Below are 71815 nucleotides of genomic sequence, written 5' to 3' on the forward strand. Positions count from 1 at the left end.
CGATTACTTATTGGCAGAGGAAGGGAGAGTCTGTGGGAAATTCAATGAATCGGAATGTTGTATTGAAATTGATGACTATGGAGAAACGATAAGGGAATTGGCAGCCGAGATTAAAAAGGTAGCCCATGTGCCTGTCCAGAAATGGAATTCTATACTTCAGGCCTCATGGTGGGACCAGCTGTTTGGGCAAGGTGCCTGGTGGAAAAAGGTAGTATTTTTCATCTTATGTTCTATAGCTGGAATCATATTTCTACCTTGTCTAATCCCCTGTCTCATTCAGCTGATTCACTCGGTGGTACAAGGCATGCAAATTGCAGCTTTGCCCACTGATCCTGAACTAGCTGGAGAAAAGATTGGACAGTTTTCCAAAGTATCTAGGTTAATGAAGTTGGAAGAAAGGAACAGAGCAGCTGAAGCCTTGGAAAAATCTGAGAAGAAAGACAAGGAAGAAAATATATCCTTCGGAAAATATATCCTTCCAAAAATATAGTGAAATAATGCAGGAAGAATGGGATGAGTACGATAGATCCAAGGATGATTGGTAAATAGAAAATAAGGCTCATAGGCTACCACTGAAGAATGACGAAATTCTGGTGGATGGTATTCCTAATGTAATTTTTGAAAGATTGTAAATAAAACATGAATTTAATGGGTAAATAAAAAGGTGGGAGACTGTGATAGATGTAGTGTATAAATTTGCGTATGAAATATTGTATTAAAAGCTTGGACTATTAAAAGCTACTCGGAAGGCGTCTCCAAGATTCCAAGGACCATTGTGCAGCTGTGAAACCACAAAATTTGCAACAGAAACGACAGGACTGGACTGGAGATGGCCCATTCATCAAGGATGGACTTCTACTTCACGGCTACTCAAGACCTGATATCAATCTTGGTGGAGGATCCAGAGGATGATCAAATCAGCACTCCAAAGGAAGAGTCCAGGAAGATTCTTGGGATTCTTGGGATGTCTTTCATACTTACGGGAAACCCTTTCAAAACCTAACTCGGGAATAAAGAAATGCATGAATATTCGGACTTTCAATAGACTTAGCTTCCAGACAGAAAAACTGTATAAAAGCTGTACACCGAGACCCAGCATTTGTGGGCAAGGTTGGATGGCACCTTTGCTGCTGTTACCCTGTCCACCCAGCATTCGATTGATGTTGTCCGATTTAATTGTGGCTTTTAAAATTGATCTTGGAAAATTGCTAAATAAATTCTTTTATTTTGGATTGGCTTCTAATAATTTATAACAGAACTCAATATACAGCACACACGAAACAGATGATTGGGGATACAAGCATCATAAATTCACCCTAGTACGGCTTGTTAATCAAATCCATCTAATCAATCTGGCCTGGAAGGGTACCGGTTATTTATTCCTCAGAGGCTGCACAGTGCAGGCCAGGCGATCTGAAAGGCAGTAAATAAACATGAAAATGAAAAGCTGAGGCAGCAGAGTTTGCCTGGGCCTGGGAGACTTCAGAGCTGGGTCAGATAATATGGGATCACATGTTTAATTTAACAAAATCCAATAAAAAGTGCACCTGGATTGAACAAAATCCCTGGGATGGAGGAGCCGCCAGGGCTGACATGGGATGATGCCCCGAGGGTCAGGGTGTGCTCAGGCCCTGCCCTCTCTGGATAGCCCATCCATGTCCACACACCCAGGGGGACCTCGGGACGAGGACAGCTCCAGGCTCAGGCCAGGCATTCCCGAAGCAGCCTCCCATGGATTGTCCTGCTCAGCCACCTCTGCTGCCGAGGAGCTCACAGCACAGTGGGGCTCCCGTGTTCTTGGAAAGTTAATTACAGAGAGAGCCTTCCAGGAACTAGGGAAGAGGAAAATTTGAGCTGATGGATGAGAAGACAAAGGAGGGCAATGTGTCACTTTTCAACTCATGGTTTGCAGAATTGTTCCCTGCTCTAGTGTGAAATGCTGAGAGAGCCAAGCTGCCGGGAGAGGATGAGCTCCCTCCCATCCTGCCCAAGCCTGGTTTTGCCATTGTTGGAAACCAGAGCCATTGCAACGTTGTTGTGAATGCAAAGACCTGCAAATCAGTGCTGAATAAAATATCACTGATCCGAGCAGGGCATGTCTGAACCCTCAGTCCGTTGGGTTTGCTGTCTCTTGCAGCTTGAAGAGCTGATATATCACTTCATCTGGCTTGGTTTTCATGCACAAGAGCCTGGATTAACCTCCTCTGTGTTGGGATTGCCCAAGAGCATTTCCAGAACAAAGGCAGAGGGTTCCTGAGGAGTCAGGGCAGGAATCCTCTGTCCAGCACCTTCTGGGAGTTTTCACCAGCCCTGGAATGATGCTCCTGCTGTAGGCAGTGCCTGAGGGATTAGTGGACTGATGGCACAGCTAAATACTGGGGGTGGGAGTGGGAATGTGGGTCAGGGACCCACAGGGAGGACAGGAGGAAGATGAGGCATCATTGTGCCTGTGCAAAGAGATGTTCTTGCACCTCTGCAGGGGCTGAGGAAAAGACATCTGCAGTCGCTGGATGGGGAAGATGAGGAAAACCTACCAGAACACAGCATAGGAAGAAGGACTGAGGAAGAGTGTGGCAGAGACACAGCAGAGCAGAGACCAGCTCTGGCTGGACCATGGTTGGGGTTTGAGGCTCAGTCCCCCATGCACAGGAATTTTCAGAGCTGGGGTTTGCTCCCAGCTGCTTTCCACACCCTTGGGTGACTCTCAGAGGGAGATGTCTCCCCTGAGACACCAAAGGCAGGGGGTAGGAGGAGGCCTTGGCACTTCCATGGGTGGTCTAAGCCAGAGTCTGCAGGGAAAAAGGTGATTCAAGTATGGGTTGGTGCAGAGGCTGTCAGGGCACAGGGTGGGGTACAGGATTAGCCTATAAATCATAATGAATGAATATGCAAAGCTGGGGAGAAGAGTTTGTCCCACTGCAGCTCCCTTTCAATATGAGAACTCTGATTCAGATGTCACCCCACCACGGAGTCATTTTCCCAAAACCCCAGACACCTGTAACCTGGAAAACTTCTGCAAAGGGATGCTCTGCCCACATTTTGTGAGTGCACTGCCACCGAGGAACAAGAACTCTTTGGGAACAGCTGCTGTGGAGGGGGACAACTTGAGAGAGCAAGAAGGTGCCCTCAACCTCCTCCTCCTGCTCCCTGGGATGTGTTTGGCTGGCAGAGCCTGCAACCTTCCCTCCTGGTTCATCTGGCACAGTAGCATCACCCACAGCCCCAGCCATGGGAAGGGTGGGGACAGGTCCCTGCAGGGCCAGGGCAGGGCTCTGGGATGTCTGAGGGGGCCTTTGCTGGGGGAGCAGAGGCCAGACCTGCCTGAGCCCCCCACCCCCTCGCCAGCTCCTGCATCCCCCTGGGTTGGGTTGGTTCCTGTGGTACCTGCGGTTTTCCCCTTCTGCTTTCTTGGGAGCTTGCGATAGAGCTCTGATGACAGGAACATAAACTATTAAGTGGTTTCAGTCATGAAGAAAGAAGCAGGGTTTGCACCCAGGTTTGGTCTAATCCAGTGTTTTTCCGAGCTGGATTCTCCCCCTGCGTCCCAGACTCCTGGTGATGCACCATGACCTCATTATTTCTGAGTTAACACAATGCACTTGGCTGTTGGTCGATGGTTTATTAATTCTGGACTCATTCCTGACAAGATGTGTCTTATCTAGAGACAAAATGCTTTTATCATGTGTCCCAAGATTCTGGCCAACCCCTTTGGTCTCCAAGCTTGCCTGAGGTGAGGACAAGAGCAGGAGGAACAATAAATACAATCTTTCAGACAGTTTTCCCTCTGAGGATCAGAAAGCCCTGACACACCTGCCTGAAGGGTGTCCTGGGCAGGGGATGGGGAGGAGACAGTTCAATCCATGTCCCTGTAACAGCAAAGCACAGGAGCTGTCCCCTGTTACTGGGATGAACAGAGCACTTTCCCCAACACAGCGTGTTCCCAAAATCCCTGAATGGAAAATCCATAGGCCTGGAAATGAGTGCATTTGTTCTCTGCTTCCATTTTAGCTGTGTCTTCTCTGGGGGCTGCAGCAGGAAGACAGATGGTGAGAGTGACTCCAGCTGTCAGGCCCTGGAGACATGTGGAGGAATCAGTGTTTGACATCTGATTTAGCTCTGCTCCCTCCTCAAGTCACCACTGTCCCCAGCTCTGAAAGACGTGTGTGCTTCTGAGACAGATAAATTAAACCTCACCCAACCAAGGGGCACGTGCTCAGCTCCTCAGAAATGTCAGCTGGCAGCTCATCATCAGGAACCAATGGACCTGGGTTCACTCCCTGGAATCTGGATGTCTGCCTCCTTCCCCTTGCAGGGCAGAGTTACACTGGCCTAGGAGAGGATTGCCAGCCAAACCAAACAGGCATAAAATGGGCATGAACAGCTTCTGGGAAAGGGGGATCCCTTGGGGAGCATCCCCTTTCCAGGGCTGGCTCCAGAGTGGGGAAAAGCCAAAGGGATCCCTGCTTAGGGGACAGCTATATTACCTGGGCAGGGGACACCTGAGAAGCAGAAACACTGGAGAGAAGGAGGAGGAGGAAGAGGCAGACATTCCATGAGAATCCCCATCTATATGGAGACGGAGTGTGGTCCAGGGCTGTAAACAAGTCCCAGATGAGGTGGGAAGGGCTCAGCAGAGCATGAGTCACTGCAGGGGAGGGGAGAGCAGCTCTCTGATAAGAGGTGAAGCAACTCCTCGTGGCTGGTTAATCTTCATTCACTGACTCTTGCACAAGACTTGGTGACCCCGGCATTCAACCCCCTCCCTTGTCTGCTCGACAGTTCTTGTGTCCCTCCTGGGCACATAGCAGTGAGGTTCTGGTGCCCACAGAGAGCGTAGGGCAGGGAGACAAGAGCTGCCTGTAGGGTCAATCCAGATGAGTCTGCCTCTGGATGATATATTTCCCTCTGCCCGCCTCCCGGGGGTCTTTGGCTAGCTCAGTCCTTGAGAGGCTTTGGAAGGAATATACCAGGGAACCAGGGACAAAACAAAAGATATCAAAAGAGGCTCTTCCCTGGATTATTCCAAGGCGTTTATTCCCGAAGGGATTCAGAGGAAAAGAGGGAGAACAAGGAAGAACAGGGCATTATGTAGTCTACTGCACAGGAAAAAGATAGCTGGACCTCAGCCAATGAGGTCAAGAAAGGAAGAAAGGGTCAGACCATATGGTCACAGACTCCAGGGGACCCGGGGGGGGGGGGGGGGGAACCATTCCCCAGAGAAATACAACATCTGGAGACTCCAGGAGGTTCAGTTTCCAGCACAGATAGGACCTATCCCATCCCCATTGTCACGAGAAGCTTAAGTTAAGGGGCACCTTTCACTACCCCAGGTTGCTCCAAGCCCTGTCCAACCTGGCCTTGGACACTTCCAGGGATGGGGCAGCCACAGCTTCCCTGGGAAACCCGTACCAGGGCCCCACCACTCTGAATAGTCTGTCTTCTCTCTCCAGTAAATCTCCCCCAGTGTTTCAGCATTTCCCTCCCATCTTTCCCATCATTCTTCCCTCCTGGTGACTCTCGTCTGTCTCAAACTGCTGCGGGTCTGTCTGTGTGTCTGGGCACGGTTACCCGGTGGATGCGTGTCCCTCTGTGAATGTGGATGCGGGTCCGTCCATGGGTGTGAGTCTGTCCGTGGGTGCGAGTCCGTGCCAAGATCCACCGCGCGGGGGCAGACGGAGACCACGGGAGGAGCGTGGGATCGGGTTGTCGCTCCTATGGGAGTATATCCTGGATAGAGGCGAAGCCTGGAGCAGGGAGAACCCCGCGGGCTGCGCTGTCCTCAGTGGGGTCCGCAACCTCTCTTGGGAGCGGTGGGACAACGAGTTCTGAATCCGAACCGAAACAGGGCTAAAGGGAACGAGTCCACCGGGAACGGGCTCCCAACTGCAGGGGCGAAGGGGTGAACTTGGAGGGTGACAGGACAGGGGAGGCACAGGCAGAGGATGGGCCCCATGAGGTGTGAGGGCACGAGTGAATGCAGAGAGGGATCTGCACTGGGAGAATGTCACCAAACTGCTCTCAGACTCTCTGTCTGAGCTGGGAGTTCTGTTTGTGTCTGTTCTGGAGCCAGAGCCAGGCCATGGGGGTGGATGTCCATGCCTGCAGATCCCACAGGCAAACACTTCCAGAGTCACTCCCGTGGGTGCTGCCTGGGGCCAGCACCTGCTCCTGCCAAGAGCATCCTTTTCTGTGGCTGTTTTCTCCCATCTTGGTTTTTTTCCCAGCCCCCCTCCCTCCCTGTGGTGTGTCCCACTGGAGACACCTGTGTGACAGTGGGATCCTTGTGCTGGGATGTGGGGCTGGCACAGGCCCCACCTGCCACCAACATCCCTGCCTGGGCTGCCGTGGTTGCCAGGGCGATGGATATGATGTGATAAACAGAGGGAAATGGGGATGATGTCAGCAGGGAAAGGGCAGAATGGATTTTATTTCATGTTTATTGAAGCACAAATTGCCATAAGAACCAACTTCCTCAGGAGCAAACAAGGGAAGCTGAGACTCTCTGGGCTGAATGGTCTCTCTCTGGGCTCAGAAACAGCCTTTCAGCCAACATCTCTGACCTGCTGCTTGAGCTGAGCTGCAGGTTTTCCATGGAATTGTCCATTTACATTTGGATCTCAGAGTGTTTGGGAAGGATCTGCCGCAAGCATGAGGCTGGGATGGCCACAGCAGGGTGCTCTGCAGGGAGCTGCTCCTTTCTGCAGGATGCACCACTGGAGCAGCACGGGAGGTGAGGAAGATGGTGGCCCCAAGGGGACAGGAGAGCTCTGCTGCCTCTGACCATGCTGGGAGAGGGCTCCAGCAGAGGTTATGACTGGTCTAACAGCAGATAAGGAATAAAAATTTCCAGATTTTGCATCTACATTTGCACAAGCTCTGGTGATTAATGTATTTCTTCTCTTTCTCCCACCTTCCTGGGCTGAAAGATGTAGAGTTGGAGAGACAAGGAAGACACTGAGGGGCTGAAGTGTGTCTGGGGAAGGGAACAAAGCTGGGGAAGGGTCTGGAGCACCAGGAGTGGCTGAGGGAGCTGGGAGGGGCTCAGAGAAAAAAGGAGGCTCAGGGGACCTTCTGATTCTGCACAACTCCCTGACAGGAGGGTGCAGCCAGGTTGGTATCAGGCTCTGCTCCCAGGGAACAGGGACAGGATGAGAGGAAACAGCCTCAAGCTGTGCCAGGGGAGGCTCAGTTGGATATTAGGGATAATTTCTTCCCCAGAAGGGTAGTGAGGCACTGAGAGAGGCTCCCCAGGGCAATGGTAGTCTCCATCCCTAGAGGGATTTAACAAATGTCCTCTGGAAGAGTTACAGCAAAGGAGTTTAGGGGAGATCGAGTACCTTGGAGATGAATTTCCATCTGTAGGTAACAGTACTCCCATGGACTGGTGCTCTCCGTGCATCCGTGTGTGCTCCCAGCACAGCCCCCAGCACAGCCCCCAGCACACAGATGGCTCCTGGCCGGAGCAGGGATGAGCCAGCAGTGGTAACGTTATCCTTGCTGCAGATGGAATTGCACTTACTGATATTCAGACCCAGGAGGGCCCGTGTACAGCTCTCTGGTCTGATCTGCAGGGAGGGGAGGGCTGCTCCGAGTGGGAAGGCCAGTGGGAAAATGAGCCAAGGAATGCTGATCCGTACAAAGCCTTCCCAGGTACCCCACTCCATGCAGCTCCTGCTATCCTGCTTCCAGGCCATCCCACTGTGGGTGAAACAGAGAAGCCCTTGAGGAATTTTCAAGTGTCTACAGGAAATACCTGAAACTCCGTGCAGCAGGAAATGGAAGTGGAGGATGTTGAGTGGCCACAAGGGCTGGGACACTGGCCCAGAGCATCCTCAGTCTGCAGTGGCTGAGAATGTGGAGAGAAAGGGATTATCCACAGCTGGTGAAACAAAGAAAAAAAGATTTCCTTTAAGAGAAGGGGAAGGATCCTCTGCACTCACTTACAGAATCCCTGGTTGGATAATCCCCTGAGCAAAGGGGAAATGTGCTGCTGGTGCCAATGGGGATCATTTATGGGTGAAGTTATTGGTGATTTATGTTTCCCTTAAGCTGGATGAGAGCAGAAATCCATGGAGAAATGGAGGCAGAGGCCAGGAGACTTGGCTGTGCATCTCTTCCCCATACTCCACTTTGTAAGGCTCTATTCCCACCTTAGCTGCTCTCCCCACAGATCCCTATTCCTGCCATCCCAGTGGATGGATGAGCTTGGAAGTGGCTCCAGCCTACCCAGGACATGTCCCACAGGCACTACCAGAATCCTGTCTCCAGAGATGTCCAGCTCTTCTGGCCATAATACCCACTTGAGACCCTCTGGGGAGAATAGACAGGGGTGCCTTGGGAGGAGGAGGAGCAGGAGGAAGAAGAGGAAGGGGAGGAGGAGAGCAGCAGGGTGAGGACACACATCTGCCGTTGGGAGCCTGTTGGGAACTGAGCACCCCCTCGCCCTCTGGTCTCCTCATCAGTGACGAACATGTGCACCAAGGGCCACCACAATAAAATATATATTTATAACAATCATCATTATTATTCTTTCAGCAATTTTCTCTCCTGTGGATGGAGCCTGGAAGAGACTTCGGAGCAGGCAGAACTGCTAAAGCAGAAAGTAATGGTGCCCCCAGGATGAATAAATGGAGCACTTCAAACCAGCAGATGCTGCGGAAAGCCCCAGTGCAGGAAATATCTGCGGAATGAATTGGGAGCTTTATGGAGCTGGGGCTGAAGTGCTGTAGGAAAGTTCACCAGCCCAGGAGGGGAAGGAAAATAGGGAGAACAGGGAGCTGGAACCTCCTAGTGTGGGGCTGGCACCCTGGGGAGTGGGGCTGGCACCTCAAGATGTGGATACTGGTGTGGGATGGAATCCATTGATTGTTTAGGGTCTGATGTCAGCCCTGATAGGAAAGACAAGCAGTCCCCTGCTCATGGGTGCCCCAAATCACCTGTGCAGGAACCAGCAGTTCAGTGAAACCCCAGGAAAAGCTGACGAGTCCCAGATGGGCACAGGCTCAACCCGGAGGAAGGAGGGAGAGGGCTCTGACAGGTACAGGAGCTGAGGAGCAATAACTGCAGCAGCATCCTCTTTACAATGGGGCACCCCTGCTCCTGTCCCTCCTCACACTTTGCAGCTCCACTGATACCCACACTCCCAGCTCTGGTTTGGGGAGCCCTGGGCAGGGCCTCAGGAGATGGGACCCAAAGAACAGATGGCATCACTGACTGTGCACAGCCACCACTGCTGCCCAGTGCCAGGAAAAAAAAATCAAGAAATCAAGAAAACAAGGTTCCTGTCCTGAAAAGCCTTCAGACTCAGGCAATCCAGCAACAGCTGGGACAAAGGCATTCCTTCATGTGCTGTTGAGGTTTGACACGTGTCTCCTAGTTACAGGTTGTTTTTTTTATAGTACATAATAAAATAATGTTCTATATTCTATATATTTTTATGAGCATCAGGAGAGCAGTAGAGGGCAGGGATGGCAGGAGGCTGGCCAGGAGGAGAGAGGCTGGGGGAAAGAGTCTCCAGAGGAGCACCAAGGCGGGCAAGTACCCTGGAAACAGGGCCTAGGCCAGGGCAGAGGTAGAGGAGCAGCACCTGGGGGAGGGATGAGTCAGGTTCAGCATGGCCAGAGCAGAGCAGGGAGAGGGAGGGGTGGCTGGAGAGGGGGCACGGCCCCAGTCAGCTTTGCCCAGTGGGATGTGAGAGGAAATCCTGTGTTGTGGGCTGGGATGAGGCTGTCCCCTCCTGCAGCAAGAGCCAAGACATCCAAGAGCTTTCTCATCCACATACTGGATGCTGTGTTGTTCCCAGCCAGGAAAGCACAGAGGTGTTGCTTCGCGCATCTGTCTCTCAGGCCAGCCCAGCGTTCGGCTGGACCACCCTGCTAGCTCTGATACGCCTCAACAGGACCTTTGCGTGGGTCTTTGGCTCCACATCACCTTTACCTTCGCTGTCACGGCCGTGGTTCGAAAGAGGGGACACTCTCGAGGCTCGAGGGAGAAAGGTTGTATTCGGGGATCACAGGGGCAGTCCCTGGTCCCAGGCCTGTGCCTCAGGAGAGTGACCCAGGACCTGGTCAGCAGGGGGTTTTTGTTCACCAGAAGTCTCAGGGGTGGGTACAAGTTGCAAACCAATGAAACAAAGCAATGTGGCTAATGCCAAATGCAATACACAACATCAACAAATCAGGTAAATTGGGGTGGGGTCTCTGGGGGATCCACCAACCACTGTCCGACACCTCTCAGAAGGTCTCGGGCCTGGTAGATTGATGGACAGGAGGGGGAAGAATATACATTGGGATGGGGGAAAAGACAATGGGATGACCAGTCTCCAGGCAGAGGCTTAGGTTGTCTTGGAAACTCTTATCAACTTCTGATAAGAACATTCCAGGACAGGAGCTTTACCTAGCTGGGGCCAAAGTCCAAGCCATACCAAACTTATAACTAAAAGCCTATAAAACAATTCCAGCATCCCCACACAGAGGGATGGAAAGTTCTGACAAATTGCCCTCAACCCAGCCCTCAGGTCCCTCTGAGATGACCACAGGTGGGACTACTGCTGCTCGGCTTTGGCAGTGAGGATGCACAGCACAGAGGAGATGGCACCATGGCATGGAGGAGATGGCATCATGGCATCAGGATGATGGCACCACAGACAAGCCCTTGTCTTTAGCATGAGGGCACAGGAGAATGACCTTTCCCAGACAGCCACCCCTTGGTGGCTGAGGGAACATGAACCAGTGACAGCAAGACCTGAAAACAGGTTTTCAGGAAGTAAAATGTTTCTGGGAGTCAAAGAGCAAAGAGCTTTGTTGAGACAATTCAGTGTCATGCCAGATCTTCCTCACTTCTCTCAAGTGTCCCCAGGCCATTTAAGTAGTGGCTGTGTCCTGGGGCCTGCTCTGTCCCCACAGCCCCACACCCACGCAGGTGCTGTGGGATTCATCTGCCGGGACGGGCTGGTCACAGTGCGGAGCCAGCACCCAGATGGCACCCAGCCCTTGGCTGCAGGATGGGCCTTATTAGATGCTCAATTTTTAAGAGGTTCACTAACTTTACGGGCTCTTTCCTGGCCAAGAGTGGAAACTTGCCTGTGGTCTCTGCTGGCATCTGTGGGCCATACTGCCGGAGCGTGGCATGCCGGGGCTGGCGCTGCCATGGGTGGCAGGGCTGTGGCCCAGGGCCCCCCCTCCTGTGCCAGGCATGTTCTTGCAGCTCTTCCTGGGCCATCCCCATGGCAACCCATGTGATTCTTTCTCTTTGCTCCTTGCCCCTGGGGCAGCTACAAACCTTTGATTCCAGAGGCTTGTCAGGACACTTCAGCAGCTCCAGAAAATGCATGTAAACACAGTGATTAAAAAATGTGCTTCCAGGGGCTGTGCTGAGGCTAAAAATGGCACTGAGGGAGCCCAGAGAGAGAGGGGGGTGCCACAATAAATGATCTATTTTTTTAAGCCCCCGGGAGCTCACACCAGTGGGGATGGGGGCACAGTTGGGGATGTGGGAGGGGGCGAAGTCCTGGGGACGACTCACTCCCAGAACACAGCAAGGAGGAGAATGTGTTGCTATAGGGTCCAGGGAAGATTCTCTATAGGATCCAGGGAAGATTCTCTGACTGTTCAGGGAGGAAGGAAAGAACAATTTTTAGATAAAGTGACTGGACTGCCCTGACAACCACATTGTTGATTAGTGGAAAGTTGGAGGATTTCAGAGAGAAAGTGTTATGAAGGTCATTTATTCTGTTCAGCTCTGCAGAGCAGCCAGGGCCTCACCATTCCTGGCCAGAGATGGAACAGCTCATGGATGTCTTCCCAGTAAAATACAGCTGGGAAAGGAAACTCACTTCTTTCCTCCTTCCTTTACCATTTCACACCTTTCTCTCACCACATCAGAGCTGCCTTTTGCTGTGTCACTTATTCACAGGTGCTAAAGTTGAGCCCCAACCAAGGGAGCTTGGCAGGGAGGGGAAAGTGGTTTTGGTTGTGGAGCTGAGCAGGGTCCACTGTGGAAGCTGCACTGGCCCCTTCTCTGCACAGCATCAGCTGCAGGTATTGCCACAGGGCTGCTCTGGAGGTTGGTCCCATGGTGTTCTTGCAGCAGAGGGTCCCACCGACAGTGCTCAGCAAAGCTCTCATTAATGCACTCCTTGCTCTGGATTTGGGGTGATCAGATCTTCAGAGCCTGCTCTGACCTCTCCTCACCCTCAATCCTCCCCCTGCAGCCCCTGGGGCTGTATTTGTCTTTGCAGCTTTGAGGAGGAGTAGGAATGGGAGCAGGAGTGGTGGCTCTCACTGTGCCAGGCACACAAGCTCTCTCCAAGCCAGCTGGAGGAGAAAGAGCTCTTCCTTGGAGCACTCAGGGTATCCCTCTCTGTTCCTCAAACAGACAGGTTGTGGCCAGCAGTTAATATCCCTCTGGCGCAGTGCCCTGCCAAGGCAGGGTGGCAGGCTCTTCGTTTAATAACTTATTTATCTTTCCTTATTGCAGGAATGATGACAGTTTTCATTATTAAGCTGCTAAGTAATAGTGTAGCCTTTGGTGGGAGCTGACTCATCATCCCTTCTGCTGACAGTTGGATTCAGTTCCCTGGGAGAGCTCTGACAGGAGCAGGATGAGCAGTGCCCATCACTGCTGCAGCTCCGGGGCTAGCAGGGCAGGCACAGTCACTGGGCACACACACTGGGCACATGTCCTGCGAGGCTTGGGCTCCCCAGTGATGCTCCCTGTCCCCCAGTGCTGTGTCCCTCTCTGCTGTTCTGTTGTCCCTGTGTTCCAGAGAGGCTCCTGCCCCAAAGAGCTGGTGCTTCCCTCACTGTGGTGGTGCCACAGCAGGGACACTGGGGACATTGAGCATAGGGCGATGGGAAGCACAGACAGTGCCATGACCCCAGCTCAGCCCCAGCACCCATGCAGGGATGACAGGGACATGGAGAGAGCTCTCCAGCTCCTGCCTTGCCCTGAAATCAGCATCCTCCTCCCCAGCCTGAGGATTTGGAAACCACCAGCCCACAGTAGTTGTGTGTGGGCGCCATGGAGCTGGAGGGAAGCCATGGAACAGCTGGAGAGGCTCTCCCTGCCCTGCTCAGCCTGGTGCTCCTCTGGCCAGGGGGAGCTCCCTGGGGATGGTGACACTGGGGGCTGGTGACACTTGTGACAATGCCAACAGAACGAGGGCAGAGCAGAAGAGACCTGGGACCCAGCCATGTGCCTGTGCCAGGGATGCAGCACTGCCACCATCACTGGACTGCGCTAGTGGCGGCAGCAGTGATATATGAAATCAATTAAACATGACCCATTTTTAATTAGACGTACAAACACGCCTAAAGTTAAATGATGGCTCTTTATAAAGAAAGAATGCAGTGTGGTACCATGTTAAATGAGAAACTCATGTAGTTCCCAAGAGGGAGCTTCCCAGATTTACATGTGCAGCTACCTTTGCAAAGCAGCCCTTCTGCTGCTTGGCAGAGGCAGGTTCCCACAGTAGGGATGTCTGGCTGTGGGGACAGGGACCTGTTGGGAAAGATGAAAGTTTGACAAGAAAGTTTCACAGATATGTAGGTTTAGCAGAACGCTCTCTGAATGTGGAACCTGAAAGTGGAATAGAGATGGAAGCAAGTTTTTATATAGAAGAATAAAAGATGTCTAAATTAAGGATTGCTGAGTCAGTTGTTACTGGATAACTAAGAAAGCAAAGGTTAACCTTAAGTCGAGTTGGAAGGAGGTTTTACGGCTAGAGCAAAGGATATGTTGAACACAAAGATGTTTTTACCAAGCAAAAATAGGTCTTAGGAAAAGCAAAAGATACCATAGGCAAACAAAAACCATGCTTTTACCAAGTAAAAAAAGATCTAAGAATTTTCCACTGCAAGAAAACAGAAAAACAATTTTAAGCTTAAACTGTAACATAATATGGTAATGATAGTAGTTATGATAAGCTATAGATAATGATAAAGGTATTGTGTATGATGCTTATTGGTTTTTATGTATTAAGATGCTCAGCAAAGAAAAATATATAATGCATTGTAACCATGTGAAAAACGAAGTTCACTTTCTTAGAAAAATTTATAAGTTTAATAAAAAATAAAAATAGACAATTAGGAGACAGAAAAGCAAAAGTATCTCAGCTGAGGGTGTCTCACCAGAAAGCACACTCACTCCTTCAAAATCCTTGGTTTTAAGGATTAACCTTTTACATATGCATTTTTCAAACATTCATTTGAGTCCAGATGTTCCCTTGGTTTTTGCCCCCCCCTTTTCTTCGAAATTTGCCCCATTGTACCAAATTAACGTTTTATTATATAAAGTCATTGTCGACACCTGGTAGTCTTTCTGATACCAGAAGATCAATTAATTCCTTCTTGTAGCTTTTGTTTCACTGCTGTCTCGATCTTATCAATTCAGGAATGTAGAAGGATTCTCTCTCTCTGTATCTTTTGGTTTGGTCAGTTTAGATATTACAAAGAGAAAAAAACTAGTCTTTTTACTGTTAACACTATGTTACAATCAGAAAATACATTCATCACCTTTCTAAACTCTATTGATAAAACATAATACAGTACAATTATACCTATAGTATTCATTTTAATATTTGCAAAAAGCCAACTTTATAATATGCATTTATAACAACCAGAACCAGAGGTGGCTTCAGGCATACCTACAAGCTGTAGCTGGCAGCTTTAGGTGTGGGTCTGTCACCCACGACCCATGACTGCTGTGACAATTTCTATACAATAAACAGCATTTTGAAGACCTGCCTGTTGCCCAAACATCCTTCGTCAACCTATCTTCTACAGGGACCCACAGTGCCATGGCCACTGGTGGGGCTGGCAGCTGGAAGGGGGCCTTATCCTGCACCTCCAGAAGCCTTAAAGCCACTGGATGATCCCGTGTCTGCTGTGTTGGCAGCTCCTGCTGCCCCCTCCTTTCCCCCCCCAGCTGGACCCTGCTGCTGGGGTCGTCCATCCCTTCCAGATGCACACCTTGAATGCACAACTTCCTGCCCTTCCAGAGGGGAAGAAACCAGAAATAAAGTGAACCAGTTTCTAATTATGCCTTTTTTGCTTTCATTTAGAGCTAATTCAGCTCACACAAAAGTTACTCACTCCAGTAAAAGAAATACATATTAAAAAAACACCCACAGATGCCTGATTCATTTTAGACTGTAGAAATTAAGTTGTGGCTATTTCCACCTTTCCCCCTCTGATTACAAACCATTTGCATCTCAAAACAAACCATCTTTAATTTGGACCAAAAGTTGCAGGGCTCTTCTCTCTGCCCTGGCTAGTGAAGCAAGTGGCACAGCCTTGAACACTTCCAGGGAACTTCCACAGCTTCTCTGGGCACCCTGTGCCAGGGCCTCACCACACAGGGAAGAATTCCCACCTGACCCTTCTTTTTGTGTCTTGGGGTGGAAGGAAGCCATCCTGTGTCTTGTCCCCCCATCCCTTGTCCAAAGTCCCTCTCTAGCTCTCTTGGAGCCCCTTCAGGCACTGGAAGAGGCTCTGAAGTCTCCCTGAAGCCTTCTCTTCTCCAGGTGAACACCCCCAGCTCTCCCAGCCTGAACTCTTTGCTGGGGCTCTTCCTGTGCTACCGAGGGCCAAGATTGTGGACACTGTGGATGTCCCCTTAGCCATGCTGCCAGAGGCTGTGTGGGAGACGGACAGGTGTGACTGACCCCTCCTCTCCCATGTTTTGGCATCCTGTGGGCATTGTGACAGAATCGTTGTGAATGAAAATGATTTGCCAAGACCTTTCACTCATCCCAGCTCCCTGCTCCGTGTGTGGCTGGTGCAAGCCCTGGGCACCTCTCGGGTTTCATGCTCTTCTTCTGCCTGAGATTTCAAGGCTGGTGGTTCGTTTGGGTCCAAGGGAGTGTTTTTCCCTCCTGGCCTCTGAAGGATTTAGGGTCTGCTGTCTGACTCTGAGTCTCTGTGTTCGATGGTCGGCGCGAGAAGGAACAGAGTCTCAACAAGGTCTTGGTTTTTATGGTTTCACGCGTTGTTTATTACTTCTTATCTTACAATTGTCTGTGTCCGGCCAAGATGTTCACAGCAGCTCGGACGCGAGGTGACTCCCCTGTGTCCGGCCAAGATGTTCACAGCAACTCGGACACGAGGTGACTCCCCCTGTGATGGGAGGTCGCTACCTCTTATACAGATAACTACATACCCATTATTTACAATTCTGTGCCAATGTCTATTACCTATACTAGAAGGGTCATTTCTACTTTGACCCAATCCACTGAAACTACTTTCTGCCCAAGTCACTACAGATGATGGATGCCAAGGGAGAAGAAGAAGAACCCAGGGCACCACCCTAAAATCTCCATCTTGTCCCTTTGCATCTACATTCTAAAAATCCAAAACTACAAAATTTTCTGCACAGTGATAACTACACTACTCTCTGTCACACATTTGTGACTTGCAATTCTTCTCTCTGTTGGATGTTTTTCTCATGGACCAAAATCAAAGACTGTCCTCCTCGGCCCTGTGCCAGGCAAACCCCCCTGCACAGACCCCAGACCCTCTTTTTCGGGTCCCAGGCCTCTCTACTGAGGTCTGTTGTTGCTTCGCGTATCTGTCTCTCAGGCCAGCCCAGCGTTCGGCTGGACCACCCTGCTAGCTCTGATACGCCTCAACAGGACCTTTGCGTGGGTCTTTGGCTCCACATCACCTTTACCTTCGCTGTCACGGCCGTGGTTCGAAAGAGGGGACACTCTCGAGGCTCGAGGGAGAAAGGTTGTATTCGGGGATCACAGGGGCAGTCCCTGGTCCCAGGCCTGTGCCTCAGGAGAGTGACCCAGGGCCTGGTCTGCAGGGAGTTTTTGTTCAACAGAAGTCTCAGGGGTGGGCACAAGTTACAAACCAATGAAACAAAGCAAGGTGGCTAATGCCAAATGCAATACACAACATCAACAAATCAGGTAAATTGGGGTGGGGTCTCTGGGGGATCCACCAACCACTGTCCGACACCTCTCAGAAGGTCTCGGGCCTGGTAGATTGATGGACAGGAGGGGGAAGAATATACATTGGGATGGGGGAAAAGACAATGGGATGACCAGTCTCCAGGCAGAGGCTTAGGTTGTCTTGGAAACTCTTATCAACTTCTGATAAGAACATTCCAGGACAGGGGCTCTTATCTAGCTAGGGTTGAAGTCCAAGCCATACCAAACTTATAACTAAAAACCTATAAAACAATTCCAGCATCCCCACACCTCCCCCTTTTTCTTTTATTTGTGTTACTGTTCTGGAGTGTAGATATCTGAATCGCACTCGCTGTTGGAGGCAGAGTCCGGTGGGAAGTCGAAGGCAGGTACCACGGAATGCACCGAGGGGGTAGTAGTGGGGAAAATTGCATTCATGATCAGGCTTTTGACCAAACCAGAAGCAATGGCTACAATTAAAACGATGAACAGAACTAGCAGTCCGGTTTTGACCCATGAGCTGGCAATGTTAGAGAGTCCAACACCTTTGAAGAGGTTGTCAAATCAGTCCCCTGTTTCTTGCTTGATGGAATTGACCATTCCTCGCAGCTGTTGGATTGATTTTTTGACGTTCTCAGCCTTGGATGATAGAACTCAGAAAAAAGGGGTTAGCTAAACAACCACTGAAAACATTCAGCTGGGGGAAACAGCTCTTCTGCTTCCTCTTCATGTCAGAAAACCCAGGAGGGAAGAGTAATTGGGCGAGGAGGACTTGCCTCTGGGCCCGCTTTCTCTTCCTCCTTTTTCCTCCTTCTACAGGAGGCCACATTGACCTGGGGTACTTTTGTTTCTGAAGTCTTGGGGACATAGGGTCTCACATATCGGGAGGGGATCCACCGCAAGCCGGTGGGAGTGGAGATGCAGGCGTACCCGCGCCCCCAGGTGACCAAATCATGAGGACCTTGTATCCTCAAAGTTTCTGGATCTTTGACAAGGACTTTTGGCTTTTCACGGGGATCTAACTGTGAGCTCCCACGGAAGTGCCTTGTCACCGGCGGGTTCATGGTCTCAAAGGAACAGTTAAGAAAATTCAAAGTGACCACAGCACGGGCTAGTCTTACAGATGGTGGTTCAATTTTGAGGATCGGTTGCTGCTGGCTGAGGACTCTTTTGAGGTTCTGATGAGTCCTTTCCACAATCGCCTGGCCTGTCGGAGAGTGGGGGATCCCAGTTTTGTGTTCCACTCCCTATTGCTGCAGAAAACTGCAGAATTCCTTGGATTTGTACGCTGGCCCATTATCTGTTTTCAGGGACCTTGGGATGCCCAGGACAGAGAAAGCCTGGATGGGATGCTTGATAGCATCCCCAGCCTTCTCCCCTGTGTGGGCAGAAGCGAAAACAGCTCCTGAGAACGTGTCCACAGAGACGTGCACGTATTTCTGCCTCCCAAAGGGGGCAAAGTGCGTGACGTCTGTCTGCCACACTTCACAGCTGGACAAACCACGGGGATTCACGCCTGTGGGCATGGATGGGATGGCACATTTGTGACATTGTGGACAGCCAGTCACAATCGCTTTGGCCTGGTCACGGGTTAAGTTAAACTGCCGGACCAGACCTGGTGCGTTTTGATGGTGAAGCTGATGGCTGATTCTGGCTTGCTCAAAACGATTTGGCAGAGGGGTCACCTCCACAGGGGCAGCGAGAGCATCGGCTCTCCTGTTTCCCTCTGCTATGAACCCTGGGAGCTCTGTGTGTGGTCTGGTGTGCATCACATAAAAGGATTGCTTCCTGTGGGAAATCAGTTTGACCAGCTTGGAAAGCAACTTAAACAGAGTGACGTTGGAAACCTCCTGCAACACAGAATGTTCTGCTCTAAAAACTATCCCTGCAACATAACTCGAATCTGTTACCAAATTGAAAGGTCCAGGGAACGTCTCAAATGCTCTAACGACTGCGGCCAACTCAGCCACTTGAGGCGACCCTTCCACCTCAACAACCTCTGATTCCCACCTCTGGGTGAGAGGGTCTCGCCAAGTCATAACTGATTTGTGGGACTTTCCGGACGCGTTAATGAAGACGGTTAGAGCCTTAAGAGGCTCCTTGCTTTGGACACTTTTTAACTCCAATCGAAATTGGGCATCCGAATTGAAAATTTTGTGGGCAGGCCGATGAATAGAAATTTGACCAGGGTAGTTATCTAGGGCAAACTGCAGTGCTTCGTTCTCTTGAAGCAGATGCTCTAACATTGCTTTTGTAATTTGACCCGATTTTAATTTGATTGGCATGTGAATGCACTCAAAGTCACAACCAGCCAGTTCTCGAAGGTGAACTCTGGCTTTCCGAATCAGGTCAGCCATCAATTCTTGTGGCTTTGTCATTCTTTTGGTCCTGTGGTGGCTCAGAAAGACCCACTTTATAATAGAGAGAGGATCTTCTTTGCCTTGGACCTCCCTTGATTTTTTGAGGGTTTTGCTGTTCCATTGGAAAATCATCCCATGGAGATGTGGCAGCTTTCCTAAGATGATGAAACGAAAAGGCAGGTCAGGTTTACATCTATTGGCCTGTCTGGTGGACAATGCGTGTTGAATGTTATCCAGTGCAATTTTTGCCTCTGGGGTGAGGGCCCTGGGTGAACTCAGTTCAGCTCCCCCTTTTAACAAATTGAAAAGGGGGGCCAGGTCTTCGGTAGAAAGACCCAGCCAAGGTCTCACCCAATTCAAAGCTCCACACAGCTGATGGACATCTGCAAGGGTCTGAATTTGGGTCTTGATTTCCAATTTTTGAGGAACAATTGTCCTCTTCCCAATTTCAAGCCCTAGGTATTTCCAGGGTGGCATTCTTTGAATTTTGGATTCTTGCAGCTCAAAACCTGCAGAAACCAGTGCAGACACTGTGATGTTGAGTGCATGAGCCAACAGGTCGTCTGTTGGTGCGGAAATCAACACATCGTCGATGTAGTGATGGATTATTACTTGGGGCACCGCTGCACGCACAGGTGCGAGCAGGGAAGCAACATACCTTTGACAAATCACAGGCGAATTTTTCAAACCCTGAGGAAGGACTTTCCACTGATACCTCTTTCGCAGAGCCTCTCGGTTCAAGGTGGGCACCGAAAAGGCAAAGTGTGGGGCATCATCAGGATGTAGAGGAATGTGGAAAAAACAGTCTTTTATATCAATGACAGTCAAACTCCAGTTTTCGGGGAGCATGCTTGGGGTGGGCATCCCTGGTTGCAGGGATCCCATGTCCTCAATTACCTCATTAGTTTTGAGGAGGTCGTGTAGGAGCCTCCACCTAGTCTTATCTGCTTTCTGAATGACAAACACTGGAGAGTTCCACGGGGAAGTGGTCTCTTCAATGTGGCCTTTTTTCAGCTGTTCTTCCACAAGCTCATTGAGCGCCTTTAACTTTTGCTTAGAAAATGGCCACTGCTCTATCCAGACTGGTTCAACTGACAGCCAATTCAGTTTCTGGATAGGGCGCTCCTCAGTGACCACTGCCCGAAAAACCTTTGGAGGGTCAGGAATGTTAATTGTGACCCCCCATTGGGACATCAAATTGCTTCCCCACAGAGGTTCGTCAAAATCCAAAACGAAAGGGCGTAGAGTGGCCAATTGCCCTTTCGGCCCTTCAATTGTCACTGCCTTTTTTGACTGCTTGGCCAATTGCAAGCCTCCAATACCGTTTACATGTTTGACAATGTCCTGCAGTTCCCAATGTGATGGCCACATCCTTTCTGGGACGACCGTCACATCGGCGGCTGTGTCCCAAGCCCCTTTAAGGAGTTTGGATTCCCCACCCATGGAAAGCTTACAGAAATCTTTTGGCCTGTCTGAGCCTATCTTTTTTACCACAGCGACAGTGGCGTCTTCGTCGCTTTCTCCTTTGCCACTTTCTGTGGCACTGTCCTCTGGACTTGCTTTTACTGCAAGCCCTTGCACTGCTGGGATGGCCTGGGCAATCATTTGCCCTTTTGGTAGAAAAGTGGGTGGGTTTTCACTGCGGAGCCACACAACAAATCGCTCTGGGTCAGTTGTGATTGTCCCAGGGGCAATCATTATGTCTGAGGGGGTGAACTTACAGTCTCCGATGACCATAAATTTTGTCTCCACCATGTGCCACGTGCCGGGTTCCTTTGAGACCATGGCTGTTTGCCACTGACTGTCCCGCAGGTGAAGAGGCTCTGCCAACTGGAGCCTAAAGGGCTCATACCTGTCCATTGTTGTCAAGGATCCTGTTGGCTCAGGCAATACTATGTGCCTCGGTTTCCCTTGTTTTGTCAGGTCCTGTGAAGAGAGAGACAAATCTGATTTAGGTGACCTTTTTTCTTTTTGGGTTATTTGGGCTGCCCGATTGGGATCGTCACGCTGGGCAGTCCCGCGCTCCCCAATCAGTTTTTTGACAACCTGGAGTTCTTTTTGTTCTCCCTCCCCTCATTTTCCCTTTCCTGTTTTAAAAAATATTCAAATCGTCCTTTCAGTGGACACTGGTTGATCCAGTGACCGTTCTTTCCACACAGAAAACACGGGCTGTTAGCTCGTGCAGGAGCGTTCTTCTTGTGTGGCTCTGGTGTTTTAGGTGTTTCCATGGCAGCAGCAGTGATTTTCTGGCGCAATTTCCCCTCTCTCAGGGCTGGTTTTCTGCAGTGTGGGATGATGGCACTCACAGCTTGCAGCATCTCCTTGAGAGGAGGTGTCGAGCCTGGTTGTCTGGGTATGAGATTTATGGCAGCAGTGCATTCCTCGTTCGCATGGGAGAATGCTAACTGCTGTATCACTTGTTTCTGTCCCTCTTCTCCAACCAACTGTTGTTCCACAGCTGATGCAAGTCGCTCCACAAACTTGACATAGAGTTCTTGTGGTTCCTGAAAAATCTCTAAGTAACATTGTGAGGGACCATATGGTTGCATTTTTAAAAAGGCTTTGCAAGCTTGATTAGCTACAAACTCAAGGACGTTTGGGGGAATGTTGGTGGCCTGGTCTGAGGCTGCTTTCCAATCACCCTCACCTAACAGGTGGTTTAGGGTACTTGGGTTTCCTGCATTGTCAGTCGCTGTGGTTGGATCTTCCAGCAAGCCTGCAAGGGCAGCTTTCAGCAGTTTTCCCCAAGTGACCTCCCAAAGCTCAAACTCCATTTTGCTTGAGAGGCACTTGAAAATCTGCCTTAAATCAAATGGGACAACTGTGATCCCACCAAAGGAAGAAAACAGCATGCCTTCAAAGTATGGGCTATCTCGCCCATACTCCTTCAAGGCTTTCATGAGATCCTTGACCAGAGTTTGTGACAATGCTTTCCAGGTGGCAACAGTCGTTCCCTGCCCCCAACTCCGTCGGTACGTCACCGGAGTAACTGTGGGCACACCACCTGGGGTCATGCCCCCCGGCGTCTGACTTCCTCCCTCTGGGTCCCCCATCGCAGCATCAGCTGCTGGCTCCGGGGCAGTTGCAGTTTTGCAGCATGTCTCAGAGCCCCAGTTGTAGGCTGGAGGGGGCATCCAGTCCGCCTGTGGCATGGGCGGCTGGGGCGGCTGGAAGCTCGGAAGAGCGTTCCCCAACGGGGGTGCAGTCGGGAAAACCGTGTCACCGGGTGGGGGGTACGGCGGGGGTGGGGTCGGCGGGACTCCCGCCGTGGAGGGGGGCTGTGGGCTCCACGCTCCCATCGGCAGCGGCTGTGGCTGGTGGGGGGGTGGTGCCGGGGTTGGAGCAGCACCGCACGGCAGTGGGAGAGGAACAGAAGCTCCATCCGCGCCGTGCGGGGGCTGCGGGGGGGCGGGCTGGGGCAGGGGCGGTGCCTCGCTCGCGCCGCGGGGGGTGGGGAAGGGGCTCCACGGCGCTATCGGGGGCGGCCGCGGCGGGGCAGGGAAGGGAGCCGGTATCGCGGCAAGCGGCGCCGGGAAAACGGGAATCGCGGCAGCCGTGGCGCGTGGTGGGGGAGGAGGGGCCGGGTAGGCAGGGGGGGGAGCGAGTGCCGGCGGGAACGGCGCCAGTGGCGCCGGGGAGAGAGCGGCTGGCCGCGGCTCCGGCAGGAACAGCGGCTGCGGCGCCGGGGCAGGGGCGGTGGGGGGGCACTGGGGTGGGTACGGAGCCTCCCCGGAGCCACACGGCTTGAGACAGCTCGGCTCCGGGAAAGTGGGGGGAGGGAAAAGGGGTTGGGGCGGAGTCGGGGCGGCGCCCGCACTGCAGGAGGCGGGCACACCCCACCCTTGGCTCTGCTGGGGCGAGGCAAGGGGCGGGGGAAGGGGCGGGGGCAAGCCTTGAGAGGAAAGGAGGGGCGGGTACAGGGGAAGACCGGTGGGAGGGGGGGGAAAGGGATTCTGGGAGCAAGAAGGGGGATGGGGAAGCGAACAAAGAGACGATGGCTGCTCCTCGTTGCTGCCGCCATTATGGGGTCACTTTTCTTTGTTCTCTGAAGAGGAGGAGCCCTCTGCATCTCCCTTTGGGGGGTTTCCACAGCCGTTTTCGCTGCCGATCCTGACAGGGGGTGTCGGGGGCTGTTTTTCCTCCTCGGCAAACGAAAAACGGACTCTGGGTTTGTTGGCTGGGGAAATCGGGGGGGTAGCGGGGGGGGGTTTGGACGTCCTGGCCAGACAGGCTGCCCCGGGAACCCCTCGCAGCCCGGCCGTGGCTGCAGGGGGTAAGGGACCCCGGAATTCTTAAAGCGCCCAGACAGGGGGACCCCTGGGGGGGCCGGAGCACTTTTCAGAATACCTGGGGGGGTTTTTGGGGACTTGGGAGACTTGGAGGGGGGGGGAAAGGGGAGACTTGGGGGATTTGGGGGACTTCGGGGAGGCAGAGGGACGGGACAGGGAGGGCTTGGGAGACTCGGGAGAGGCAGGGGGAGGGGGAAGGGGGGAAGGGACTGAGGGAATGCTTTGAGAGGATGCAACTTTGATTTCTTGCATTCCTGTGATTTCTTTTAAAGCGGCTTTTATCTGCCATGGCCAAAATGCAAATTTTGAAGCTAGGACGTCTCCTGACTTCGCTAACTGTTCTAACTTTTTAGAAGCATTTTCCCAGAACCAAATGCTGTTTACCTGGTCCGAATTAACATTCGGAAAATGCAAAAACAAATACCTAAAAATTTTTTTCAGTTCTTTTTTTGAGTTTTTAATTTTGGCGACAATTAAAACTCCAATTAAACTTTTAAAAACCTCTTTCTGGGTGGTGTTTAGTCCGTTTCCCATTCCGACTAGCTGTTACTTTTTTCACCACCCCTTCCCAGGAAAACCACCCCAAATCTCTGCAGGCGTCCTTTCCTGGGGGTAAGGGCTTGCTTAGGGCGGACCCCCAGTCCCCCCTGTCCCGTCCCTCCCAGGCGTTGCGCAACCTAGATCCCTGAGGCTTTTCCAAGCCTCTGTGGTGGGTATCCTCCCGTCCCTTCGAGGAAAAATACTCACCCAGCCCTCGGGACGCTGGAGACGTTGCTGGGGCAACCACAAGCCAGAAGGAGACTCCTCTGGGCAGGAGCTGTTCCCTTCGTCCACCAGGGGCGCTTTTTGAGCCACCCCAGTGGCGCGTGGAGTGCTGAAGACCTCGGGACACGACAAAGCGATATCCTCTCAGAAGGTTTCTGGGTCACAGGGTCCGAGTCTTCCTCGGGCCTCCGTGTCAGCCCCCACGGCACAGCCGGGTCGAAAGGCGTCTGCAGGCCCCGCGTTGGCGCGCCAATCTGTTGCTTCGAGTATCTGTCTCTCAGGCCAGTCCAGCGGTCGGCTGGACCACCCTGCTAGCTCTGATACGCCCCAACAGTACCTTTGCGTGGGTCTTTGGCTCCGCAGTACCTTTGCCTTGGCTGTCACGGCCGTGGTTCGAAAGAGGGGACAAACTTAAGGCTCAGGAAGAAGGTTTTATTCGGGGATCACAGGGGCAGTCCCTGGTTCCAGGCCTGTGCCTCTGGAGAGTGACCCAGGGCCTGGTTTGCAAGGGGTTTTTGTTCACCAGAAATCTCAGGGGTGGGCACAAGTTACAAGACCAATGAAAACAAAGCAAGGTGGCTAATGCCAAATGCAATACACAACATTAACAAATCAGGTTAATTGGGGTGGGGTCCTCGGAGATCCACCAATCACTGTCCAACACCTCTCCGAAGGTTTCGGGCCTGGGAGATGATGGGCGGGGAGGGGAGATGCATTGAGATTAGGGAGAAAGACAATGGGATGACCGAAACTCCAGGCAGATGATTAGGTTGTCTTGGAAACTCTTATCAACTTCTGATAAGAACATTCCAGGACAGGAGCTTTACCGGGCTAGGGTTAAAGTCCAAATCACATCAAACTTCTAACTAAAAACCTAAAAACAATTCCAGCACCCCCACAGCTGTGGTGCTGGCAGTGCGGGGCAACGGGACTGCCCTGTACTGCCCACCCTGTGGGACCACAGCAGTGGAGGAGGGATGGGCTCGCAGAAGGCCCTGGTGTGGGTTTCTCCCACCCTGGGCTGCAGTGCTGCTCTCACTGAGGGTTCTTTCATCTGGCCACTGCTCCAGCTTCCCATATTGTGAGAATTCGCCAGGAAAAGAACAAGAAATCAATTAACTAAACCAAACCCTGAAACAATTTTGTCCACTTCCCAATCTCATTTGGGAAGCATAAACCCACACACACTTACTGAGGGCCGACGTGCAAAGACACATGCTGACTGTGTTTTCATGACTAATTTCACCTGCACAGAGAAGCCCCTCCCCTTCACCCTTTTCCACCTCCATCTGTTCCCCACACTCTGAACTGTGACAGCAAAAACATGGAAAAACAGCAGAAAAGAGGAAGGAAAGATGGGAAAAGGCAGCAGACTGTCACTGCACCCAGCACCACCTTCCAGGAAGGTTTTCCAAGACTTGATCAAAACATTCCACATGGGTCTGTGCTCACGCCCTGGTGCTGGGGGAGGATGGAGGTCAAGAAGCCCCTTCAACCCTCAATGTCCAGTTGCCTCACCCCCTTTTCTCTGTGGCTCCCCCGAAAGCAAGGAGGTGACCTGATCCCATCCCTGTTCCACCACAAAGAGCCCAGGTATTAATTTCCAGAGTGCAGAATGAGCACCCTCTGGCCCAGTGCTCCCTGTACTCCCTGCACTCCAAGCACTCCCTGTGCTGATCCTGAGAGCCATTCCCACTTCTCCACTGGACTTCTCTTCCAGGCACTCACTGACTGTGGCATCAGCTCTAGCTATATCCTGTGGCCTGGAGCTGGGGACGATGGGTACATGGACCTTTCATTCCCACAGTCAGGCTTCTAAATCATATCAAGTCATAGAAACCAAAGGAATGATTTTCCAAAGCTGTGGAGATCATCCTGTGAGATGCTTTGGCACTTGGGAGGGTGCAGAGCTGGAATTTTGGAGTTTTGGCTGCTGAGCACCTGCAGGGGAAGGGGACAGAGGAGTACCCAAGACTGGGGCTGGAACATAGGTCAGGGATCATGGATAGGGGCTGGGAACAGGGGTCAGTGTTATAAATACATATAATATGGTTGGCTTTTCACAAATGTTGAAATGAATACTATATGTGTTATGTTAGAAAGCTATGTTGTAGCAATATAGTGTGTTATAAACGTATATTATAAAGTTGGCTTCTTGCAAATATTAAGGTGAATGCTATATGTATAAAGACATAGTTTTTATTTCTGCTATTAGCAAAACTATACATGGTAGTGGAATAGCTGATATGTAGTTATGCTTGTAACTGGATGGCCTGTTTGGTTGGGATAACATCCAGCGAACATATGATGAAGACCCTGCTGCTGACATGCCAACTATCAACACCGACCGTCTGTGGAAGGTGGGGACCAAGGCCCAAGCTGGAGGTGATAATGAGACACAGCCACAAAACATGCATGCTCTAAAAAGGCAGACCCAAGGAGGCGCCATGCAAAACAGTTCCTGGAATATGGAAACTAATTTGTGGAAATGCAATAGAAAGGGTATTTAAAGAATGCCTCTGAAATAGCAGGCTGTGCACTTGGCTGAATGCCAAGTCAGCCGGCCTGGTCATACTTTGCTTTTTTTTCTGTCTCCTAATTGTCTTATTTTTTATTAATTTTTTTTTTTTTTAATTTACCAAGAAAGCGAACCTCGTTTTTAAGTCAGAGACCAGAGTGAGGTGGGGAAGAGCCCCTGTGGCACAGCAGCACGTGAGTGTGGGCACTGGCATGCTCATGTCCCCAGGGCAAGGTGAGTTCCCCTCTCCCTCCTGCCTCCACTTGGCAGCCCCTTATCCATCAGCATTCCCTCCTGGAACATGGGCTGCTGCTGCTGCTCCTGGGACCTTCAGCAAACAGAGGCTGAGGTGCAGCCCTTGGGGGTCAGGGGGCAGCACCAGATCTGCCAGATACCCTGCGTTTGCACAGTGTTTCCTTTCCCTTGATCACTCTCAGGTTTTTAACTCTGCTCTTCCTGCAGTTTTTCTTTATGTCAGCAATTAATCTGTTGCCCCTCATGAGGAAACATGAATTTCCCGGGGAAGAAAGTCAATTGGTTGTATCACACGTGAACGGGGCAGGAACACATGTGGGATGTGAGGGGCTGGTGACAGGGACAGTCCCCACGGATCCCCACAGGCACAGACACTGCCTGTGGGATGGATGTGTGTGGAAGTTATGACTTGGGACAATGATGCTGCAGGTTTTTAGGGATGCAGGACCCTGCACGGTCACACACCTTACAGTGCCATTTGTTTTAGAGTTATTTGTTAAGAGCTCCTACAGATAGAAAAGCTTTAGGGTCTGCTGTCAGCTGCTCTCACTACCAGCTCTGTATTCCTTGGGATACCCTGGTTGTCCAGCTCTGGCTTGTCTTAGACTCCTCTACCCACCTTGCCACAGAGGGAGGGAGTGGAACAAGGGAAGCAGGAGCTGGCTGGGCTGGTGCTGGGCTGCACTGGCAGCCTCGTGCTCCCTGCCCACCCCACAGTCCCCCAAGATTGTGTGAGAAGATGCAGCTCCTTCAGCCCTCATTGCAAAACGCTGATACCAACTTTGATACAAGGCAGCATTAATAGGGAGTTTATTTGTGAGTCTTCTGGCAGCAGCAGCAACAACAGCAACCGTGTCTCTGCAAGGAGCTGAAAAGCTGCCAGGCAGATTCTCAAGTGAAAAGATGGCAATAAAAGGGCCCTGGCCATAGCACAGCCCCCACCTCCCCACACAGCTGCAGCGAGTCCTGGTGTTCTGGGATTGTCTCTGCAGAGCTCTGGGCCCATTTCTTGCATCCTGAGCCCACCAGCTCTCAGTGATGTTTCCAAGCAGTGGAGGTGGGAGGGATGGCAGCTTCCTCCAGTCCTGCTGCATCATGTGGCTGGGGGCAGGATCTGATGCACATGAGAGCCAGGGGGAATGGAGCAGCCTGGAGAGAGCCCCCTCCACAGGGTTTAGACTTTTCCTGGGTGAATAGAAAGCTCTTCCTCGGCTGTATTGCCAGAGCACACATGCTCTCAGCTGCCAGCACACTGCTTCCATCCAATGGTGGGAATCATCAAATCCCAGAAAAATCTGTGTTGGAAGGGATCTTAAAGCTCATCTTCTTCCACTCCTCTGCCATGGTGACACTTGCTCCAAGCCCTGTCCACCCTGGATTTGAATACTTCCAGAACTGGGGCAGCCACAGCTTTTCTAAGCAACCTGTGCTAGGGCCTCACCACTCTCACAGGGAAGGATTTTTTCCCAATATCCCACCTAAACCTACCTCTTCCAGTTGCAGCTTGTTCTCTGGGAGCAAGTACCCACTGTACTGCCTCAGCATCACCCCAAGAGGCTCAGAGGTCCCTTCCCATACATCTGGGCTGTTTCCAGGGAGATCCCCGAGTTAGGACTCCCTGATAAAAATGTGGTGATCCCATAAAGGACAGAGGCGATCCCAGCTCTAGTGAAATCCCTCATGGCCATGAACCTGGCAAACAGCATTTGGAGCTCTGCAACAAAAACAAAACAGACCAGACAGCACATATTTTCCTTCCTTTGAAAGGGAAAACACAAAGTTAAAGGATTTAAACACCTCCCCTCCCCCTCCTCCGCTTTTTTAAAGGGGAATTAAAGCAAAAATTCACGTCTGGAATGACAACTCCTAACCCTACCCTGTACCCCCAAATTAATTAGGGCCCATAATGGAAATGCTGACAAACTCATAACTCCAACTTTTCAAAAACAGATCTGGTATTAAACTGCCCCTGCAGCCCTCCGAGGAGGGGACTCAAGTGACATAGGGGGGGAACATCATGGGGCTGATGTTGAGGGGCTGCTCCCCTCTACCTGGCTGGGGACACTGCTCCCCTACAGGGCACTGAGCCCACAGCACGGGGTGCATGGGCACTCAGACCCCTCTTTCCAGCTCCCAGGGATGCAGCATCTCTGTTCTAGGTGCAGGCAGCAGGCACAGTTTGTCCCTTAGTCCCCAGATTGTGCCCCCTCGCTGTCCCTGGAACAGCCCTGGTCTCTGTCGTGCTGCACCGGGAGCTCGTGTGCCTGGGCTTTTGGCACCTTCCCCGAGGGCTCAGCTCACACTTGCTGTGCTAAACTCGACATGTTCTTCCCTGCAGAGATGCTGCTCCCTCCCAATTGTCTAAACTTTGGGAGCATTAAGGTACAAGCTGTAAAAATCGAGCCCGACGCCAGGAGCCCCTCGCACACGGCTCCGAGGCTGATGTCGCACTCCCGCCGCTGCCCCCTGGGGCTCAGGTTTCACATCCCTCCCCAGAACAGCATCTCGAGCGTTTGTGACAGTGGCTCCAGCGTGATGGTGGCTTTAGGATGACAGTGGCTCTGGAGTGATGGGTAGTTGGAGCATCCAGATCCCGGCTCAGAGGGAAGGGCTGGGGGGACATGTAAGTGCCCATCTGGGGACAAGGCACAGGGCTTGCCTGGTGCTGGCACTGCCAGGGGCTCTAATCCTGGGCAAGGCAATGAGGGGCAACAGCATCCCCCCATCTCAGCTCTAGGGTGGATAAAACATCCCCAGCCTCCAGCAGATGGACCTGGAGACAGGGATGGATGTGCAGCTCTCACACACCCCTCAATAATTTGGGGCTTTGCCAAAGGGTCCCTGTCACCACAGCCAGCCCTGTCCCACCCCTGGCTGTGGGGTCCTGAGGGTCCTGGGGAAGGAAGCAGCCCCCAGCCTGCTGAGACAGTGGCCAGGCTGGCACGAGGGGCTGGGAGTAGAAACCTCTATTGTTTTCCCACCTGTCCGAGTTACAAAGAGCCAAATGGATTTTCATGAAATGTTATTAAAAAATGAAAAGGATTTAGCTTCCAGGCCAAGGCCCTGAGTGCCAAATCCACCCCAGGCAGAGTTTTATGACTAAGTCTGTAATAAAAGCCTTTGAAAGGGAGGATTAAAACTGGACTCTCCACAGACCCTCTACACTCAAGGGCAGCACGTGGGGGATTGCAGTGTGTTCATGTCCTGCTTGGCCTCTTCTGAAGGCTTTTTTCTGTGACAGGGACAGTATACCTCTGCTCTGCTGTCAGTGTCCTGCTAGAGGTGTCTCCCAGGCAGGCAGGGACCCTTCCTCTGGCAGAGTTTGGCTGGGGGGAACATCAAGGGACCAGGGAGAGAGGAGATGTCGCTCCAGACACATCTTAGGACAGAGCAACTCCCAAAAAAGCCGTGTGCTTGGTGCATGGCAGGGAGCCTGTGTGTCCTGAGGCTGCCTGGGGAGTATCCCAGGCCATCACCCCACAGGATGGGGGTACCCTGCATTGTCACCCCATGCTCCAGTTGATGTTTTGGCCTCCAGAGGGTGGAAAAGGCATTTCTGAGGGTTTGTCTGAGGGCTGAAAGGCTGTGAGCACCCAATGACTTGGGAAGGTCCTTGGGGAGTAAACTCAAACAGGTTCAGGTGAATGATAACTGGATGTCACACAGTGAGCGTGGCACACGGGCTTCCTGCAAACGTGTTCCGGCTGCTCAGAATTCTGTGTGCAAATCTCAGCTTCAAATAATTTGTAAATAATGTTCTCATTACTTTACTAGCTCTAATTTGGACAAAGGGGGGCGAAATTAAGTATTTAGGCTGACTCCCAGGGAAACTGCCTAGAGTAGAGGAGCTCCATAGGCTGCAGAGCAGTATCTTAAAGGGAGTGCTGGAAACATTGAGCTGTTTAAATTTAGGCTGGGGAAACCCTGGAGGTTAATGCAGGGCCTATATTGGCCCAGGGAGGGGAGGCGAGAGATAAAAAGGCCCCTTTCATTGCTCTCCACAGCACTGCAGTGAAGGGCAGGCTGCAGATCTCCCTTTCCTGCCATCCATCGCTCCTTAGGCTGGAATCTCGGGTTTGGCTTTTTTGTGATCAGTGTTTCAACTGACGTTTAACACGATCAGGGCAGCAGAGCAGTGAGACATCACTTTAGTGCTGCAAAGCCCTAGCTGCAGCTAAAGCTGTGTCACTTGATAGCTTTGCTGCCACCGTCACCATGTTCACTCTCATTCACAGGCCAAGCAGGCTCTGAGTGGCAGTGAGGGATGGGAGGGCTAGGGGGTGTTGTCTGAAGTTAATGACCATGGGGGGCTGACAGGAGCTGGGTTTGGTTGGAGGTGATGCCCGTGGAGCTGCTGGCAGCCAAAGGACAGGTTGGGGTGGGCTCCTGGGTGACGTCTGGTCAAGATTGGGTCTGTGAAGAGATCCTACGGGGCTCCTTGTGGTCATGGCTGGGCTCAGCTGTGTCACAGTTCACCAGATAAACCTTGTGGATTTTGGCTTCTACATGATGTCTAACAAATGAACACTCAAGCTTCTTGTGCCTCCTCCTTTGCCTGCAGAATATTCAGATATTGGGCAGCAGAAGTAGCTATGAAAGTACAAAACCTCTGTGCCCCACAGAAAATTGGCTCTGAGAGGGGAAACAGCTAAGCCAGGGTGGAGAGGCCCTGGCACAGGGTGCCCAGAGAAGCTGTGGCTGCCCCATGCCTGGATGTGTCCCAGGCAAGGTTGGATGGGGCTTGGAGTAACCTGGGATATCTGTCACTATCGGGGTGATGGCTCTGGGATGGTGAAGTTGGTGACATCGGTGGGGTTGGATGGGGTCAGGGTGGCCAGTGTCAACCGGGCACCCCCACAGCTCTGGCACCATGCCATGGCCCATACAGAGGGACAGTGGGTGATTCCAAAGGAGGGGGGGGCAATTCCTCCCTCATACCCCTGAGGAGGGCAGCAGGAAGGGGGCACATGGCCATACCGGGGTGGGCAGTCCCACTTCATGAGCCCCAGGAGAAGGAAAGCAGGTGTTTGGGATTGTTTGCTGCAGAAGGGAATGAGCTGAAGACAATGTCAAGCTCTGTAAATATTTATCAGATGAATGGGAGCAGGGTTTGAAAGGATAGACAGCTGAGAAATGGCTGTTTTAATAAATCTGATAAATGAAAACCTAGGGTGGGAGGGACAGGGAGCAGGTCATGGGGGAGGGGAGTTGTTTAGAGATTTGGGGCTTGGGAATCTGTCCTTCCCCTTTGGGGATGAGGAGCTGGGACAGCCCTGCGGGACTTTGTCTCTGCTTCCTCCCATGCCACAGCCTGTGCAGGGCTGGTTTAGGGGTGACACAGGAGAGGCACACAGGAGTGCATAAGGGAAAAAGACCCAGTTCTCATTTTTTCAGACCTAAAATTCCTGCTGAAGTGGAGCACAGGGGGAATGTGCAAGCAGGGCATCCAGCTCTCTCTGTTTTCCCAGTTAAGCATCTAAAGCTCCGTGCCTAAGGAATGCAGGAGCAGGACATCTCCAGCCTTGGAATTCTCCCTCTGCACCTCCTGGAGCTGTGCCTGGGCCAGGACTCAGGTCTGGCTCAGTGAGGCTCCATCGGCTTCTGGCAGGGGAAGCCCAAAATCCCGGGGTGGGGGCCGGCAGGTGAGCAGGGGAGCTCGGCTCCACAGGCTTTGCTTTCAAATGCATGTGCAAGTTTGGAGCCTGCATGGAGAGTTGATTAATTGCTGGCCATCTTGGAAGGGCCGTATTTGTTTTAAATAGTGTTATTTTAAACAAAATTTTGCCATTCTCCTTTAAAGGAGACATCTAGGCTCAACATGGCAGGCAGGGGAGAGGCTGGAGAATGGGGATGTGCACAGGGAGAGGTATGTGCAGGAAAAACACAGTCCCTGCATGGGATCCATGGGGCAGCTCACCCTGTGCCAGGCTGGGGCCTGGGCCAGGACATGCCCACCCTCCTGGCAGTGCCAGAGGGCTCCGTGGGACTGGGGATCTTTGGCCAAGGATCCCTGATTTTCTGCAGAGAGGGGAGATTTAGCTTTCCAATGACTTCCAGGACAGAACACCTTGGAGATAAACTCCATGACAATGCTCAGAAATAGTCGTTCTCTGGATCCACCAGATTCCTGCTGTCGCCAGGCATGTGACAGGAGAGAAATATGGGGGCGATAAACCTTCCCCCCTCCACTCCTAAAGCATCTCCAGACTCCCTGGGTCTGGATAGGAATATCCCACCTAGGCAGGCTGTCCTATCAATGTCCTTTATAGGATGTGTCTCTGGCTGTGGGCATTGGGGGGACATTGGGGTGTTTGGGGTACAGGGAGCTCTGGTTTGGCTTTTTATCCACTGTAAAGTCTTGGGCTCTTCTACTCCCTGGGCTTTGGGGCAAGCTGGAGTGCAGCTGAGACAGAAGACTAAAACAAAGCTTTTTTATTTATTTGTCTTTTAATGTTCTGCCAAATTCACCTTTCAGGAAATTTCTGTCTGCTGCACAAGCTCCTTGCCCGGCTCCGCACCTCGGCTCCACATGGTTTCATTTTCCTCGCAGCACCAATAAATCTGTGAGTGAAAGCGGCTGCTGGAGGGCTCTGCTCCGCGGTAGACCCTCCCTCGCCCACGCAGGATGTCTGTGTCAGCAGCTTGCAAATTCTGCTCCCGCCCGACTGGGAGCTAGGGATGGGAGCCTGGGATGGGGCTGCCTTCCCGCCGGGACGCCGCACGGGCAGAGGGCTCCTGACAGGGCAAAACTCCTCCAGTGGATCTGTTCAGAGCTGAATGGTTCTGCCCAGGCTCTGGGAGCTCACCTGCAGTCACCGAGGGCTGACACTGCCCCGGGCAGTGAGTGCTGCAGGACAGGCAGGCACCCGCACCCGGCACAGCACCCAAATGCTTTTTTGGGAGCTCTAGCTGATTGCAAAGCCTCCAGAGCCACCTTCCCCCAAAACAGGGTCCTGGGAAGCAGAAATCATTGCCAGGTTCTCCTCAGTTCAGCCAACTTCTCAGCTTCCACTGTGAGAAACGTGTTTTTACTTAATAAAAGCTGACATTAACTCATGACCCCGGAGTCTGGGAGATGGCACTTTAATAAAACTGATAAATAGCAGTTTTCTGATAAAAATCACTTCTTAAAATGCAACTCGATTGTTTTCACTCCCTTCCTGTGGCCCCCCAGGCTCAGGCATAGCTTGGGAGGGCCTGAGGGCACAGAGAGGGTGTGAAACAAGAAGGTCGTGGGTTTGTTCCCTGGCAGAAATTGCCCGTGGTTTGCTCCAGGGCTGGCAGGTGCTCCAAGCCGGGGCTCTGGCTCTCAAATGGGCTCCATGGATTAGAAGCAAACGCTGTTATCCTTTATTCCTGTAGATCCTGTTGATATCTCATGAAAATGATTTTGGCTGCACTCATGGTTCAGGCTGGGAGCTCTGACATCCAAGGGCAAAGCCTGTTCTTTGCCAAGCAGAGAATGGAAATGTTTGGGTTGCCAAATCCCCTCTTCACTCTCCCTCCTCCCCAGCCTCCACCAAAGGTGGTGCAGGGTTTGCCAGTCTGGAAAATTGCATTTTCCCACTCATATCCCAGCTAGGGCTTAGCCTGGAAGATGGGGGCTGGAGTCTCCTGCCCCCCCTCCTGGTGATGGGGGTGTCATTTGCAGTGTCTCGCCACCTCTGTGGGTGTGTGGTGCTGGGAATGGCCTCAAGTTGAGCCAGGGGAGGTTTAGTTGGATATTAGGAACACATCCTTCATGGAAAGAGTGATCCAACCTGGGCACAAGCTACCCAGGGCAGTGGTGGAGTACCCATCCCTGAAGGGATTTAACAGACACGTGGATGTGGCACTTGGGGACATAGGTTAGTGGTGGCTTTGGCAGTGCTGGGGAACAGTTGAACTCCATGGGCTTTTCTAACCTTCTGTAAATGATTCTGAGATTTTACAATGCCATGGCACTCCCACCTGAGCAGGGCACAGGTTCCTCCTGGATGCAGATCAAGCCCAATGCTCAGTGATACCCTGCTCCAACTGCCTTCATCCCCTCCTCTTCTTCCTCCTCCTCCTCCCAGCTGCCTGGTGCTTTCTTCTCAAACAATGCTCTTTTCCCTGGCTCCCTCGACTGTCCCCATTTCCAAATCCATACTGAATTACAGCTGAACTGGGATTCTCAGGGAGGGCTGACTCTGCAATCCAGCCCCTGGTGTTACCTTTTCCTTTGCTCCAGGGTTTGATCCATCTTGGATAACCAGAGACCTCTTCTGGGGAAAGCAGCTACTTTTATTTCAGTTCTTACCTCAAGCTGAGCACATTTCTGCAGGCACAAAACAGATTCCACGTGGAAGAGAATTAATGTGGCTCCAGAGCTGTGCTGGGAAGGATACAGACATGGCAGAGGAATGAGGCCAGAGCCCTGAAGATGCCTGGGAGTAAGAAAATGTTCACTAACAAGAAAAGTTGTCATTACTGGTTTATGAAGGTGCTTAACCTGCCTTGTGGCAGGAGAGAGAAGGGAGAAGTGAAATTTGGGGGGCTGTTTTAGCCATCCCCCACCACAGCAGGTCACAGCCACCTCCATCCAGAGGAGTCCAAATGTCACTCACGGTCCCCTTTGCCCCTGAGCTCCATCCCCCCAGTGCTGCTGGCAGGGAGGGGGACACAAGCAGGATGTTTCTTCCTGGGGGTGACAATCCCACTGTCCTTATCCCCATCGTTGTGCCTGTGGGAAGATCAGCAGCTGACTGGGGAAGTCATTTTCTAACAGTACAAATCCATATTTATTATAATGAAAAAGAGAGATTGATATCAGGAAGGGTGATAATAAAAAAACCCCATGTCTAAAGTTATGACTTGTATGTACAGCTGAGGATGAAAAACCATCCCAAACAGTGGCTTTGTTGGTTTCTTTTCCTTTGTAGAAACAGATTCCTCTGATATTCTCCCTCAGATGCTCCCACGCACCCTGCTGAGGTTTTGATGTTTGGCTTGCATCCAGAATACTGAGCATGAAATCCAAACATTCCTTCTGGTGGAAGCTGAGGGAGACACAGTGAGGGATAACGGAGGAGCCTCTATCATTCCCTGCGGGAGAGGAAGACCAAGGGGTCCAGGGAGACCTAGAGCTGGAGGGGTTGCAGGTAGGGCACATCACCAATCAGACACATTTTGAACTACTTTGATGTTGTTTTTTGTATTAGGGCTACAAACATCATGCCCAGGGCTCGGCCACCTGAGCTTTGCTGCCTGGGCCACTGGGCAGGACTGTGTCCTGTGGAGGCAACAGGAACCCACCAGTCAGAGGATGGTCAGAAAGAGGTCTCACTAATATGTGCACCACAGACAACCTCACCTGGCCAGGAAGTTGTGTGGTCACTTCCCAGACCCACCTCGAGCTCTCCTGAATCCAGATCAGGTGAGGCCAGAGGATGCTGCTGGAGAATGGTTTGAGAGAGTGGTTCCTAGCCTGTGAGAACAACCTCCCCAAAATCTCAGAGATCATCCCAAACCTCAGCAGTTTTCACCAGTGGTGGCTTCTCAGAGTGCAGCATCTTCAACTCCATCCTCAGAATACGGTTAAAGCAGAAGAAACAAGGCAGATTTCAGGATGGTGTTGTAGAAATGGGACTCGGATGCTCAGACATGAGCAAGCCTGTTTCTGTGCCAGTTCCCTGAGCTCCTGCTCCCCAAATTCCTGCCCTTTGTCCCAGCTGTTAGTGAGGGAGAGCAGGGACCAGGCAGGAATGAGCTGTCTCCTTAGCAAGGTGAGCTTCCTGAATAATCAATAAATCAGTTTTGTGTTCATTAAATCACCATTCCCTATCTGGAAAAGCAGCCATTAACTAATTGATTCTTCTGGGTGCTGAACCGGAGCTCTTTGGTGCTGTTCCCACTGACACTCTGCTCTCTCCTGTCACTGTCATGTGTGCACTCTCCTGGCCATCTCCAGCCTCTCCAGCAGCACTTTGCAAAACAAAACAGCATTTCGGCATCAGGATCCTCACTAATCAGGTCTGGGATTCGGGTCTGATGCCTGGAATGTGCTGATCCCAGATACTTTGGGGTGATCCTATTGCCCTCATTATCACTCCTTCCCCTCCTGCACTCCTGCTCTGGGCTCCCTCACCCCAGGTCCTGTGAGAGGGTTCCCACTGTCCTCCCATCCCAGCTTCTCATTTCCCAAAGCTGATACCCATAACTGTTCCTTCCTTTGCATAGCTCATCCCTGTTCAATTTTCCTTTCTGAAACACTCTAAAGTGCTGAGGTTTGCTCCTTCAAAGGACTCAAAGCTTTCCTCTCTTTCTCAGAGATTAATTATAGCTTCAAACACCTGCAGTAACCTCCTTCAATTACCAGGATTCTGCTCAGGAACTTCTCGAGGATTAAAACTTCTGCCTTTCACTTGACAAAATCTTGCTCTGAGCCAGGCCCAGGCCCCACTGGCAGTTACAGCTGAAAGAGCCATAAATTTGGGTTAATCTGACTAAAACCCTCAGTATGCAGAGAGGAGCTGTTTTCCAGTCTCCCAAGGATCCTGCCCGTGGAAGGGTTACCTTCCTGCAATCTTGGAGTGGATCTGAAAGCCAAATCCTTAATTTCTGCTCACACATCACCACTTAAGTGCCCAGTTTTGCTCTTCATCTCATCAGTAGTGGCTGCCCGGTGTCAGGCAGGACTGTGGCAGGAGGGAAAAGGGTTAGGGATGGAAGTCGAGCTGGGGATGTGGGTGCTGGAGCTGGAAGGGGCAGATGCCCACGGCAGCATCCCTGCACTGGCTCCTCCAGAGGTTCTTCAGGGGACAGCTGGAATTCATGGCTGTGACACCAGAGGATGAACAACTCTGCTGCACTAGGAACCTCCACTGTTCTGTGGGATGGAGGAGAGAGGAAAAGGCATGGAGAAGAAATGGAAAAGGAGACAGAGATGAGGTGGAAAAGGGGTGAAGAAGAGATGGAAAAGGGTGTGGATAAGAGAGAAAAGGGGATGGAGGAGAGATGGGAAAGGGGGTGACAGTTCACTGAAGGTGACATGGGGCATACTTCACCCTGGGTTATCACTGCCCCCTCTCTGCTGCCTGTGGGAGGATGGGACAGCTTAAGGCACATCCTCACTGGAACCCGCTCCCCACTTGGGAGGCTTCTCCTTTTCCCAAGGGTGAATCTGAAGGGCCCAAAATTTTTCCTCCCCACCCAGGCACTGAAGGAGATCCAGAATGATTTGATTGATATTTTGAGACAGTGAGATGACAACACTGACTAACTGCTTGTTTCTCTCTGTCTCTCTTTTTAATTTCTGCAGTTAATGCAGCATTCCATGAGTCTTCCCCAGTGGATAAAGCAGAGTGATCCAGGGGGGGTGTCTGGGCATGGCTCAGCACATGGTGTGTGCTGTGAACATGGACCCCCAAGGTCTTTGTAGTGAAGGGAGGATGAAATTTATATCATCCCAGTGAATTGATCCTCTTATCTGTACTGTCTGCTCAGCATCTAATGAAATAATGAAATATGCAACAATTCAGCTCTAGAACAGACCTCGCTTTTAAATTAGCACTAATTAGAGATAATTATCTTGGCTGGTTTGATGTTTCTGTGTAATGAGCTCAGGTTTTCTTTTGTTAGGAATTGGTGTGGTCAAATATAGGAAGTGACATGCTGGATTTCCACAAGTGCCTCTTTATTCCTGACTTGTTTCAACATCTCCAAGGAGTCCCCTCCCTTTCTGATGCCATTCCACTGAGCTGCCTTGTTGCTGCCCCTCCTTGATGGTGGGAGAGGATGTAAGGGAAGAGCCAGGAAAAGGCACTGCAATCCCTGCAGCTCCCACCCTCCATGCCCTGTTCTTGCTCCCCCAAAAATCTGGGGAAGGGGTAGGACTGACACATGGTTCCTGCTGGCACTTGACACCAGTAAGTTGTGGCACAGGTGGTCAAAATTTCCCCTTCCCTGGCCCCAGCCCCATCCTTGTCCCTTTCTCAAGCAGAAGGACATTGCACAGCCCAAGGACAGCCCAGACACAATGAGTGAACAGCTGCGTGGGGCTGGGTTGGGTCTGGGGTTAAAGCAACATCCTATAAACAGTGATGTGCCATGAATCCCTCATTTTGCAAGGGAATTTTAACAGCCTGGCTGGTGACAATCTGCCAGGGCAAAATGCTGTAAAGGGTGATTAAATCACACATCCCTTTATCACAGAGCAAGACATCCACTCCTTGTGCTCCATAACAGGGGAGTTACAGGGCTGTGGGAGCTGTGAGGGTCATGGGGCAGGACAGTTGGCATTGTGGGGCTGTGGAGGACACATGGCAGGACAGCCCAGCATCATGGCACCACCCAGTCAGCCCCGGGCTGCTGCCCCCAGCCTGTCAAATAATTCTGTCAGCGCCTGTTTTATGGACCTGAAACGGGAGAGTGAAAGGCGCTGGTTGTGCTGCATTAGTGGGGAACAGGAGGAAATCCTAAAATGACTCCCTACCAACGGAATGGGATGTCTGTCCCCAGGCGCCCTCTTCCCATGGTATGGCCAGGACTCATACAAGGCTCAGTTTCCCTCCCCATCTCGCTGTGGGTTGAGCAGCAAACACCACAGGCCCTCGCAGAGTGTAAGCAGAGGGACGAGGCACAGTCCCCTGGCACTGGGGCCGTGGTGCCTGACAGACAAGGGAATTCCAGCTGAATGATCCTCTGTAAGTCCTCCCTGGAGAGGCTTTAGGAACCATGGGATGGTGGCTGTAGCTCACAAGAGCAGGGTCCTTGGGGAGCTGGGGCAGTCACTGAAGTGTTCCAGCTCCCTCTGGCAGTGCTTGGCCCTGCTCCCACTCACTGCCATGTCCATAGGGAAGGCTATGGGCGCATCCCACCCACCCTGGGCAGGGTCTGGGGGTGGACTGGGGAATGAGGGCCTTGCAAGAGCTGCAGAAGCAGCAGTGGGGCAGCCCTGGGGGACTGTGGGCTCAGGAAAGGGTGGAGGAGGGGGCTTGAGAGTGGAGACCTGCTCACTACCTTGCATCCCACCAGCACCACAACACCTCTTTATTAACAGCCATTTCCCATTTATTTCCCTTTCCCATTTATTATGATTAACACTTGGAGGTTGTGCTGGATCAAATATTGGCTTCTGCAGAACATTTTTATAAACACTCATACCTGGATCTATATATCAGCTTGCACATAGACATAGAGATTTTTCTGCACAGACACTTCCCAGACTTTCCTTCTCTCCCAGCATGCACCCAGAGCAGAATCAGTGCTGGGGGAGCTGCTGCTCATCCATGGCTGGGGGAAGCGCTGAGCCAAGGGGCTTCTGTGCCACAGAACGAAGCCAGCAGAGCTCCCAATAATTTACATCCACTGGCCCTTCCTCCTGTCTCAGGCCGGGCTCCCTGAGGCATGGGAAGGGCTCATGAATCCTTAAAGCTGACAGGGACTGTTGGGCTTCACTGGATGCTGCACAACCCAAGATGCCATTGTGGGCAGTGCTGAGTGCCCTGGGGCTACAGGAAAATGCTCTGAGCTGCCTTTCCATGGAACCACTCATGAGTGGGAGCAGGTAGCTCTGAGCCAGCTTTCCATGGAACCATTCACCAGGAGGAGCAGGTGGCTCTGGGCCCTCCAGAGCCTGTCAAGAAGCACTGGGAGGCATCGAAGCTCTGCAGATGCTCATAAAGAGAGGAGGATTTTGCAGCATTTTACACCACACAAACTGAGTGGGGGTGGCTGCAGGGCCCCCTGGATGGGCCCCTCTGTACAGGGAGTGAACAGTGAGGCTCACTGTCATCAGACCTGAACCTCACTGCTATCAGACCTGAGCCTCACTGGTATTACTCAACCAGGCCACATCGAGACGTGGGAGCACAGCAGCCCTGAGGCACCTTTCAGGCAATACAAGCACTCACGAGGAGCAGGACCCTGCGGGGCAGAGCAGGAAGGAGCAGAATGCCTCTGGCTGCTGCAGCCTGCCCACAAACTCAGCAGCTCCCCAGCCCTTTCCCTCTCTCCACAGAACAGTGGAGATGCAAGACTGGGGACAGCCTGACCTGCTCTTCCTGGACAGGAGGAATGGTAAGAGCTGAACAGACCAGAGGGATTCGGGTAGCAGACAGCAAGGATGGCGAAAGCATCACCCACAGCAGCCTTGGATCTGGGCACCTTCTGCCACCAGTTGTGTCGCTACAGCCGACACAACTGCTCATGTCACCTCCCCTGCCTGGCCTGGACAGAGAGGGACAAGGGTGTAGGGAAAAGTGAGAACCTGCACTGATCTCCTGGGAGTGGTCAGGATCATCTGTCATTGTTATTTCTAAAGTTATCTGGAGAAGAGCTTGTTCCCGTTGGGAGCAAAGTCAACACTCCTGCTGTCTCTGGGATCTCTGGCTACAGAGACAAGGATTTTACTTTTCCAAATGACAAATACAGCTGCATTAATGGGCTGGTGTCGCAGTCTGGTCCGGTGGTGAAGGCACCGCGACCTTCCTCTCTAGAGGCATCTTTAAAAAGACACCTAGATCAACGGAGGTACAGGCACTCTCAGGCGGAGAGTGATTCAGCTCTTTGTGCACCCTTAGGTACAAAGTGATCAGCTCTTAGGTGCACTATCAAGTGCAGTGATTCAGTCTTTGTGAGGCTGCCTGAGCAGCAGAGCTGTGTTTGCCATCCCAGGTGATGCAGGAGTAAAAGCAGCGAGACAGGGTCTTTCCCAACTCCAGGAGAGTTTCTTTATTCCACTAAGTCCACAGGGAATGAGCCAAACACTCTCGGGTGAGAGGGATTACATAGGGTAGCCAGGGGAGGAGTTTCACAACTTAGCCAATGGGGAACGGAATTGAGAAAGGGACCAATCAGGGAAAGGATCTAAAAAGAACCAATCAGGAGGGGTAAAAACCAGGAACAAGGGGAATAACCAATGGGGTATGAAACATTAACATAGAACTACAAAGGCTCATGGGTTGAAGTACTTTTTCTCACCTTGAGCCACAAGGAAAACTCTCAAAGGGATTTTCCAAAGGAGAGTCCCTGCAAAATGCGACAGCCTAGGAGCTGCACATGGGTTGAAGCACTTTTGCTCACCCTGAGCTACAAGGAAGTCTCCCAAGGGGACTTCCCAAAGGGGAATCATTGTTAATTGAGGCAGCCTAGGGACTGCACACTCTCTAAGGGAGTGAATTGTCCTCTGTAGATGGTCCAGGGACCACCACAGGCTGGTATTTGCCTCTGATGCCATCTGAGCTGTGAGTAACATGAGGTGATTTAAGGCACTGTTTTGAGACTCCACTGTCACAGCTGCTGCTTTTTGTCCCTTCTCCACTGCTCACCCCACCTGCAGCACCTGGCGCTGCAGTGCTCCCTGGCCCCTGAGTAGCCCCTCACAGACACAGCAGGGCTCCAGGAGCCACTTCATGGCTCTTTCCTTCTCAGACCAAGGACATAAGTGTCACCTGCCCCGCAAGCAGCTGCAGTGCAGCCCGAGGGCGATGTCTCACGTCTCCTCTCTTGTCACTCCTCTCTTGTAAAATTGTCACTCCTCTCTTCTAAACGTCCATGTTCACAGTGAGGAGCATCGTCCTGTCCCTTCCCCCAGTGACCTTGGGTGTGTTGGCCAGGCTTGTCCCTTAGTGTGCCAGTCCTTATTGTGCTGCTCCATGCCCCACTTCCAAGAAGCAAGAGGAGAAAACGAATTCCATGGCCTTAGGGAAACTTGCAGGGATTTGCCCACTGGGTCCGTGTGTGACAGCTGGTGACAGGAGCTGAACGTGACACGTCGCTTTCATCACGGGTCTGTGGGCCCCACCTCCAGGCTAGCAAAGCAATAACGGATGCTGAGCAGCCAAAATCCATCCCATAGCTTTAGTGATGGAAAATAAAGAGCAAATGTAAGGATGTGTCTTTCCTTTTCATTCAATCAGAGAATCATTTAGGTTGGAAAAGACCTTTGTGTCAAGTTCAGACTAACCTGGTTCCTGTTAACCATCTCTTGGTGCTTCTTCTACAAGGGAAGATTTCCAGAGGCTTCAGTATGGCCAGAAAAGTCCTTCCTGCCCCAGCAGCTCCTTCAAACAGGAGCATCTCACCTAGCATTGGATGCTCACCCCGCTCTGCCTTGATGGTGCCTGCATGGAAGCTGGGTTTGGGGATCCCTCTCCCATATCAGGGCTCTGGACCCCAGCCTGCACCCAAGAGGAGGAATTGGCTAATCTGTTTTTAGTAAGCAGCCTTAGCTCACTGTGTTCCCCACAGTGCTCCTTCCCACATCCACCTTCCCTGAGAGCTTGACATCTTTTCTCCCAAACACAGGGGGATTTGATTTGGTGGAGGGAGAGGGAAGAGTTTTCATAGGTGGTTGTACCTCGGACAGAAACCTTCCCTGGGCCGGGCATCCAGGAGCATGACCTCCTGTAGTGGTGTGGGTTTGGTTTTATCAGTTTTATGTATGTATTTGTTCTTTGTATTAAGTTCATTTTTATAAGTTATAATGGTTTGCCCCATGCACCCATGTTCCACCCTCATTGGTTTCATCCCAACCCCAGTTCTATGTCAATCAGAAGTTATCCAGCTCCTGGGCCTTGTCTGTCACTTTGGGGTCTCTCCCAAAAGTCTGGAAAGTTCCATGAAAAACCCCAAGTGATTGGACAAGACTTCAGCTGTCTCCCCAACTGAGTTATTAATTTGTTAGTATGTATGTCATTTATCCAGAGAGCCATGCCCCTTTGGCCCTGATTTGTCCCCAGTTAGACCCATCCCTGAGTTCCTCCCCCCAATAAAAGGTGCTGCATTGGGGGGGTTCGGAGAGATTCTTTTCCCTTGTTTTTCCCTCGCTGCTTCTGCTGAGGGGTGTCTGCTGGGGCAGATCCCCTGATGAATAAAGCCAGCAGTTAACCCAGAACAGCCTCCTCTTTTTTCCTGCTGTCGTTGCTTCACTCCTTCAAGCAAGACAAGAACTCACAGGGGTCGGTGAGGTTCACCCTGCTACCGAGCCGCCCCCTTTACTGTTGAGGTGTCAGGGCTAGCCGAGGCAGAAAACGACACCTCAGCAGATTGGCGCCCATTCGTGGGGCTTGGCTTTGAAGAAGACCAGCACACCATTGCTGAGGGTGTCAAACACCTGTTCGAGTGAAGTAGCAGCATGGGGGCTGACACGGCTGGCCTGAGAAGAGCCCCAGACCCCGTGACGTGGACTTCTGGTCCTTTTGGAACTGTTCCACTCGTGGCTGCAGAGGACCCTCGGCACACCATGCACCTGCTAGTGGCCCAGCCCCCGGCGTGAGGGTGAACTGCTAGCAGGAAGGAGAAGACTATTACCCCTGCCTTTAGAGGGGCAACACGTTGTGGCGTGGGAGCGGACCTTCACAGAGGACAGCAGGCAGCAGCTTGGTGAAACATGGAAAGCTCTTTTTTTATCTGATTCCAATAGCTTATATACATTTTGTACAGAGGGCCAAGATTGGCCCAAAGAGGTTACAACCTCCTGACTCCATTGGTCAATATGACCATCAGTCAAGTTCTCTCTCAGAGAACAAGAATGCAAAACATACTGATAATTTCTAAGAATACAGTATTGTTTACATGAAGCAGCGTGAGAAGCTGCTGCAAAGACTCAAACACTTGAAGGCAAGAAATTCAGGGACAACAGAAGACAATTCTTGAAGTGTCCTAAAGAACCTTCTTCCAAGCAGGAATTTCCACCACAGTCCGACTTTCCTAGACCCCGCACCGGATTGGTGAGTGTTGGGCGGTTCCTAGTGGAAGACACACTCACGAGACTTCAAGTCTCACTTAGGGAGAAGCCAGCTCAGTTGTAGAGCCGGCCTCAGACCGCGCGGTCCCGGGGGAGGTGCCTTTTGCCCCCCCCCCCCCCCCCCCCCCCAGCAATTTTCCCGGTTGCGGCTTTTATTTACTTTCGTTTTATTACGCTTTTAGTTTTGCGAGTTGGAACCCAGTCTGACAAGTGGTCAGAGTTTGGTTTTTGTTGCCGACTCCTCCTTTGTTTGTGCGCGGCACCCCGGGGGTGGGGGTTCTTGGGAACTCACTCCGGTTTTAAGTGTGTCTGGGGCACTTGATTTTGTGTTCAGAATTTTCAGTTTCTGGGCTGTGCTGTGTGAAGCAGTAGATTTAACATGGGCGCAAAGCTTTCTACCGCCGAAAGAGGTTTTTATTATAAGCTTTTAGGCGTTCTAGCAGACGGGAACGTAAAGTTTCCGAAAAACGAGGTAAAAACATTCGTTAAGTTGCTCTTTCTTCACTTCCCCAACACGACTTCTGACCTGGTGCACAGTGTCTGCTTTTGGACCACCGTGCATGCCAGGTTCGGAGAGACGGTCCACGCCGGTGACAAAGCAAAAAAGTTTTTGCTTTGGCCGCAGCAGATTCGCGAGGCGCTGTCATGCCGCGGGGATTTGAAAAAAGAGCAAAACTGCATGTTCCCCTGTTCGTGTTCGAGCCCTCCTTCCCCCGTTCCAAACCCCGTGTGAAAAACGAGGTTCACTTTTTGGTAAATTTAAAAAAAACTATGTTTAATAAAATAATTAAGACAATTAGGAGATAAGAAAAAGCCAATTACGGCCGGCCGGGTGACTCGGCATTCAGCCAAGTCCACCCCTTGCTTTCTCGGGGATACTCGTTAAATACCCTTCCCGTTATATCGATATATGAATATTCATAAAATTTCATAAACTAGTTTCCATATTCCAGGAACTGTTTTGCATGGCCCCTCCTTGGGTCCGCCTTTTTAGAGCATGCGTGTTTCGTGGCTGTGTCCTTTTTATCGCTTCCAGTTTGGGCCTTGGTCCGTGCTTTCTGCAGGTGGTAGATGCTGATAGTTGGTGTATCAGTAGCAGAGTCTTCTTTACATGTTCACTGGATGTTATCCCAACCAAACAGACAGTTTAAGCATACTTACATCAACTACTCCCATTATATCTAATCTTCTTTTACCAATAGCAGAAATAAACTTATATCCTATATCCTTACTATGTTATTAATCATATAGCACACATCTTGCGAAAAGCCAATTTTATAATACACACATATAACACCCATTTCCCCGGGACCGGTATTCTTCGAAAAGCGGCGAAAAAACCCGCCTGCCCTGGCTTTTTGAAAATGCCGACCCCATCCCGCCTGAGTCAAAACAAAGTGACTCGAGAACTCTTTTGCGGCACTGGCCACGCTGCACAGAGAGATTCATCCTGCCCGCCTTTACCCCGTTGTCACCCCAGAGTTCAGTTCACGTTGCCTGGCAACACCCGCGCGGCGGAGCCGCAAGCGCCTTGTTTTGACTGCGGCGCGCGGCGCTCCCCTCCCCCGCCCTGCCCCAGCTGCGGCGCTGGGCGCTCCCATCCCGAGCGGGTGCGGCGCGGCCGCTCCCCTCCCCAACAGCGGCGCGCGGCCCCTCCCCGCTCCCGCCCGGTGGCGGCGGCGCGCGGAGGTCTCCGTCCCCCGCCCCCTGCGGGAGCCGCTCGCCCCGAGGGCGCTCCCCCGTCCCGCGCGGCGGCGGCACCGCGCGGCAGGCGCTGTCCCCCAGCGGTCGCTCTCTGCGGGCACCGTTCCCGCTCCCGCGCGGCAGAAGCGGTGACAGCGCGGGGCAGTCAGCATCCCCCAGCCCCCGCGGTGACCGCTCCCCGCGGCCGCGGGTGCCCTCCCCGCTGTGCCACGTGGCACCAGCGGCCCCTTCCCCCAACAATGGCAGCGGTGACCACGTGCAGCGCTCGCCATCCCTTTGTTCCCTTTCTTCTTCCCACAATTCCCTATGCTACCCCTCGGATCCCTGCCTCCCCCAAACCCAGTTCCCGCCTTTTTCAAATAATGTTTCCTTCTCGCCTTCTCCCCAAACTCCTCCCTCTCGCTCCGCCCCAAGGTCTGCCCACCGGGTGACATCATCCGAGTGCCAGACCACGCCCCCTGACGTCCAGAGGCCCCGCCCGGCTTCTGGTTCCCACGGTCTGAAGCCCTGCCCAGATTCCGGTTCCCACGCCCTGCCCTCTGATTCCCATGATTGGAATTCAGAGGAAGATGAGCTGGAACCTGGAAATTCAGGCCCAAGCCAGATTCCATCCCTTGCACCAGTCACCTATCGCAGGTCAAAGGGTGGAAATGTCACCAGTACATCCTGGCAACCCATTCCTCAGCATGCAGTGAAGGATCTCTGCAAAGCCCTCAAGGAGTATGGACGTTACAGTCCCTACTTCAGAGGATTGCTGAATGCCCAGCTGACTGGGATGACAGCAGTCCCAGCTGATCTCAAGCATCTTTTCCGATGCCTCACAAACTCCACAGAGTACAAACTCTGGGAGGCATCGTGGAAAGACCTGCTGAAGAGGGCCCTCCAGAGCTTGCTAGCAGATCCCACAACTGCTGTTGATGAGAAAGGGGTCACACTCACCCTCAACCACCTGAGTGGCGATGGCCAGTGGGCACTGGCTTCAACCCAGGCCTCAGACATCCCCATCCCAGTTCTTGACAAGGTCAAGCACGCAGCAGAAAAGGCATTTTTAGGGATGCAGCCCCCAGATCCCCCTCCTGCATACTCCACAATTTTCCAAGGCCCAGCAGAACCTTACGCTCAATTTGTTGAAAGGCTCTCACAAGCCATTGAGTTGCAGGTCCGCAAGGAGCATGCTAAAGAAGAAACTTTAGAAGAGATGGCGTTCTCCCACGCAAACAAAAAGTGTCGCACAGCCATACTGAGTTTGTCGTGGGAGCCCCCACCAACGCTCCAGGACATGCTGCAAGTGTGTGAGCGCAAGGTGCCGTGGCTGGGCCAGCCAGTGAGTCATGCAAGAGGGAAAGCTGCCATCCAGACTGCTGCTGCCGTGGAAGCTGCTTCATCGAGTGCTTCATCTGCCCCACACGCACCGGCCCAAAACAAGCGATCTTTTAAGAAGAATGCAAGCAGGCCGTGTGCGCTGTGTGGGGAAATGGGACACTGGTGTCAACAGTGTCCCATGAAAAAAGACTTTGACAAGTTCAAGAACAGGGGAGGGAATGAGGGAGGTGGGGGAAAACCTTTAAAAATCAAAAAAACTAAAGGGCGAGCATGGGTCCACCCAGCGTGCAGACAAAAACTGGGTGGCCCAAGCCAAAGGGGGGAGAAGGGGAAGAGGGAGAAAAGGAGAACTGAGGGAGGAAAATAATACTCTCTCTTGTTTTCCTAGCCAGGACTTGACACCAGCTCCAATTCAGGAGCCAACACCGACTGTGACAAATTTACCAGATGTGACACCTTCCGACAGGGACCTGGCCGCACCGTTGTTGACAACAACCTCTGTCTACGAGCCTTTCAGGCTTCGCCTGACAGAGTCGTTGCACCTGACTGACCGCAATTGGCATTTTGTTTCAGTCAATTCAAACGAACCAGGTACTTGGTCCCAAATTGAAGGGAAGTTTGTAGTCATTGGGGACTGCAAATTCACCCCGCATGAGGTCGAAATTGCTCCGGGTCTCATTACATCGAATCCCGAGTGTTTCGTCCTCTGGCTGCATTGTGTAAACCCACCAGTCTTCCTCCCTAAGGGACAGGTAATCGCCCAGGTAATTCCAGTCCCAGGTATACCTGTGGAGGATGGTGTCCCTGAAGTGAACGCTGTAAGGGTGATTGGGGAAGACAAGCCTAAAGAGACGTGTAGGCTGATAATGGGTGAGGAGACCAAAACCATTAAAGGTCTCCTAGACACTGGAGCAGATGTGACAGTCATTCCTGAAAGAATGTGGCCGTCACATTGAGCTTTGCAGAGCGTGCCTGGACACTTCCAGGGCGTAGGCGGTCTTCAATTAGCGAAACAGTCAGAGAGTGTGGTGCAAATTGAGGGGCCAAAAGGACAATTGGCGAGTCTCCGTCCTTTCATTTTAGATTATCCGGAGTCCTTACTGGGGAGAGACCTCATGGCCCAGTGGGGAGTCACCATTAGCATACCTGACTCCCCACAACATTTTCAAGTGGCAGTCACTGCAGAGCGCCCCACCCAGAAGCTGAATTGGAAGACTGATGAACCAGTTTGGGTGGAACAGTGGCTGCTTTCTAAACAAAAATTGAAGGCGCTCAATGAGCTCGTTGAGGAGCAGCTCAAAAAGGGCAACATTGAGGAGACCACCTCACCGTGGAACTCCCCAGTGTTTGTCATTCAAAAGTCGGATAAAACCCGATGGCGGCTCCTCCACGACCTCCGCCAAATTAATAATGTCATTGAAGATATGGGCTCTCTCCAGCCAGGGATGCCGTCCCCAACCATGCTCCGAAAAGATTGGAATCTAGCCATAATTGATATTAAAGACTGTCTCTTTCATATTCCCCTACACCCGGACGACGCCCTGCGCTTTGCGTTCTCGGTACCGACCATCAACCGAGAAGCCCCAAGGAAAAGGTACCATTGGAAAGCTTTACCTCAGGGAATGAAAAACAGCCCTGTGATCTGCCAATGGTACGTCTCTTCCCTGTTGTCTCCAGTGCGTGCAGCTGCGGGCAAGGCCATTATCCATCATTATATGGATGATGTCCTTGTGTGTGCCCCAAATGACGACCTGTTGACCCACGCACTTGACCTGACAGTGACTGCACTGGTTACTGCAGGGTTTGAGCTGCAGGAGTCAAAGATTCAACGGATGCCACCATGGAGGTACCTAGGCCTGGAAATTGGTAAGCGGACCATTGTTCCGCAACAATTGACAATAAAAACCAAAATTGAGACCCTTGCGATGTCCACCAACTGTGTGGGGCGTTGAATTGGGTGAGGCCTTGGCTGGGTCTGTCCACAGAAGACCTAGCCCTCCTTTTCAATTTACTGAAAGGGGGAGAGGGGCTGAGTTCCCCCAGGTCTCTCACCCCAGAGGTACAAAAAGCATTGGAAAGAGTTCAGACAACAATGTCCACCAGGCAGGCAAGCCGTTGTGACCCTGACTTGCCATTCCGTTTTATCATTCTTGGAAAGTTGCCACACCTCCATGGGGTGATTTTTCAATGGGACAAGGGAAATACCACCTCCCCCAAGAAGGACCAAGGCAAAAAAGACCCTCTTCTCATCATAGAATGGGTCTTTCTTAGCCACCAAAGGTCCAAAAGGATGACACGGCCACAAGAGCTGGTGGCAAATCTCATCCGGAAGGCCAGGACCCCCCTTAGGGAATTGGCTGGTTGCGACTTTGAATGCATACACATCCCAATTAGGCTTAATTCGGGCCAAATTACAGAGGTGATGTTGAAGCACTTGCTTCAAGAAAACGAAACGTTGCAATTTGCCTTGGACAGCTACTCAGGTCAAATTTCTATCCATTGGCCTGCCCACAAAATTTTCAATCAGGATGCTCAATTTACATTGGCTCTCAAAAGTGTTCAGAGCAAAAAACCTCTAGATGCCTTGACTGTTTTTACAGACGTGTCCGGAAGGTCCCACAAGTCAGTGATGACTTGGAAAGACCGTCAAACTCAGCGGTGGGAATCAGATGTTGCTGAGGTTGAAGGATCGCCTCAAGTCGCTGAGTTGGCTGCTGTCGTCAGGGCCTTTGAGAGGTTCTCTGTTCCATTCAATTTGGTAACCGATTCGGCTTACGTAGCAGGAGTAGTGTCCAGAGCAGAACAATCTGTATTGCAAGAAGTGTCCAACACCTCACTCTTTGAGTTGCTCTCGAAACTGGTCAAGCTGATTTCCTACCGAGAGCAACCATTCTATGTGATGCACACGAGATCGCACACGGATTTGCCAGGGTTCATTGCTGAGGGAAACAGAAGGGCTGACGCCTTAGCTGCCCCTGCAGAAATGGCCCCGCTGCCCAACATTTTGAGCAGGCCAAAATCAGCCACCAACTCTTTCACCAAAATGCACCAGGCCTGGTTCGGCGTTTCCACCCTACCTGAGACCAGGCCAAAGCGATTGTGGCCACCTGCCCCCATTTTCAACAGCATGCACTCCCCACTCTGAGTGTGGGAGTGAACCCCCGAGGACTAAACAGCTGTGAGGTGTGGCAGACAGACGTCACGCACTTCTCCCAGTTTGGGAGACAAAAGTACGTGCATGTCTCTGTGGACACTTTTTCTGGTGCTGTCTATGCTTCTGCCCACACAGGAGAGAAGTCTGGAGATGCAATCAAACACCTGATCCAGGCTTTCTCCTTCCTAGGCATCCCAAAGTCTCTCAAAACTGATAACGGGCCTGCGTACAAATCCAAGGAGTTCCGCAGCTTCCTGCAGCAATGGGGAGTGGAACATAAAAAAGGCATCCCCCACTCCCCGACAGGCCAAGCAATCGTAGAAAGGACCCACAAAGATCTAAAAAGGGTCCTGTGTCAACAGCAACAAGTTTTGAAAGTTGAACCTCCTTCAATTCGGTTAGCCAAGGCCCTGTTCACCATTAATTTCTTGAATTGTTCATTTGAGGTGCTAAACCCACCAATCGTGCGCCATTTTGCAGGAAATCAACAACTGGCTCTAAAGGCGAGGCCAAAGGTCCTTGTCAAAGACCCGGAAACTTTGAGAACAGAAGGTCCTCACAGTTTAGTGACGTGGGGGCGCAGGTACGCCTGTGTCTCCACTCCCACCGGACTTTGGTGGATTCCTTCTAAGTGGGTGAGGCCCTACATTCCCAAAGTCTCCGGACAAAAAGTGTCACAAGTCACAGTAGCGTCCTGGCAGAGGAAAAAGAGGGGTTCAAACTGCCAAGAAGAGTTCTCCCTCCCCTTACCCTTTCCCAATTGGCTCTCTAACCGTGTTGTTGTTTCAAGTTCTATTTAGTTGTGCCAGATCTTGCCCTGTCCCAAATGGAGGTCCTTCTGGCTGTTAGCCTTCTGCAGCTCTTCCTGCTTGCCAGCCTCAAGATACCGACCAGTGGAGGGTTCGTCCCACAATCGACGACAGATGCGTGGGTCAACCAGTCGTCTCCATCCACAGCACCATCAAACACGGTCGGCGGTGGCAACGAAAAGCTTGAAGACTAGCTGGATGAACTTTTTGAGAGCTGGGGACTTTCTAAATGGGCAAGGTCAAGAATCAAAGCTGGACTTTTAATTTGGATTGTCCCTGTCAGTATTTTATTTACCTTTATGTTAATTAGACGTGTAATTGTCTGTTTAGTTTCCAACACCACTACACCCTCTCAAGTACGCCAAGTTTTTGTAGTAATGACTCCAGCAAATAAATCAGATCCAGAAGGAGTCATTCCATCTGAGGAAGGTGGCAATTTAAGAGAATGGTCCATTCCTTCAGAGGAATGGCACTCTGACCAACAATGGGACGAAGATCTGTCCTTTGAGTCGGAGTACCTCTCCTCTTGAATGCAGTCCACTTCCATTTAAATAAAAAGAAAGGGGGAGATGTAGTGGTGTGGGTTTGGTTTTATCAGTTTATGTATGTATTTGTTCTTTGTATTAAGTTCATTTTTATAAGTTATAATGGTTTGCCCCATGCACCCATGTTCCACCCTCATTGGTTTCATCCCAACCCAAGTTTTATGTCAATCAGAAGTTATCCAGCCCCTGGGCCTTGTCTGTCACTTTGGGGTCTCTCCCAAAAGTCTGGAAAGTTCCATGAAAAACCCCAAGTGATTGGACAAGACTTCAGCTGTCTCCCCAACTGAGTTATTAATTTGTTAGTATATATGTCATTTATCCAGAGAGCCATGCCCCTTTGGCCCTGATTTGTCCCCAGTTAGACCCATCCCTGAGTTCCTCCCCCCAATCAAAGGTGCTGCATTGGGGGGGGTTCAAAAAAAGATTCTTTTCCCTCGTTTTTCCCCCGCTGCTTCTGCTGAGGGGTGTCTGCTGGGGCAGATCCCCTGATGAATAAAGCCAGCAGTTAACCCAGAACAGCCTCCTCTTTTTTCCTGCCGTCGTTGCTTCACTCCTTCAACCAAGCAAGAACTCACAGGGTCGGTGAGGTTCACCCTGCTACTGAGCCGCCCCCTTTACTGTTGAGGTGTCAGGGCTAGCCGAGGCAGAGACAAGACACCTCAGCAACCTCCCTTCCCAGCCCTGCTTTGGGCCACACAGTGCTGCCATCCAGCAATCCCCTTTGGCATCAAGGATGGAAGTGGGGATATCACTCCGTGTTACCCCTGTCCTTAGAGGGGTAACAAGTTGCGACGTGGGTGTAGACCCTCACAGAGGACAGTAGGCAGCAGCAGGGTCAAACATGGAAGGCTCTTTATTATCTGACTCCAATTCTACTTATATACATTTTGTACAGAGGGCCCAGATTGGCGCAAGGAGGTTACAACCTCCTGACTCTATTGGCCACTATGACCATTAGTCAAATTCTCTCTTAGAGAACAACTATGCAAAACATACAGATAAATTCTAAGAATACAATATTGTTTACATGAAGCAGCGTGAGAATCAGGCTGCAAAGGTTCAAACACTTGAAAGCAAAAAATGCAGGGGCGACAACTCCGGGCTGACACATCCCAGCAGCATGGACATCCACCTCTGGCACAGTGATGGGGAATGGAATCAACAGCAAGACATCAGACACTAAGACTCAACTTCTGGGAGCACTGGGGGGCCTGGCAGGTACTTTCCCTTAGCTCCTGCATACCTTCAGTCCACAATCCTGGAGTCAATCCAGCCCTTGGGTGCTCCATAACACCCAGCACCAAGAGAGCAGTGGCACCAGAGCATCCAAAGAGGTGTTACAGCATGGAGGATCTGCTCCCTGCCTCCCACCTGCCTGGCTCCCCATAACAGGGAGGAGGAGGATGTTCTCCCCCTTCAGGAAACATTCTCCCCAAGCAGCTGGAAGGGCTGAAGTGGAGGCAGCCTGCACCCAGCTGTCCAAAGAATGATGTCAGGCTGGATTTGCACACAGCTGGGGATCTCCAAGGTGTGACCTCCCTGGACAGCCGGAGCATCCGATGTTATGAAGCAATGGGGAAAATGTCCGCAGACACCGCTGCCTTCTGCACAAGTCCTGTACCCCAGAGCCAGCCTGCCATGTGTGGGTACTCATGCAAGAGGAGGAATGCTGAGAGGGGTCTCACAGACATTTACAGTGTCCAAACGCATGAATTCCCCTGGCCAGGCCTCCCTGGCTGGCTGGGGGCTGGGGCTCTGTAGAGGTGTCTTGTCTCTGCCTCGGCTAGCCCTGACACCTCGACAGTGAAGGGTACGGCTCGGTAGTAGGATGAACCTCACCGATCCCTGTGAGTTCTTTCTTGCTTGAAGGAGTGAAGCAACGACAGCAGGAAAAAAGAGGGAGGCTGTTCAGGATTAACAGCTGGCTTTATTCATCAGGGTATCTGCCCCAGCACACCCCTCAGCAGAAGCAGCGGGGGGAAAAAGCGAGGGAAAAAAAGTGGGAAACGCCTGAATGCAACACCTTTGATTGGGGGGAGGAACTCAGGGATGGGTTTAACTGGGGACAAATCAGGGGCCAAAGGGGTATGGCTCTCTAGGTAAATGACATACATTGTAACAAATTAATAACTCAGGTGGGGAGACAGCTGAAGTCTTGTCCCATCACTTGGGGTCCTTACTGGAACTTTCCAGACTTTTGGGAGAGACCCCAAAGTGACAGACAAGACCCAGGGGCTGGATAACTTATGACTGACATATAACTGGGGTTGGGGTGAAACCAAAAAGGGTGGAACATGGGTGGCATGGGGCAAACCATTATAACTTATAAAAATGAACTTAATACAAGGAACAAATCCATACATAAAACTGATAAAACCAAAACCACATCACTACAGGGCTCCCTTCTGAGCCCATCTCACAGCACCATCAGGCTGTGGCAGGGCTCAGGACTGCAGCTCCCAAATAACAGAGAAGTTTAAAGTGAGGAGGAGGAGACGAGCAGAGCAGGACACTGGTTTGTAGCAGAATGTCCCTGCTCCAGCCCAGCATGGGGCTATTTCCAGCCCTGCTCCCACCTCTGAGAGCAGAGCCACCACCTCTGGGAAGGTGGCAGGTGCTCTGCATCTTCACCCACTGAAAGCTTTGCTGGCAAAAGGCTTTTGTTCCTCAAAACCTGTCTTGCCTTTTATTCCTCTGGGTTTGGGATCCCTCTTCCTGCTGTCATGGCAGCTCCAAGCTCCTCTCCCTGCCCTGTCCCAGCCTTGTTGAGGAGGAGCATCTGCAGACTAACCTCATTAAAAGCCTCTCCCCCTGCTCTTGCAGCTCCACTGCTCTGGTGATGGTGGCAGGGCACCCCTGAAAGGGGAATTGCTGCAGCTGTGGAGAGGCAGATGCTCTGTGCAGCCAGTGCATCTGTCTTGGTTTAGACAGACAGCCAGGGAAGATTGGAGCCTCCCTTGGAATGTAAGCCCCCCCTCCCCTTTTTCAAATTATTATAAATTTGCAATTAAAAGGCTTTGTTAGGGTCTGCAAATATATGCGGGAAACCCGATGGTTCGTTTTAAGGATCTCAGAGCGCAAAAGACACAGCAGGGGACAACTCAGTTTACTCAATCAAAAATGCACCTTTATTTAGTGCCAACAAATGCAATAGTGGAGAGAGAAATTAAGAATAGTAAGAAAGAGAGAGAAAGAGAAAGAGGGGAAGGGGATTATAGCTACCAACATGGAGAGACAAGTCCTTGAGGCCTAATGATGCCTGTAGACGTGATATTCTCCAGTGGGGTGTACACAAAAGTGAGTGGGGGTCTCCAGAGTTTTTATAGCTTGGTCAAGGCGGGAACCAAAGCGAGGGGCATAGAGCCAAAGCAGGAACCACCTGTGTTGAGGCTGGGTGCTCAGGAACAAGCTGCAACCCGTACCTCTGGTACGGACAGACCACTTTGGACAAGCAGCCTTGGCTCAGTCCACTGTGACCAGTTCCATTGTTCTTGCACTCTGCTCTCATGGAGATGCAGACCAGTCCTCCAAGACTTGGCAAACGTTCCACCTCAGCCAGGCCAGGGGCTCCTTTCAGAGTCTGGGGTCTCAGTCCTCAATCATTGGAGACAGTCATGAGGCATATCACATCCTTGGACAGACTCTGACAGGCTGTCAGGCAAAGATTTTGGGAATAGTTATAGTAGTTCTTTACTAGGGATATTTAAAAAAAGTACAAATGTTGTAGTACAAGAGAATAAGCAAACAAACAAACAAGGAATCCCAGAAAACCCTGACAGAGTCAGAAATACAACCTGACACCCTGTTGGTCAGAGTGTTGGAAACAGTCCAAAAGCCCTTCTGGAGTGGCAGATGTGGTCCTGTTAGAAGCAGAGATGATCCTGTGGAGCCAGGGGTCCCGAAGTGGGTCCAGTCTTCTTTTGGGAGTCCCGTGGAAACACTGGATGTCTGTTGACACTTGTGGCTCCTTTTTATCTAGGTGGAAATGGTTTGGCTCCTCCTCCCTGGGTAGAGCATTTTACAATAGGATGATGTAATATGTCATGCCATTGGTGAACTTTAATGGTCCATCAACAGAAGATATTCCCATGGGGGTAGTGGAAGACTGAACAGAGATAAGGAACACTACTCCATCTGGTTTTAACAGCTGGCTTGGGAAGCAGTGGAAGACTGAGCAGAGATAAGAAACAATGCCCCACCCAGTTTTTAACAGCTGGCTTGTTATCAGAGAAGGCAGTTACCCCCTCCCTTCTGGAGTTACAACAGATAAAGAAAAATCTCCCGCACCGAGCTTTGGCCACCTCTTTGTTTTGGTCAAGTATTCTTAAGTATCCCACACTTAGTCTCCTGGGTAACTTATGGGGGGAAAATTCTTTAAAGTAAAAAAAAAAAAAAAAGAACAAACCTAACCCCCAACAGCATCCCTCTGGGAATGAACCTCCCAGCGCTGCTCCAGGAGACTGAGCATCCTCAAGGAGGCTCCTTCACCTGCCCTCTCAGACCACACCAGAGATCAGCTTGGAAATGGGAGAATTACCCCACTTTTTATTGCTTTCTCCTCTTTCATCCCCTACCCAAGCACCCTGGAGTCAGCTCATGCTGCAGGAGTCAGATCCATGCCCACAGGCCCCATGGGTTGGGAGTCAGGAACATAAGAAGAGGAAGAAAACAAAAGAAGGTGCTGGAATATCATAAGAGGACAATGCAATTTCATTATCCTAACCTAGAGGTGACTCCTTTTAAGAAAAAAGCATCACATTTAGGTCTTTTAAACAACAGCACAGAGGAAACACAGCAAGTGAGCGCTTCTTCCTACCTTCACAATATCTGTCTCACATTGTCCTGCTAATTTCAAGTTACTCCAAACTCCTTTAATTCCCTGCCAGGGCTTTCAAAATATTTTTTTTTTAAAACCACAGGCTAGACCAGGCAGTCCCAGCTGGTCCCAGGCATGTCTCAGCTGGAGGTTTTAATCTCCTAATTGGCACATCTCGTTGAAAAAGCATTTAGGAAGATCTTGGTGATCTTGAGAGGTTGTTCTCCTGTGGGAGTGCTTGTGCTGGTGTGTCCTGTGCCCAGTAGGTTGGGCTGGCTCACCTGTTACAGTGGGACTAGTCCAAGAGGGAAGCAGGACATGTGGAGGACTGTTATGAGGGCTTTGAGTGGCAGCACAATATGCAATAGGGAGAAAGTAATTCTGGCTTTATCTCCAGGTAGCACAAAGCTGCAGCAATGCTGAGGACAGTGGCGAGGGGACAGGGACAGAGATCAGGTGGGTCTGGTGGAGTTTGGATGATGCTCTCCAGGTCTCCTGGTCCATCATGGTGGTTGGGAATCCAGAAATAAAACAGGAATAGGATCAAATTTCTGCAGCAAATGCACCTGCAGAAGCACTCCCAAAGTCCCTGCACTCTCATCTGCTTGGGAGCAGAAGCAAAGATTAAAAGACAGGGAATGCAGAGCTCCTATGAATCCATGTCCTGGAGCAGTTACCCTGGTTTGTGCCTGTCAAAGATCTGCCTGGAAAGTCAAAGCTGTGCTTTCTGTTTCTGGACAGGAATGGATCGAATAAAAGCACAACCAGAAAGCTGGGCTAGTACAACCAGTTCTCTGCAGAGTCCCCTTTTCATCCTGCACGTTGTGCTCTGAACGTGGAGCCCTCGGGAGAGTCCCCCTGGCGGCAGCTCAGGGCCCTTCAGGCAGGGAATTTCCTCCCCAACACTGTCCCCACCTGGAGCTGGGATCGGGGGCTTAAATAAATATGCACCTATGTAAATAGTATGGAGTTGAGAGGCAGGTTACTGGCTGGGGAAGCCGGGCTTGACCTAGGTGACATTTCAAATTAGTTCTGCTGGGCTGGGCTGGGCCTTTGAGGGGATTTGTGCTTGGGCTGGACATGGAGAGAAATGTTAAAATTCATCATGTGAAGAGGCTCTTTGGAGCTTCCTTCCTCCTGGGGAGAGACCTCTGCCTCCTCTGGCACCCTGGAATGAGTGTCTGAGCCTGAGAGATGCTGGGGGAGGTGGGCAGAGCAGGCTGGGCTCTCACCTTGCTGTATTGTTGCTTTCAGCCTGGGGTACCTCCACGGATGTGGGTGAGTTCTCAGGTGTTGGGGCAGGTGTGTGCTGTACCCACACCTGTAGGTTGTGTCAGGATGCACCTCTGTGTGTGCAATATTCACATGTTCATGAGCACACAGAGATAAAATTCATTAGAACTGGGCAGAGAAGGTATTATTAGTGCTTAATACATGCACTGAAAGGCAAGTAGATGGCAGCAGGGAATACATTCCAGGAACAAAAAGGGGTCATCTGCATGGGTCTGGCTTGCCCCTCTCGTGACTGTGTGTTATGATACAGGTTTTAATTCTCTCAGCTCTTGCTGTCCCTCCTGCAGGGCTGCAGCTCTGATTCCAGGGCAGCCCTCAACCCTCATGTGTGAGATGTGTCAATTCCTCACTGAACTGATACAATCCTTTTTTTATGTGGAAAGAAACCCAGTTTCCTGTTCCCCCTGGGGACTGGCTGAAATGTTCCTGTGGAAATGGAGCCTTCAGGCTGTGTGCAGGGACTGTCAGCCCAGCTGGGTGCTGGTGGTGCCAGGAACACAGACCCCAGAAAGGGATGCTCCATGTGCCTGGCTGTGGCTGCTGGCTCTGCCTGGAACAGCTGGGCATGGCCCCTCAGAGCTGACCCTGATGGGTGCCTGCCACACTAAGGAGGAGAGGTGATGACTGTGGGTCCAGGTGGCACCACCAAGATTGCCCTGTGAGCACCAGCCCCAAGTAAATAAACCTATTTCCAACAGCTCCAGGCTGCCCAGTGCTGGATCCTCATCCCCTTCCAGCCCTTCCCATCCTCCAGCCTTGGTAAATTTGTTTTCCATCCTCATTAAGAGGCTCTTGCCAGGGCCCAGGGAGAGGAGGAGCAATGGAAAGCTCTGGTTCTCCAGCACCATCCTGACCTGTAGCCTCCCCTATAGCAGCGAATGTGCTAGCAGCACTGGACAGGGACAGTGTCCCCTCCCTGCCACTCCCTGTCCCAGCCTGGGGCTGCTGGGACTCCTGGGGATGTGTGGCAGCTGTTTCCAGTCTTGTCCAGCTGCCTCAGTGGCTCTGCAGGGCAGAGAACCCAAGGCCCAGGGATGGCTCTGGCTCTGCTGCTCGGCTCTCAGTGCCACAAAGGATGGAGGAGCTGGTGCCCATTGTGAGAAGGATCCAGTCCATCCCACCAGCAAGGACCACTTGGAGACATTGTCCCCACTCTGGGCAGGACCTACATGACCTGCTGCCAATGCTTGTCCCCGCACTGGTGGCAGTGGTGACACACTGTGACAGAGGGTGGAAGGGGAGAGACAAAGCTCTGCTCCCTTCCATGGGAGGAAAACTCTATTTTGAGTGTGTGTAGGAAGATGCTGCAAGAGTTGGAGGTGTGTGGGGGATTGGGCTCCTGAAGATTTTGGACTAGGAAGACGCATTTGGATCAGTTTGGCTGGTGGAGTGACTCAGCTACTCAGCTCCTGACAGCCCTGTGAGACCTTTGCACTCCACCTGAACAGGGATTATTTCATCCTCTCAGAATGACTTAAGCACTAATAAAAGGCATTAAAAATTAATTTTCCAAACTGTCTGTTGGTGTTTCTCCCAGCCCTGGATCACACTCAACAAGCAGAACTGATAAGTGAACCCAGACCATGTTCTCTGCACTGATGCCCCTGCACAGACACTCCCCCCCGCTAGCATATCATAAGGGGCAAACGTGCAATTATTAACCTTCCTTCTTTTTCCTTTCCTTTAAAAAATTAAAAAAGGAAAGCTGTTGCTGGCAGCTTGGAGATTTGCTATGGGTGTCAGGCCTGCTCCTCTCTCTCCTTGCGTCAAATCCCATATGCAAAGGAGATTTGTACACATGCTCAAGGCATCGCTGTGTGGGACATCCGCTGCCCCCCCCCCCTCGACAGGTGCCTGCCCTCTCCCAGTGGCTGGGAGCAAGGATTCTGAGGGGAAAGGGGGAGGGAAAAACAGTAAACAGAATCACAGAATAGTTTGGGTTGGAAGTGACCTTACAGACCATCTCATCCCAGCACCTCCATGGGCAAGGACACCCTTCACTGGACCAGGGTGCTCAGAATGTTTTGGGGAATCAGCAGTGGGGGATCAGGCAGGGTCTGTGCTCCAGCCTGGGCTGTATAGAGTGTCACTGGGGCTCATGGTAACTTCTCCTTTGGGCCAGGAACTGTCCAAAAAGGACATTTACATCCCTTCTGCTGGCTGGTGGGGTCTTGACTGGTGCCTGTATCATGCAGGTGGCTGCTGTCAGGAGACATTTGAGCTTTGATGCTTAAAGGTGAAAATGTGGGACATGCACATGGGTGTTGAGCAGGATCCTTCTCAAAACAGGGATGAACAAGCCCTGGCCAGCAGATGGGATCCCAGTGCCCATCAGACAAGGCACGATGGAGGGATGCTTGGCAGAGGGACCATCAAAACACAGAAAGCCATGAAAAGACCCCAAGGTGACCCTGGAAAGCAGCACCTGGCACTGCCCCACTGCACAGGCACCACCCCAGAGACACCTCTGAGCTGGGCACTGAGACAGAGCCTGACCATGGTGCCAGCAGGACTCCCATCCCTGCAGAGACCGTGTCCGGGAAAGCCACCAGTGCCCCATTCCCAGCCAGCACCGCTGCTGCCCCAGCCTTCCTTGCCTTGGATCCACCCAATTACAGATAATTAGCTTTTCTGCCATAAAACCCTAAGGAGACAATGGAGAAAAGCCTCCTGCCTTTGACAGTAATGAAGTTAAATTGATATTTATTTATCCTTTTATTAGACAAACCAATTATAATTTTATGCTTGAAATAGCTAATTTTTAAAAGTGATGTCGAAGCATATGTATATACTGGGGTAATATATGGCCAGCCCTGGCCTGTAACAATCCTGCTTCATTACCAGCACGGCTGACATGGTATTTAAATATCCTCTAATGCACCCATTCATAAAATGATAATTAAAAATACACTGAAATGCAGCTATTAGGACAGAGATCCTGGTTATTTATAGGCTCTGGTTTTAGTTTTGAATGATAAAATCCTGAGTAATTGCTTGGAGTGGTGAAGTGTTGCTTCCCTGGCACCCTCACCCATCGTGGCTGGAAAAGCAGAGGCTGCTGATTCCCAGAGAGCAGTCAGTCTGTCCAGAATCATAGGATGAACAGGCTGGGCCCCCCGGTGCCCTGCAGAAGAGAGGAGCCCAAAATATCACCAGAGCACAGGGAGAAGACTGAGTGTTCCTCTTGCTGCAGGATGAGCCATGTCCATCTGGCATCTCCAGAACCCTGGTTTCAAACAGTGGGATGGGCAGAAAAGCTGCTGCTGATTGCAGAGCAAACACTGGGAGTGAGAATCCCAGAGAAGACACCTGAGAATGAGGGTCTGGAGCAGGCTCTGGTTTCCCCACCTCTCCCTGCCATCTGGAACTGGAGTCAGGTGGCTGGAGACCACCTGCCTGCTCAGCCCAACACCAGAGACCAGAGATCATAGAGGGACTCTTAAAAAATTAATTTCCCTAGCTATAAAGCCCCGGTGAGTGCTGCTGAGTGCTGGGCTCAGCTGGCCTGGGCAGCTCCGGGAGGAATCTCTCCCTGCAGCATTCGGAGCCATCTGGCCCAGCCTGAGCCCCTCGGCCTGGCCTGGGTCCTGTGCTGCTGATCCCACCCGGTCCTCTGGCTCTTCATCCCCTTCCCTCTTCCCACAGGACCAGAGCCTCCTGCACACATTTCTAAAGGCAACAGGAGTGACTTGGGAAATGAGGAATTTGCTTTAAGATGTGATTTCAGCCATCTCACACCTAGGCGGGATTTTCAGCTAATTTCCCTGAATATTCCTAGTTGAAGATTTCTTGCCTCAGGGCTAAAGAGTCAGCACAAGCCACCAGAAGTGGAAGCTTCCCGTCCTGCAGTCCAGGGCTGGGGTACAGCGCTGGTGCCATTCCTTGGTACCATTCTCAGGATACTGGACACCCTTTTCCAGCCCATCCTCACTATATTGTGAATGGAGCTCTGCAAGGTGATGGCTGAGTTTTTTGGAGACAAGGCCAATTCCTCACAAATCCTCATGGTTAAACACTTTACTTTCTAAAGAAAAGAGGCTTTCCAAGGACAGCCAGCTGCCAGCAGATGGGCACAGCAGAGTAGGGCAGCTGCTGGAGCTGGAGGTGCTACAGGAGCCTGAAGCTGTGGGCAGGATACCAACGGAGCCCACTCCGGGTGCTGCTGCCTTGCCAGCCCCGGGCAGGTTCCTTGCCATCCCTGTGGCAGCTCTGTGGCTTCTGGGGCTGTGGGATGTCCCTCCATGCAGCCATGGGACCAAGGCCTTGGCTCTCTGGGCTGTGCAGGTTGCTTTCCTTCTCGCATCTGCTCCCTGCTGCTGCCATCTGGCTCTTTCCCAGCTTGGACACTTCTTCCTCACACCATTGCATCTCCCCCAGGCTCCGCAGCTCCAGCGAATGTGGAGCCCTGGCTGCTGCTGCTATTTCCCAACCATTGGTGCTCTGGAATCATCTCTGTGCTCCAGTTGGGACAGTGCCTGTGGCTGCCCTCCATAGAGACAAGTGCTGGTGTCTACACCCCTTTTTGCCTCCTGCCCCATTCCCAGGAAGCCCATGGGGAATGTCCGGCGGGTTTGCTGCACCTCCTGTTTTCAGTTTTACTCCATGTTTCTTCATCTTTCTAAACTGAGCTGTTCTGGATCATTCTCTGGAGAGCCTTTAGGAGTCAGAACAAGAACAAGACCCTTGGGATAGCAGGGCTTGGAGGGGATAGGTGTCACTGTGCCACCACCTGCCTCTGCCAGCCCAGCCTGGTCCCGCACAGCCACGGTGCTGAGGACTGGCAAGTTTGTGTGTGACAGATGTGAGCCCAATGTGTGACAGATGTGCTGCAGCATCTGGGCACAAGAAGGGAAAGGGCTTCCACGACTGGGAGCAGCCAGGGTGTGTGTAACGTGAACGGGGGTTGTGGGTAAGGAGACAGAAATCGTGACTCAAGACCTCTTGATCATAAGACAAACAGTCTGTTTTATTGTTTGGAACCTTCTTATATAGGAAGTTCAAAACTCCTAGTTCTAGACACTCATTGGTCTGGGTCTTAGCCCTGCCCAGCTCCTTGACCAGTGATATGTCTGCTCTCTGGACTGGCTATGATTGGTAGAGGTGTCTGTATGAGTTCTATTGTTCACCCAGGGATCTGCCTCCAGAACAAGCCAGGCCAGCCGAATTAGATTTGTTATGACCAGATTTATATTGTCTAGCTAATAGATTAGCTACGACAGGTGTGGAGCAGAGAGACTTGAGCCAAATCTCAGTTGCCACAACAAAATGATGAGGAGTGGACCAGAACGTCTTAAATCCTCTTCTAAATGCACCCAAACACATGCTCTGTCTTCATCCTGCTGGGAGCAAAACCTCCTGCAGAAGACTCCAGGACACCCCATCCTTGGTTCTTCAGAGATCCTGGAGATCAGGGGCTCCTCCAGTGCCCCCTCAGCCATGTCCCCCCATTCCTGCTGGCAGTGGGCTCGGAAGCCTTTGCTGCATCACATGGGGTGTGGGTCTGTGAAAAATGAGGTTCACTTTTTGGATAATTTTAAGAAATATGTTTCATAAAATAATTAGGACAATTAGGAGATAAAAAAAGCCAAGTACAGCCGGCCGGGTGACTTGGCATTCAGCCAAGTCCACCCTTTGCTATCTCAGAGACATTCGTTAAATACCCTTCCTGTTACTTCAATATATGAATATTCATATAATTCCATAAACTAGTTTCCATATTCCAGGAACTGTTTTGCATGGCCCCTCCTTGGGTCCGCCTTTTTAGAGCATGCGTGTTTCGTGGCTGTGTCTTTATTATCACCTCCAGCTTGGGCCTTGGTCCATACTTTCTTCAGGTGGTAGATGCTGATAGTTGGTATATCAGTAGCAGAGTCTTCTTTACATGTTCACTAGATGTTATCCCAACCAAATAGACAGTCTAAGCATACTTACATTGTTGCCCGATCCCGAGAGAAAACACAAACCAACAGAGTGTCAGTTTATGCAGTGCTTTATTCAGGGCCCTGGGGACCTGAGGACTAGCGTCCCAAGTCAGTGTCCCAAGTTGGTTACAAAAGATGCTCATCTATTATACCTTTGTTACAAGTTGTGATAAATTTAGGGTAAAAATTCGTGTATAAAATAATAATCCGATATGTAATGAGAATAATGTTAATAAAAATTGTGAAATCCAGTAGAAGGCTAATCGTTTCCCCCCCAGCCTGCCAATCTCAGTTGCAAAGACAGGACGAGAATCATCAGACTAGACAAAGACACTGGCCAACCTTGATAAGAATCACTTCCTCGCCAATGCAAGGAAAAATTCCTTCTTGACGACGATGCCGATCTCATCAACTCTCTGGCGCAACAAGCAAAATGAAATCAGCATAAGACTGACCCGTGAAATTGACATAAGAAAAGAGCTTTCCCAGAATGAAACAATGGGACTTGACAAGATCCGGGAAGGCCATCGAAAAGAAATTCGGACTATTCAGCCCATCCTGGACACCTGGACTGCCTAAGGGCAGAAAAACCCTATAAAACGTTGGACTGAAAGCTGAACTGGCGTGGATTTGGGAGTCTTGTACACCGGTGCGGACCCCTATCCACCCAGCGGGGCGCTGACAATTTCCTATTTTTGTGGCTTTCTCATTTTTCTGGTGTTCGATATTCTGTTATTAATAAATTGTCTTTTATTTATCCGATATTTTGCCATTGCATTTATAACACAAGTCTTACTTCATCAGCCTACGTGCAGTTTCCTACATACTTCACTTCAAACATTCACATTCATCTTCCAGGTAACCTTTCTAACGGCTATAAATTTTGCACGCTTGCTTTAGCTAAAATAAAGGTTAATTTTCTAAGCTTAACTCTCACCATAGAAAACATTTTATTGGTAACCATGTAATCATATTTCACAAGTAATTTGTATACCTGTATGTACTACATGCTCTACTAAGTCCTTTAAATGTTGTTCCTTGCATCAGCAGATTCTCAGGCGTCACTTCTCAGGTTTGGTTCCCATGGGCCTGCAACAGGAACCAACTCCTTAGCCTAACTACTGCTAACGGAGGCCTTATGGCAACAACTCCCCCCTTTTGAGCATTCTTCAACCATTTGCAAGGATGCTCAATTCTCTTCTTCATGCAGCAGTCTCTATATAAGATGGTGGTGGAGTAATTTTTGTCATGACTTCATTTCGGGTCATAGCCTTCGTGACTCTTCTCGTATGCATTCTTTCCCTAAAGATTATTCCTAAGAAACAACGATATGCTACAAAAATAATCACAACCAAGATTATAATCATTATTACATATTGAATAACAGAGGATATCCAACCAGAAACCTGGATCTCTAAGGAGCTAAATATTGCTCCAATCCAATTGTGTTCAGCATCTTTTTTGTTTTCCTGTATTTTAGACTCTATATCATCCAATTGACTTATGTCTTCTCTACTTCCTTCGTAACGTTTGGGATATGGATACACAATGATCTGTTCTATCATGTAGGTACCCGCAGACACCATGTTCTTTTAATAACAACATATCCAATGCCATTCAATTCTGTATAGCCATCCTACTAGTTGCTTGTAGCTGCAAATTCAAATCCTTAAACTCCTTTTCAGTGGCTGATGCTAATCTCTCAGTTTGTCCCAAAAGCCGGTAGAGCATTTCCCTATTTCTATAGGTCGATATGGGAGCAAATAATGATTCTAACATCCAACCTAATTTGACCCCTCCTGATGGTTCATGCCACTCATCTTCTGGAATTATTCCTTCCATGACCTCTCTTTTATTCCTCCTTCCTATGTCCAAATCTGTCAATCTTGATTGTTTCCAGAATGGGCATAATGTGGGCACTCCCAATGTTATTTGGGTCACCAATCCATCTATAGGTATATGTGTGGTCCACATTCCATGTCCTATGACCCATACTAAATTCCCTGGACTCCTTATGGTAGTAGTTTTACAATTCACCTGCTTTTGCCCTTTTAATTCTCCTTTTATAGAGTGGTTGTATCCTCTACATTCACATCCCCATTTCAGCAAAATCTTCACCGGTACCAGCCCTACCTGCTCTCCTGATGTATCACACGTAATTACCCTTGTGCAATTCCATGGCTCTACTTTCTCTGTCATTTTCCTATGACTTGTTTCTGCTGTCAAAACATGGGTATGTGTCTGGTTCTTTCCACCAGTCCATTGTATACACCATCCAATTTTCCCTAGATAACTATATGTTTCCAGCAAGCTTGGCCCCCAGATTGCTTGCCATGTAGTCCACTCTTCCTTGCCATCCTGGCAAACTACTTCATAGTAATATTTTGTAGTGGGCATTTTATGCGATTGCACCTCATCATATTCACACTATCCTACATTTTTGAATCGTCCAATCGTGATAAATTTGGAATTGGGTAAGGCTTCACAATCCCCTCTGCTTCCAGGTGATGACCACTGTTTACGGAGAATCGTTGTTTTAACTGTCCACTCAGTACGATTATGCAACTCTTTCCTACATTCCTTTGTCCCATTTCTGGTGATCGGGGGCATTTCAGTGATAGGAATAATTCCCCAGGGTATGGGATCCCCTGCTGCATGGGGTAAAGGTAGACAAGCAGTTATGGATGACACATTCTGAGTTTTTCCAAAGTCTCGTATCAGTCCTACTACCATATTTTCCTGTTTAGAGTTTCTTGGTAACTCTACCTTATTATCTACCTGCCAAGTCACTCTCATCTCACCTAGGTACATCGTCGTTCTTGCATGTGCCCACCAATCATCCTGTGCTATCCAACACCAGTAAATGCCTTCATCTTTCCCTGGCTGCACATTTCTTACTATCAGGATAATTGATTCTCCTAATCTTCTTTCTATCTGATACTTCCCTCCAGATGTTAAATTTTTCCCAAACCACCATCCATACTCGGAAAAATGCTGGCCTTTAACTTCACAAGTAAGAATCACATCCTTCCCTTTGGTTACCCGGTATTCTCTATGTTGGGCCTTAATTTCAGAGCCTAAGTGGGCCTTTGCCTCCACCTTTTATAACTCAAAATTCCCTTTCCCTCCACAGGACACTATGCACAGATATATACTTTCTGTCTTTCCTATTTTCGGATCAGTATAATTCAGCCACCCCTTCCCGTAAGCTCCCAGAGTCCACCAACTTATATTCCCCAGCTGTCTTTCCCATTGCTGATGTTTATTCTGTTTCCACCATTTGACTTGGATATCCTGATAACATTTCTTTTCCAATTTGAAGGTACAATTTATTCTCAAAGGAGGTTCGTCCCACATATCCACCTGAGTTGAGACTGGAGTTACATTTACAGCTACAGTTTCTTCACTTATTTTCCCAGTATCCCATGGTAAAACCTTCAATTTGAAATTCTCATAATCAAAGCTTTCTCTTATCCAGACCACGCAACGATAAACGTCGCTGTCAGTTATCGTGACATTGGATAGTTGCAGGGTGGTATTTCCTTTTTGCTCATCCTTATCCCAAACCATAGTTATACCTGTATGAATTTGTTCTGCCCCCTGTCTCTTTCACCTTACATTGACTTCTTCGGATCCAACTCTCTGGTTGTCCGTGAACAGACAGGTCATAGACACATTCATTCCTCCCATCATCACTATTTTGGGTTCGAGTTCTGTAATAAATAAAAATTCATTGGTTAAAGGTAATAAACAGATCAGCAAGAACCCAACTGTCAGAATCCGACCTTGGGCTGGAACACCATTTGAGTGGAGGTTAACGGTTGAACTTCCCAACGGGTCGGCACCTTCTTGACTCGGGTGTAATGTATCCAATTGTCGATCCTCTCGACTTTTACTGCGGTGAAGGTGGTCATGATCACTTGTCGCGGGCCTTCCCATGTTTCTTTCAAGGGGTCTGTGTTCCAATTTTTCACATAGACCTGGTCTCCCGGCTGGATGTCATGGACAGGATTTTCCAGCGGCAGGGGTCTGTTTCATTGCAGGGCTCCTTTTAGGGCAGTGAGTACCTTGTTCAGAGACAACACATAATTAAAGAGCACATCATTTCTTACCACATGAGGGTCTCCCTTTAATACTGTAGCATGATATGGTCTGCCATACAGTATCTCGTATGGACTTACTCTTATCCTCTCCCGGGGTTTAATCCTAATTCTTAACAAGGCTAATGGTAGGGCCTGAGGCCACTGGATTTTGGCCTCCTGACAGATTTTCTTAATCTGTCCTTTCAGGGTTTGATTCATCCTCTCTACTTGCCCGCTGGATTGAGGCCTCCATGGGGTATGCAAATTCCAGGTAACATCTAACAGTCGGGCGACTCTCTGTACCACTCCTGCCACAAAATGAGGTCCCCTGTCAGAAGAGATTCCTAATGGAACCCCAAATCTTGGAATGATTTCTCTCATTAATGTTTTCACTACTTCTTTGGCCTGATTAGTTCTGCAAGGGAAAGCCTCTGGCCATCCCGAGAATGGGCAGACATATACCAGCAGATACTTGTATCCTTGTGATCGGGGCAATTCGGAAAAATCTATCTGCCAATAATCTCCTGGCTCTGCCCCTACCTGTAATTTCCCTAGTTGTATCTGCTTCCTCACTATTGGAATATTTTTAAGGCACACTGGGCACATGGCATTCACTCGTTTAGCCATTGTTAACATCTGGTTAGAGATAATTTCCTTCTTCAGAAATTTTACCAATACCTCTGCTCCCCAGTGGCATTTATTATGCTCAGTTTCTAAGATCACCTTCATCAATTTGGTAGGGACCACTACTTGGCCAGTCCCAGTCACATACCATCCCATTGCATTCTTCTGGGCCTGGACCAGCTGTGCCAATTTCTCATCTTCAGCGGAATAACTGGGTTTTTGTCCCATATAAGGTTGTACCTGTCCTACCTTCGTTGGAATCAGCACCATTTCAGTCCAGACCTCTCTGGCAGCTTTTCGTGCTGTTAAGTCAGCCAGCCGATTCCCTCGAAAAATCTTTCCCTCATCTCTCTGGTGTCCTTTCACATGCATCACAGCCACTTCCACTGGCTTATACACAGCTTCCAGTAGCAGCAGGATCTCATTCCGATGTCGAATGGATGTCCCCTGTGAACTTAACAGTCCTCTCTCTTTCCATAAAGCCCCATGTACGTCCAGAACTCCAAATGCATATTTTGAATCTGTCCATATATTTACCTTTTTCTCACTGCTCAGGACCAGGGCTCTGGTTAATGCTATAATTTCAGCCTTCTGTGCAGATGTTCCTGGAGTGAGGGCCTTAGCTTCCACCACCTGCGTGAGGGTCACCACCGCATACCCGGCATACCTGGTTCCATTCTCTACGAAGCTGGATCCATCGGTATACAGTTCCCAGTCTGGCACCTCCAGGGGCACATCTCTCAGGTCCGGTTGGCTAGCGTATACCTGTTCGATGGTTTCCATACAGTCATGTGTTAATTCGCCCTCATTCTGCTCACTGCGGAGGAACTCTGCTGGATTGATGCAATTAGTCACTTTGAGCTCAACATCATCCTGTTCTCTGAGCAATGCATGGTAATGTAACAATCTGCTAGAGGACATCCAATGCCCCCCTTTTTGTTCCAAAACTGCCAGTACCATATGGGGCACAAACACCTCCATCTTTCTCCCCAGAGTCAATTTTTGGGCCTCCTGGATCAGTATCACTGTGGCTGACACTGCCCGCAAGCATGCCGGCCATCCTGCGCTCACAGTGTCCAGTTGTTTAGAAAAATACCCAACAGGCCTCTTCCACGATCCGAGGGTTTGGGTTAGTACACCCAGGGCTAGTCGCTGCCTCTCATTGACGTATAGCTGAAAGTCTTTATTTAAATCTGGTAGGCCGAGTGCAGATGCCTCTTTCAAGGCCCGTTTCAGATCTAGGAAGGCCTTCTCCTGTGGTTTGTTCCACTGCAGTTGAGACTCCTTTAAAGCCTCATAAAGGGGTTTAGCCATTAGCCCAAAGTTTGGTATCCAGAGTCTACACCAACTCACTATTTCTAGAAAGGATTTTAATTCTTGGTGGTTTCGGGGTGTGGGTATTGCACAGATAGCTTCAACTCTATTGACTCCCAATTTCCTTACCCCTTTTGAGATTTCACAGCCTAGGTATATCACACTCTCTTGGACTAATTGGGCCTTTTCCTTCGAAACCCGATATCTTCCTTGTCCCAGCATATTCAACAGTTCTATGGTTAGGGTTAAACAGACCTCCCGTTGTTCTGTAGCCAAAAAGATGTCGTCCACATACTGGAGGAGAACGTAAGAAAAGGGTGATTCTCTTACCTGAGTCGTCTTCCATTCTTCTAGCTTTTTGGCTAATTGATTTCCAAAAATTGTAGGAGAATTCTTAAATCCTTGGGGAAGTCGTGTCCAAGTGAGCTGCCTTTTTTGTCTGGTATCCGGGTTTTCCCATTCGAAGGCAAAATATTTCCTACTTTCTAATGCCAGTGGGATGCAGAAGAAGGCATCTTTTAGATCGATAACTGTAAACCATTGGAATTTCTCTGACACAGATGTTAACAAAGTATACGGGTTGGCCACCACCGGGTGAATGTCTTTGACAATGTTATTTATTGCCCTTAAATCCTGCACTAGTCTATACTTACCATTTGTATATCTCTTTCACAGATGCTAGCAATGTATAAGGATTAGCAACTACTAGATGAATGTCTTTTTAGTTATCTCATTTATGCCCCTTAAATCTTGTACAAGTCTATACTCACCATTAGATTTCTTTACTGGGAATATTGCAGTATTGTATTTTAATTCACATTCTTCTAGAATTTGGTACTTTAGGAATTTATCAATGGTCTTTACTATTCCCTGTCGTGCTTCTGCCTTGATAGGATATTGTTTAATTTGCATGGCACTTGACTTGCCCTTCCTTCAATTCTACCTGTACTGGGTATGCCAATTTAGATTTCCTTAGTATATCCGTTTCCCACACAGAGGGAATCACTACTTCTTCTACTTTTTTAGGAATATTGGGAGTTGGTTTCTCTTTTACCGTTAAAATCTTTCCTGCTTTAGACTTGGGTATCCTCATTACAAGTTCACCATTCTCAAAAGTAATCACTGCCTCTAGAGCTGCCAGAAAATCACATCCTAAGAGCAGAGCTGAACACCCAGGCATATATAAAAATTTATGTGTTAAAGTTTTATTTCCAAAGCTCAGATCTAGAGGTTGCAGAAATGGCCAGATCTCCTCCTTCCTTGTGGCTTCAATAATTACAGTCAATTTCTCTCCAATCTGCCCTTCTACATAATTTAATATGGAATATCTACAAGAAAAGTGACATCTTTCCCTTCTAAGCGCAGAGTGACCATCTGTTCCTTTGATCCTGGCTTCCCCTCACAGATCCATGACTCTGGCT

This window comes from Zosterops lateralis (assembly GCF_965231275.1).
Source record: "Zosterops lateralis genome assembly, chromosome: W".
NCBI classification, from domain to species: domain Eukaryota; kingdom Metazoa; phylum Chordata; class Aves; order Passeriformes; family Zosteropidae; genus Zosterops; species Zosterops lateralis.